The 70,211-nt window shown below is 55.5% G+C and overlaps 1 protein-coding gene and 1 pseudogene across 1 annotated transcript; both read right to left on the bottom strand.

Moving 5' to 3' along the window:
- Positions 1-23,258: 23,258 nt before the first annotated feature.
- LOC142439563 (26S proteasome regulatory subunit 10B-like) lies at positions 23,259-26,229 on the bottom strand (annotated as a pseudogene).
- Positions 26,230-26,920: 691 nt separating this feature from the next.
- IGFN1 (immunoglobulin like and fibronectin type III domain containing 1) lies at positions 26,921-61,667 on the bottom strand. Its single transcript, XM_075542003.1, has 25 exons — positions 61,661-61,667; positions 61,092-61,214; positions 60,002-60,141; positions 56,630-56,729; positions 55,486-55,530; positions 55,149-55,194; positions 54,235-54,412; positions 51,327-51,440; positions 49,977-50,145; positions 48,279-48,551; positions 46,851-46,900; positions 43,371-43,380; positions 41,912-42,022; positions 41,363-41,487; positions 40,155-40,293; positions 39,499-39,804; positions 38,886-39,185; positions 38,227-38,400; positions 37,377-37,505; positions 33,999-34,301; positions 33,030-33,118; positions 30,675-30,870; positions 29,130-29,438; positions 27,570-27,896; positions 26,921-26,934 (listed from the first exon to the last, which is right to left on the bottom strand). The coding sequence occupies exons 1-25, from the start codon at positions 61,665-61,667 to the stop codon at positions 26,921-26,923; spliced, it is 3,777 nt and encodes a 1,258-aa protein (XP_075398118.1).
- Between the last annotated feature and the right edge of the window lie 8,544 nt (positions 61,668-70,211).

Raw genomic sequence — 70,211 nt, 5'->3', positions numbered from 1 at the left:
ACAACTCTTACCACAATCCATACATATACATACATCAATTGTACAAAGCACACCCATACACTCCCTGTCCCAATCACTCTCAAGGCATTTGCTCTTCACCTAAGCCCCTTGCATCAGGTCCTCCTTTTTTTCCCCCCCTCCCTCCCTTTTCCCCCCTCCCTCATATGCCCTTGGTAATTTATACCTCGTTATTTTGTCATATCTTGCCCTATTCGGGGTCTCCCTTCCCCCCTTCTCTGCTGTCCCTCTCCCAGGGAAGAGGTCACATGTGGCTCCTTGTAATCAGTTCCCCCTTTCCAACCCACTCACCCTCCACTCTCCCAGCATCGTCCCTCACTCCCTTGGTCCTGGAGGTATCATCCACCCTGGATTCCCTGTATCTCCAACCCTCCTATGTACCAGTGTACAGCCTCTGTCCTATCCAGCCCTGCAAGGTAGAATTCGGATCATGGTAGTTGGGGGGAGGAAGCATCCAGGATCTGGGGGAAAGCTGTGTTCTTCATCGATACTACCTCACACCCTAATTAACCCATCTCCTCTCCTAAAAAATGTTCATTTTTTTTAAGAACCCACCCAGGGCCTGGAACCTGGATTTCTTCTAACAAACACCCCCAGTCCGGATGCTGCAGGCGGTCTGAGCGCCCATGTGAGAAACACAGCCCGCTCTTTTCTCTCCTCTCCCCCTTTTTGCACCACCATCCCACCCGGTGGGCTCCCGCGACTCGGCACGCCTGATGTCTGTCTCCCAGGCCCTACCCCGAGTCCCTTGTTTCTTGTAAATGTGCCACCTCTCTTCCAAGCCCCATGTGGGGCCAGGGAGGCCGGGGAATGAGCTTGGGCTCTGGGGCCGGACAAGCCAGCCTTTGTTCTGGGAATTTCACCAGTCTGCGTCCTCGGGCTGGCGGTGACTTCACATCTCTGAACTTCAGTGTGCTCAGGGGTCGACGGAGACGGACTCGTCGGCTCGCTTTGAGAGGATGACGTGGGGTGACAATGACGTGGGGTGACAAGCACACTGGACCCAGCATGGAGTAGAGATGTAGGAAGGGGTGGCTGTGGCTGGAATCTATTCACCAGACAAGGGAGGTGGGAGGTGTGGGCCTTTGCAAAGCAAACTCTGCACCCAGCGACGATGTAGTAAGTGAAACTCCGTCCCCACATGGAAATTGCTGCAGGGCTTCGGCTCCTGGAGAGTGAGTTAGTGTAAGTTAAAAAAAAAACAAAAAACAACCTCTTAGCCATCAAGTTGAAGCCGACTCACAGTGACCCTATCAGACAGGCTAGACCTGGCCCTGTGGGTTTCCGAGACTGTCACTCTTTACGGGAGTAAGTCTTCTCCAGAGTAGAAAGCCTCATCTTTCTTCCAAGGAGCGGCTTCTGATTTTGAACTGCTGACCTGGTGGTTAGCAGTTCAACATGTAACCACTACGCCATTGCCGCTCCTCAGGAGCAAGATGAGGCTTCCTACTTCTGTATGGCTATATATGTATATGCATATGTGTGTACATTTACATATGCATTTACATATGCAAACAATGTGTGTACATATATACAAAACAACTTCCAAGACTTGAGAGCTTGGGCTAGTCCTTACCTCCAAGCATCTGAGTCAGAAAGCGGGCATCTAGGTGCTTGTGCCCAGCACGGTAGCCGGGCAGGGCACTGAGACCAGATAACAACAAAGCAAGGCCCTTGTTCCTGACGAGGCTGCAGACAGGCGGGTGAGTTTTATGCGTCTGAGGCAATCCAGGGAACAATACAAGACAAACGTGATTTACCCGCTTTGTATCAAGCAGCTAGAGGGTGTGGGCCGCGCTGGCTGCGCAGGCTAATATGAGCAACTGGAAAAGTCATAGCACCGCTCCAGGACAGCCTCGCTGTGGGGAGGGTGGCCGGCGGGAAGGCACGGTTGGTAGATCGCATGAAAATGAGACCAGTGAAGAGCCCAGTTCCCAAGAAAGCCTAAAGCTAAAACCGGGACCTGATGCCTCACTTGGAGTCCCACGTTCAAGTTCATTAAAGCTAGGTGAATGTGAAGGCTGGGGAGTCCGAGAACCGGTGAGATGAAGAGAGATCGCAGGGTCAGGACAACACAGTGAGAAGTAAAGATAATTACAGCCGGGCATGCTGAAAACAGCGGGGCATCAAGGAGAGGCTCCAGGTGGTCACCACCGATGCGGGGAGGGAGGATGGGTTAGAGAGACGTGGGCAGACGTGGAGGACAGTGACAGAGGAGAAACCGACTCCTGCATGCGTCGTCCATAGGCCCGAAGCAGACAACCGTGCAAGTGAAATTGCAAAGACGGTCTGGGACCGAGCACCGAAAGTAATTTTCCCTTCCGTCCCCTGGTTGATGTTGAGTCAACTCTGACTCATAGCAGCCTTAAAGGACAGGGTAGACCTGACCCTGTGGGTTTCCCGAGGCTCTTAGGGAAGCAGAGCCTCATCTTTCTCCCACCGAGTAGCAAGTGGGTTTGAACGTCCATCTTTCGGTTACCAGCTGCGTGGTTTAAGCACTGTGGCACTGGGGTCCGCCCACAGGTCTCAATGAAAGGACAGCATTAGCAGACGGGAAGGGTGCACAGCATGCGTGCCTCAAAGAACAAGTTGAGAGGCAATTGCCAACACTGAGGCATATCCCGTTTGAGTGACTGAACTTGAGGCCTGGAGAATTTTCCAGGCATCTAGGCAGAAAAGAACAAGTCATTACCAGAGGGAACGTCCCCAGGTGAGCGTCCGACTTCCCCACAACCAGAAAACAGCGGGAGCAATGTCCACAGAACATGAGAGAAGCTGGGGGACCCCAAGCTCGAAACCCAGGCAGTGGCCCAGGTCGAGAGGTCACAGAGGTATCCCGGGACTCTGCCAGCCTGTCGTGAAAGGGCTGAGATCCCTGGAGGGGAGGGAGAGAGGGGAGGGGAGGGGGTTGAGGGGTGCGCCTCCCCGGCATTTGAACACTGCTGCAGGCGAACATCTAAAACCCCAACCAAATGCAGATTGCATAAGCAACAAGTAGCCGGACTGGGAGAGGAGGCATGGGCTGGAGCGCAGGGCATTGCTCGCCCTGACTCTCCAGACAAGGGGTCCAGGGTGCTGTCACAAGGAAAGCAAGCTTTCTGAAAAAGGTCACGACCTTCGCCATTCCCCGCTGCATTTTCTTTTTCATTGAGGACTGCCAACAGGTGCCGAGGTCGCTTTGTGGTGCAGAGAGGGTGCGCCCTCGCTCAGCGATGTCTTCAGCTTTATTTCCCAAAACTCCTGTGACACGATCATCGACACCTCCCACCCGCCGCGAACACCCACACGTGAAGCTGTCTGTTGTTTCCCCACACGTCCCCCGTCTAGGTCGGCACACTTCGGAAGGTGGCAACCCGCCGACAGGACCGTTTGGGCATTCTCAAGGAGCTGAAATGACGCTCCTCTAAAATGTTCACTGAGGGGGGGTGGGGGTGGCAGAGGGAAATCTGAAGGGGCAAGGTCAGGTTTGTAGGGCATGTGGAGTAAGGTGTCCCCACAAAGTTCTCAAAGAACAGCCCTTGTTCCCGTGCAGAATAAGCAGATGCGTTGTGGGAGGAAAGTCCTTGCTGTCACCTCCTCGTTTGTTTCTTTGTTCGTTCCTCATCAGTGCTCTTTTCGTATTTCTTGGAGCATCTTCCAAATAAGCCCCTGGGATAGTCCCGTGTCGAGATTATCCCTTGGAAAGCTCGGAAGCAGTCACTACAACTTTGTGAGCTGACCTTCCTACTTTGAGTTGAACTGGCCCCGGAGATCCTGTTGTAAGCTACTTCTTTGATTGGCCCCCTAATGATCACCCAATGATCATCAGAACCCTGGGGGCGTGGTTGCATGTTGGGCTGCTAACCACCAGGTCAGTGGTTGGAAACCACCAGTAGCTCTGAGAGAGAGAGAGAGAGAGAGAGAGAGAGAGAGAGAGAGAGAGAGAGAGAGAGAGAGAGAGAGAGAGAGAGAGAGAGGAAGAGAGGAGGCTTTCTACTCCCGTAAAGTGCTACGGTCTCAGAACCCCACAGGGGTGTTGGTTTTACCCTGTCCTACAAGGTCGCTATGTGTCAGCAGTGAATTTGTTCTGAAGGATAGTAATCTCTCCTAGAGAGAACTTGTTTGCATCCATCCACTGAGCACAGAGGTCATTTTAAACACGTTTCTATTTGGAATAAACCCATGTGTGTACGAATGGCAACCCTAGTAACAATATTGTTCACGTGCCCTTGTGTATAAGTAAAATTAATTTGTTAAAAGTAGTACATGACGTATGAACTCATTCTTGTAAAAGTATTTTGTTTATCTTTGCGTAGGCCCTAAAGGTTGGAGGTTCAAAGCCACTAAGTGGTGCATTGGAATAAAGGCCTGGTGATCTACTTCTGAAAATGCAGCCACTGAACACAGCTCTGCTCTGGCAAACATGGGGCTGCCAGGAGTTGGAATCCATGTGATAGCAATCGCTTTTATGGATCAGCTATCAACAAACTGATGACGCTCGGGGAAGCACTCATTATTCCACATCAAGAAATTTGGAAGATGGTTGCCAGTCAACCGACTGGAAGACATCCATATTTGTACCATTCTAAAGAAAGGTGGCCCCATAGAATGTGGAAATTACCAAGCGGTATCATTAAAATCACATGCAAGTAAAATTTGGCTGGAGATAAGTAGAAAAGAGTTGCAGCAGGAGGGGCTACCAAAAATTCAACATGGGACGAGCAATAGAGACGATGTCAAATGGATCTCGGTTGAAAGCCGAGAATACCAGAAAGATGTTGACTTGAATTTTGTGGACCATACAAAGGCATCAGCTGTGTTGATCATAACAAACTATGGGTAACATTGCAAAGAATGGGAATTTCAGAACACGTCCTTGTGGTCACGTGGGACCTGTACGTAGACCACGAGGCAGTCATTTGGGCAGGACAAGGGGTATTGAATGATTGAAAATTGGGATAAGTATCTGTCAGAGTTGCATCCCTTATGCCATACTGATTCAATGTACATGCTGAGCAAATCATTTGCCAACAGGGTTCCATGATGAAGGACGAGGGGTCGGGACTGGAGGAAGGCCCTCAGTGCCCTGCAATGTGCAGACGACCCAATGTGCAGCTCGCCAAGTAGACGTGACGTACGCAGTGAGGAAGATCAAAGAATAGAGCCCTCGGCATGGAGGACAACTCAATGTCAAGAAAACCAGAATCCTCACCACTGGACCACTGGACAACGTGCTCAGCGGAGGGACCATGCAAGATGCCAAGGGTTTCGTTTTGCTTGGATCCACGATCGATGCTTGTGGAGGTAGCAGTTAAGAACTCCGTTGGCGAAATTCATTGAGCAAATCCACTGCGCAAGACCTCTTTCCAGTCTTAAAGAGCAAAATGTCACGTTGAGGACTGAGGTGTGCCTGGCTGAGGGGAAGGTAGTGTCATTCCCCTCTGGAGGGGAGGCGCGGAGGGATCCAGAGAAGAACATGGCAGACAGAGCACAAAGCACAGGCACGCCTGATAAAACGGGAGCTTCAGTGCAGGGCAGCCACCTGGCAGTGACCAGCCCTGGCCTCCCGGGCAAGAGTTGAGCAGAACTCTGAGGGCAATGTGTCCTCAGCAGAGTAAGGCAGGCCCCATACAATGCCTCCGAGGTTGGCTCTTTTAACTGCGTATATGCAAACAAGCAGGGAGTGGTCCTCATACCTGAATATGAGCATCAGTGGCCAAGGGAAATAGTATGCGTGGCAGTGAGGTTGGATCGGGCAGGGCAGAGTGACTGGTGCCAACACCCTATGCCACAATGCTGGGTCCTGGGCCCAGGGAATCAGTTTTGCAGCCATGAGCAGTGCCTGGGTTGAGGTGCTGGCTCTTGATGGCCCAAGCAAAGCATGGCGACTCCACTCTCAATTAGGGTCATGCTCTGAGGGGTCGTCAAAGCCTCTTTTTATTCCCTTTATCTCCTCTAGGTCACGATGTCCTTAACTGCCTGGCAAGCGGCAATGACCTGGCCTTGGCGTTCCTCACATTACCTAGAGTCCAGGTCCTTGGAGCTCATTGCCCAAGAGTTCTGTGCTGGGTCAGCTGCTTATCCGGGATTCAGTATCCCATTGAAACTGGTCATTGTCTGGGCGACAGAGTCATGTTGGTACAGGAATTCTAGCGCACCCATGACCATGGGAAAGCCAGCCTGCCTCTCCTACTATAAATGGCAGAAGGTCCAGCGATGGAGAGGGACCCAGGATATCTTCAGAGGATCCCAGTCTTTTCCCATCCTTGCTTTGGCTTTGAAATCCATCCCTTTCTTCTCCATTGGATGGGATTCCCAAACCCTGGAAACCACCTCACAGGGAAAGCTAGAATTTAGGAATGCAGGCATGCCACTGCTTGGCCATGTGACAGAGGCCAAGTTGACTAACCTCATCCTTTCTTCATATGTTAGACAGAGATGTGATCTGCCCCTTTATGCCGGATGCAGGATTGAAATGGGATGGCATGGGTAACGTGCCTAGTGAGGTGTAGCCTCTTCCCGCTATTCCCTTTCCTTATTGCCCTGGTTACTGGTTTTCTTCCCATCCCGGGCCCCGTCTCAGCTCTGGAGTCCAGCCGGTGGCCTTGGACAGTCGGTTTTCCCCTCCAGGCTTAGTTTCTTCCTTGACTAGACTGTGAATCTAGTGTGACCACTGGGCCTCCAACTATCTGAACTGCTCTTGGGTGCCAGAAGCCCTGCACTTGGGTGCCAGTGTTTCAGCCAGTCGGGAGGGGAGAGCTGGGGCCGGCCCTGGCCAGAGCCCGAGGATGCCACGTTGGGAGGAAAGTCACCTGGAGACACCTGTGGGACACTGCTGCCCAGGAGCAAAGGAATTCATGGCGTGTCTGTGGTTGTAGGTTTGTTAGGAACTATGTTTAAACAGCAGAAATAAATTAGGGAAGTTGATTTTGATCATATATTTTATTGAACCCCATCTATACATCAAAGGGAGACTTCGGGGCACCGTGGATCAATTGTCATGCTGCTTACCAAAAGGGTGGCCCTTTGAGCTCACCAGTCATTCCGAAGGAGCCCTGGTGGTGTAGTGGTTACAGGTTGGGTTGTGATAGGAATAGTCCACAGTTTGGAACCAGCAGCAGCTCCCCCAGAAGAGAGCCTGGGCTATTTATGCCGTCAGCAGTTACCGTCTTAGCAACCCACAGAGGGTCGCTGTGAGTCAGCTCCCACTGAGTGGCAGCGAGAGCCATTCCGAAGGAGAGAGATGATGGATTTTGCACAATTCGATGTCCAGCCTCAGAAACCCCGAGGAGCGGTTCTCATCTGTCCTACCCGGCTGCTAGGAGTCGGGATCCACATGAAGGGTTTGGCTGTCTACTCAGCATATTATCATTTCAGTGTGTCGTCAATATGAACATTACTGAGATACTTCATCACCTGCTTCATAGCCGTGTGTGGCTTGTGGCCACCACCTAGAGCAACAAAGATCTTCAAGACACAGAAACCAGGAGTTTCGCAGTGATGAGAGAGGGGGGGGGGACAAAGGAAAGGCAATGGAATCATCCATGAACCACGAGCACCTCCTGCTCACCCCCACAGGGTTCTCAACTCTCACCTGCCCTTTCACGCCTCAGACACCCCCACACCTCGGCCCTCTGGCCTGCCTTGCCTCGCTGGGTTAGATGGCGAGGCAGCAAGCATGATCCTGGAGCCCCTCCTGCCTGCTCTGCACTTAGCTGGCCCTGTACCGAGGAGAAGGCGAGAGCAGTGACCATTCTGACGGTGCTCTAGACGAGCTTAGGAACGTGCTCTATTCCCAGAGCTCTGCCCCGTAACTTTATGAAGAGTCATGTGCTGTGGCAGCCGGTGACAGTGCCTGGGGAGGGGAGGCAAATGGGTCAGGCCAGTCCCTGCTGTCACAGAGCATCTGTCCTAGACCGTGCAGACTCTCTGGGAACTACGACCCCTCTGGAGACACCTGAACCCCAGGGGAAGAGGGATTGAGCACACTCCCAGAAGAGCTCCCCGCCTCTGGCTTTTCTTATCCTATGAGCAGCTACGCTCAGGAATACAGCCCTCTGTGGCCACCTGGCCACCTGTCCCTCCCGGTGCCCTGTCTCTCAGAGCTCAGGGGCCCACCCTGTCCCATCTGCACCGGGAGCCTCAGGCCAAATTCACATCCAGCTGGCCTGTCCAATGGCCACAAAATTCCTGAAACAAGGTGACCTGCCCCAGATGCTGTCCCACCTGAGGAGAGGAAAGCCAGCCCAAATGCCCTGATGTCAGCAGCTTCTGAGCAAGGCCATCCTCCTCCATGACACAGACTCTCTGCTGCATGCCGGGCATGTTTGCTGCGTGATTGTTGGGGTGAGGTAACCCCCAGCACAGAGATACCCATCGAGAGCAGCACTCTCACCCCGCTGACTCCTCACGGTGGCGGGCATTCCTGGAGGAAGTGGGGTTTCTACGCCAACCAGTTGTGTGAGCCTGGGAAGGCCACTGGACGTTTACACACTTGCCCTGTCTATACAGAGGTCAGCCCCTGCCTTGTGGCATGCTCTTAAGATTGAAATGAGCACATACCAAGTACCCAATCACCACTTGGTCATGCCCTCTCCCTTCCTACCTGCCACATCGTCCCCCAAGGGTTTCCTCCCTCCGGGTGGGGAGTGACTGGGCGTGTCCGTGCCCTTCTCTTGAGAGCTGGGTCTCTCTCTCTCTTCCAGGGACTTCAAAGTCAGTAGCATGGCACCAACCAGCGTTCCTGATTGGTGAGGGCTGGGCACCTCAGACCCAGCTCTGGGGAGCTTTAGTTGCATCTGTTCTGTGCACTAGAGGTCCAAAGATCTTGTTTCAAGAGAAACTTTTCACTCCAAACGTTTGAAAAGGCACTACTTTATAACCGACAGGTTAGGGCGATGGAGTGCCAGGAAGCCTGCCCAAGGGGATTAAGAGTTGAGGGGCAGAGCCTAGAGTTACCTTGGGGCTAACGCCAGCCCTGGACCTGAGGGCTGCTCCCATCCAGGGGTGGAGGGGAATGGAGGTAGGGTGGGGTGGGGTGGGCATAGGGTGGGGTAGGGGAGAGTCAAGTGTGAGTGTGGGCACAGGGGTGCAGTCAACCCACAGCTTCTCTCCAGGCCCAGGGTCAGCCTCCCCACTGTACAGACTTAGACTCAGGGGTCTACACCAGACTGTGATGCATGGGCTGTCAGCTTCCAGGCCTAGAGAAGCCCTGCTTTCTTGGATCCCAAGAGCCCAGGCTGGAGCCTGGCCCGGGTCAGGGCACGGCCGCTGAACAGACCACGGGGAGTGGGCTTAGCCGCAGGCTGGGCACCCAGAGACTAGCTCGCTTTGCCAGAGGGGTGACGCAGAGGCCCATGTGCAGGGAAGCAAGCTGATTAAGGGAAACAAGCAGTGGCCCAGGTCACCTGGTACGAGAGCCCTGCCCACGGTGACTCTTGGGGGAGGGGCCCTGAGAGATGCCAGGAAGGTGCCAGGTATTATATTTGAATACATTTACCAAGCTCATCAAAATGTACACGTTTCACTGCATGTATGATATACCTGGAAGACTTTTTAAAAAATCATCAGAGAGAGACGGCACAGAGGGCGGAACCCGTACGGGGCTGCCAGACAGGTCTGTGCCTCCTTCCACAAGGCAGGCTGGGAAGCCTGGCTCAGCGCGCCAGGTCGGGGCGGAGCTGGCGATGGGCACGCCCAGCTGCGCATGCGCCTTTGACCAGGCCGTGGTCTCCGGAGCCCAGGTGGCGTAGTGGATTACCTGTTGGACTGTTAACCGCAAGGTCAGCAATTCGAAACCACCAGCCCCTCGTAGGGAGAAAGAGGATGCTTTGTACCCCTGCACTTTCGGAAACCCACAGGGCAGTTCCACCCTGCCAGGGTCGCTATTGAGCCGGCAACAACTCGATTGGCAGTGAGTTCGGTTCGGTTTGACGTCCTCATGGCCTTGTCTCCGCCACAGGACTGTCCCCAGACCCGCTCCTGGCTGTGATGATCCCAACGCACTGAGCTCCTCCGCCATGCTAGTTTAGCCCTGGGCGCCTGTCGTGATAGGAGGGGATATTCCACAGCCCCCCGACTGGTGTCCCTTCTCCAGAGGGTCGCAGCGCTGACCCACTGCCAGCTGGAGAAAGGGGGGGCGGGGGAGCAGGCAGTTGAGGTTTTGGAAGGCCCTTCTGGGGGAGAAGGCAGGGTGTGCACAGCCAGCGGCTTGGGGAGGCAGCGACGAGCATGTCTCATCGCTTGGGAAGCCCCGTGCAAGCACCGACAGCTCCCTGACGCAGGCCGAGGGCGGCACACACTGCTCCCGGGGAAGAGCAGGCTGCTACCTGGGCTGCACAGGCCTGGCGAACCAAGTCCCGGAGCGTCAGGGACACTTTCCCAGGTCACCCAGCGCCTGCAGCCTGGTGGGGAAGTGGCTCAGAAGGAGAAGGAACTTGGTCGAAGACCGGGCCTGGGGGAGGGGTGGATAGCTGGTTAGCCATTGCCCCACCCCCCTCCCCTGGGAAATGGCAGAGTCAGACCTCTCCACCAGCCCCTGCCCTCCCTACCCTCTCCTGTCTGCAGTGGGGTGCGAGGCTGGCCCTGCCATCTGCCCACTGGCCCGCTGACCCCGTAGCATTAGCCAGCCAGCTGGCCCCAGCCCAGGGTGGGAGGCAGCACGTTCCACCTGCAGGAGAACCCAGAGAGACCAACTCCCTGACAGCTTCAAACAAGAACTAAGACTTTCCAGGGAGGAAACTCCGCATAACCGGGGAGCAGCAAGCCATGAAGCCAAGGGGGCTTTTGACTAGGTCTCCGGAGCCGCCTTCTCCTGTCAGGGCCATGCCCCTCCTGCTGCAGCCTTGCTTCCCCTTAGTCCGCCCCCTCCTCCAGCCCACCCAGCCCACGCACCCCACTTTAGCACACGCATCCCCTCTACAGGCAGTTGGGCTGGTGGAGGTGAACATGAGTAGGGAGGGGTGGCATGGTGGTATGGGCACTTGGTTCCCCAAGCCTGTTGCCCCTGTGGTTTGCACACTGCCCTTCAGCCATGCCTCAGCCGGAGGCCCAGCCCCAAGTACACAGCAATGAGTGAGAGTGGGCCTAGCCCTGAGTCAAGGAGTGCGCAGGAGCCCCTGGGGCTGGAGAACAGGCCCCTGGCTGTGTGAAGAAGAGGAGGCGAGAGGAGCCTGTGGTCACGAGAGTTTGGTGGCGAGCAGCAAGGTCTGGGGGCTTTGCAGAGGACAGAAAGGCCCTCCTTCCTAGGGGAGGCCGCTGGAGAGAGGAGGGTGCCACCCAGCAGGGTGGAAGATCACTGAGCTGGGAGGGCACCTTCCAGCCAGACCAAACTGCTGAGGAGAAGTTCGTGTCCTGCTCCCTGGGGGCCCCACCCTGCCTGCACCTGTGCCCAGCCTGTGGCCCACATCCCAGGTGCCTCTCCCAGGACATCATGTCCCAGGCAGGAGCAGAGCTGTCAGCAGCTGAGTCCACACACCGAGTCACTCCTCCCTACTCCCAGCTCCCTCCCAGTGAGGTGGGCAAAGGCTGGGCCTTCCAGAGAAGGTGCCCTGTCAGGTAGCTCAGGGCCAGCTCCTGGCCCATGGGCCCTGGTGCCACCTGGCCTCTGCTTCCAGTCCCAGCCCTGGGTCTCCAGGACCCCAGGCCCTGAGGGGGTTTGCTCTGGCTGCGTCCTCCATAACCCTGTCTGATGCTCAGAGCGACACCCCCCCACCCACCCAGCCTGGGACGCTCTGGTGTGTCAGGGGTCTGACCCCTGCCTGCCTCCCCTCCTTCCAGCAGCCAGCAGCCAGAGGAGGGAGAAACCTGGGTCCTGCTCAGGACCCAGAAGGGAAGGGACGAAAGGGCAGGCACCAGGCAGTAGAGAGCAAGCACAGCAGATCGGAGATGGTGGAAAACAGAAGATGACACCAGGCTGGACCTAATGACCCTCCCCCCCCCCCGCTTGACCCCTCCCTCATGCACATGCCACCAAGACCATCGGACCTTGAGAGTCTGCCTGCTGTTCGCTCCCAGAATCCAGCCAGACCTTCAGAAGACCCCAGGCTGAAAGTCTGGCCCCAGAGAGCGGACTGGGAAAGGAGATGCCCTCACCCCAAGCCAGGCACAAGACTTCTGGGTCCAGCACTCTCCAGAAAGATCGAGGGAAGGGCAGCTGTGGGAGAGAGAAGTTGCGGGTGCTCCCCATCCTGGCCTTGCCTCCCACTCCTCACTAAATATCCCAAACAGCCTTTCCTGACTTCCCCAATCTGCTTCCTGTCACAGGAGAGGCTTCTCCTGCCCTGCTGCAAGGCCTGTGCCGCCACCTGGCGGTCATTTTTGATAGCTGCACCGTACCTTGCTGTGCTCCCCGGCCTAAGGATGCTCCTGGCCTGACACTGCTGGACTCTCCTACTCTGACCACTGCCCACCTGCTCCAAGCCCAGTCCCCACAGTGGCCCCTCCACGTGTGGGGAGAGAGGAGATTTAGACTTAGCAGCAGTGCCTGGCTGTGGAGTAACACTTGATTTCTCATAGCAGTGCTTCGGGGGGTGGGGGTGGCTAGGGGCGAGGGTCTATTATTATCTCCATTGTACAGACGAGGAGCTGGCCTCCAGGATGCCCAGTAACTTTGCCTCAGGCCCCAGGCATGTGCTGAATAACAGTGCTGCTGTGGAACCTCGCTTTGGAGCCCCCGGCTTTTCCTGCGATGCGGGAAGCCAGTGGAAGACCCCAAAGCCCCCAACCAAACTCGCTGCTGTGGAGCTGATGCCGACACTTGTCAGCTTCTGAGCAGAAAGCCCATCTTTCTCCATCAGGAGCCGCTGGTGGTTTCAAACTACTGACCTTGTAGTTGACAGCCCCGTGCATAACCAGTGGGATGCCCCACCCCAGGACAAATGCAGCCTGGGAGGGAGGCGAGGAGAAAGAACAATAAACAGGGAGCTTGCTTATAAACTCAGCTCTGTCACTAACTCTCAGTGGGGCTTTGGGAAATGCCCTTTCCCTCTGTGAGCTCTATCTGCCCCTGGAGGCTCTCCATGTAAGTCCTCTCTGCCCTGGGCTAGGGCCGTGAAGTTCTGCTGGGCTGGGCTGGGCTGGGCTGGGCGCCGTACATTCCCTTTCCCACAGCTTACACCCATAGTTGGGGTGGGGTGGGGGAAGGATAGGTATTAAGCGAGGCCTGGCTTATGAAATGAGGTCACTACTTGTCTGTCAGTTTGTCACACTGTGGTGGCTTGTGTGTTGCTGAAATGCTGGAAGCTCTGTCACTGGCACTTCAAATGCCAGCAGGTCACCCAAAGGGAACAGGTTTTAGTAGCAGAACTTTCGGACTGAGATCAGACAATGAAGAATGGACCCAGCTCCCCCTTGGGAGGAAGGAGTCGCTGGAGACTGCGTGCCCACCTTCGGGACACTGTCAGACACCGAGGGTTCCGTGAGAGAGTGCTGGAGGACGGGCCTCCCCGGGTTGGAGGGCATGCAAAATGCGACTGCAGCGGGGCTGCTTTTTCGGAGTGGAGACGGGGAGTCAGGTGAAGCCTGTGGGAGAGGAGCCTTTGGCATCTTCATTGGCGAAGGGGTCACACTTAAGGTCAGGAGAAACAGAAGTCTGCTAATGGTCAGAACTTGGAGGAGGGAAGACTGGAGCTAGGAAAACTGGAAATCCTCAAAAAATGACACGGGGCGCATCGAGGTCAATACCACAGGCATCAGTGAGTTGCAGGGGACTGCTATTGGCCATTTGGAATCAGAAAATCACATGATTCACTATGCCAGGTGCGACACAACCAAGGGGAACGGCGACCCGGCATCCGTCGTCCAAAAGGTCATCGCAAAATCCATCATGAAGTGTAATGCTCTTTGTGTGTTTGTTATATCTTTCCGCCTTCAAGGAGATCCAATCAATCCAATGATTACTCCCACGTGTGCACCAGCCACGGACGCTCACGAGGAATACACGGCAGCAGCCTGCCCATGACTTGGAGGTGCCTTGGTGGGTAGTGGTTGCGTCTTGGCTGCCACCCAAAAGGACACCGGTTTGAAACCACCAGCCACTCCCCCGGAGAATGACTCAACTCTTTTTCCCCAGCAGTTTTTATTGGCAAATACATCACATATCATACAATCTAGCTATTCATTCACATCAGGAAAGGATTGGGCTTCCTACTCCCATAAAGAGTGAGTCTCAGCAACTCCCAGGGGGCGTTGCTATGCTACCCTGTCCTGTAGGGTCTCTGTCGGCCTCCACTCAATGGCAGGTGAGAACCAATGGCTTCAGTGGGAAATTGATAAAGCATACAGTCGAGGTGCATTGATACCGATTGGTGATTGGAACACAAACGTTCGAGAGAAGAGCAAGGAACAGTCGTTGGAAAATACACACTTGGTGATAGTATGAAGCTGGAGAGTGTATGATGGAACTGTGTACAACTGACCTGTTCATAGCAAATACCTTTTGCAACGACACGAAAGGCGACTAATCACATAGCATTCCCCAAATGGGATACACACAAATCAAATCGACTACCTATGTAGGAAGAGACTCCAGAGAAGCTCAATGCCGGCACCTAAAACCAGGCCAGGGGCTGACCATGGAATAGACCATCAGGTGCTCTTATGTAAGTTCAAGTTGAAACTGAAAAAAATAAAACATATTCACGAGAGCCAAAATCGGACCTTAAGTCTGTCCCACCTGAATTTTGAGAACATCTTAAGAACAGGTTTGAGGCGTGGGACACAGTTGACAGAAGGCCTGGTGAGCTGAGGGGGACACCAAGACCATCATGCATGAAGAGAGCATGTCATGGAAAGACAGGAACGAGTGGAACGACCACGGCGGGTGTCAGGAAACACTGAAACTGGCTCTTAATCCCGGCGTAGCCAAAGCCAGTGGAAGAAGTGACGTCAAACGGCTGACTAGAACGGTTCAAAGGGCAGAAGACAAAGCCAGAGACAGGATTACCCCAGTTTTCAAACTCCAAAGTCATGTTCAAACCCCAAAAAGTTTGAGAACGGAACATATATTTCCCATAATAAACAATGAGACATCAAACAATGGGATCTGAGGCCACATACGTACATTTATACATGGAATCGTCCAGTCCTTTCAGGAATGATGGCGGCTTTAGCCTCTCACATGTCACTGTCTCCGACATGCTATCACCATGGAGGCGTTCCTGATTTATCCAATTTAACAGTGACTCTTCAACAGTCTGGGCTCTTTGTGTTTTGTGGTGAATGATTTCACACCTTTTGGTATAGTAACTGATTTAATCACTTTTTTGGTAAATATGTTGATAATGTCGATTTAGCCATCGGACACGTGGCGACCCGATTCAAGCTTTCTTTGACTCCGACGTGGCTCTCAGTTTCCCTCTGAGCTTTACTGTGGTGCCACTGACTTTTCTTTGGAGCCACGGTGATGGCATTTTCATGAATAAAATGCAAAAACACAACGACTAAGGTTGTATCATACCAGCACAGCGCCCTGTGCTGTCTGAGCAAGAGCTGGCCTGAGACTGACGCACCCCGTGGTGCCCAAGACAAGACATGACCGTGACTCACTCTCGGTCACGTACAGGTCTGTTCAAGTAGGATTTTTTGGTTCAACTGTTGAGCCAAGTTACAAACATTAAGCTTTTTTATCCCCTCAAACTTTGCCGTTCCTGTGGTGGAAAGTTCGGACTTGGATCCATCCACTAACCGACGTGTCACTGTATCCTAATGAAATGTGCGAACACCTAGCCTTAGACACCCGAAAGGGAAGGACACACCGGGCATGGTTAAGTGTGAAAGAATGCGAGAAAGAAGTCCAGCCTCGAGGTGCACCGCTGAGAGACTCTAGGCGCAGACGATTGAACGGCGCAGGGAGCATCAGACGAAGATGGAAGGAATGCACCGAGTCGCTGAGCCTGAAAGAACTGGTCGACAGCCCGCCAGTTCAGGAGGAAGCGCAGGACCAAGGACGGATGGTGCTGAAGGGAGAAGTCCAAGCTGCGCTGGCAGCATTCGCCCAAAACAAGGTTCCAGGAGTTGACAGAGCACCAAGGGAAGTGTTTCAATCAGCTGATGAAGCATGGGAAGCCCCCACCGGGACGTCTGTGCTAGGGCATTTAGAGGACAGCTACTTGCCAACTGACCGCAAGAGATCCATATTTGTGCCCTTTCAAAGGAAGGTGACTGCTATAGTTTATTGTGCCAGCCTGGCCGATAAACACAAGTAGGATTAACTGAAGGGCAGAGGGATAAATGGCTCGGTGAGCCTCACCTTGGTTGTTCTGTGCCTCAGTTTAAAGGGGTACACTACCTGTGGGATGCCTAGCCTGTGGACTGTGTTGCTGTAAGTTGAGGTCCCTTTAAGCTCACACGATTGGAATGTTCATCTCTGGAGCTGGGGACTGACAGTTGATGACAGTTGGGGACCTGCCTTACTGTTTGCTGCCTGGGTATATATAGCCCAGCTCTCTCTACAGAAGGGGACTGGCAGCTGGCAGCTCTCAAAACTTGAAGGACTGCTAGTGTCTCACTGCTTTATAATTTAACTGTTAATTTCTTGTATTATCTATCTGTATATAATTTAACGGTTTATTTCTTGAATTATATATCTATCTTTATAAATATATTTATATATAATTACTAGCAATCTGGTTTGTCTCTCTAGAAAACCCTGTCCATTACAGTGACCCAACAGATGCTCAAACTATAGACCAATATCATTGATGTCACACACAAGTAAAATGTTGCTGAAGATCATCCAACAATGGTTGCAGCAGTCCATTGACAGGGAGCTGCCACAGGTTTAGGCTGGATTCCGAAGAGGATGCAGAGCCAGGCATATAGTTATGGACATCAGATGGATCTTGTCTGAAAACAGAACATACCAGAAAGATGTTTCCTTGTGCTTTATCGACTATGTGAAGGCACTCGACTGTGTGGACCCAAACTATAGACAGCCTTGAGAAAATGGGGATCCCTGAAGATTGCGCTCACGAGGAACCTGCACACGGATCAAGAGGCAGTTGTGCGAACAAACAAGGGAATACCGCATGGTTTAAAATCAGGACAGGTGTGTGTCACCCATGCAATCTGCATGCTGAGCAAAGCATCAGAGACGCTGGATTCTATGTGGAAGAATGTGGCATGAGAACGGGGAAGGCTTATTCACAGCCTGTGATCTGCAGATAACACACCTGGCTTGCTGAACGTGACGAGGCCTTGAAGCACTGGCTGATGAAGATCAAGGATGGCCGCTTTCAGGATGGAGTCCGACTCCATGTAAAGAAAACCAAACCCTGACCACTGAGCCAGTGGGTAACCGCGATGAACAGAGACGCGGTGGGGGTCGTCAAGGCTTCTGTCTTGCGTGGGTCCATGATCAATGCTCATAGACGATCCAAAGATGAGCTGCCTTACGGGAATCTGCTGCACGAGACCTCTTCAGAGCATTGGAAAGCAAGGGTGTTACCCTGAAGACTAATGTGCACCTGACCCAGGCCAGGCGGTTTCCCATTGTCTCATGTGCACATGGAAATTGGACACTGAAGAAAGAAGACTTTATTTGAGTTGCGGTGACTGCTACATGGACAAGCCAATCTGTCTTGCTAGGAGTATGGTCAGAAGGCTCCTTAAAGGAAAGGAGGGCGGGGGGGGGGGGGCACTTTGTCTTACCTCCTTTGGACATGCTGTCAGGAGAGACCGGCCTCTGGAGAAGGCCATCGTGTTTGGTACAGTGGAAGGGCTTGAAGGAGAGGAAGGCCTTCAAGGGGATGGGCTGACACAGAGGCTACAGCAATGGGCTCTGGCATAGGACCAACGGGGAGGATGGAGCAGGACTGTGCAGCGTTTCCTTCGGTTGTGGATCAGGTCGCTGTGGGTCAGAACGGACTCCATGGCACCTAACCACCACCACAACAGAGACCTTGGGTGTCTGGTGGGTGCCGTTTGAAGCAGGTCTACAATATCGCTAGCCATGGTCACCCTCTTCTGGGCCCAACTGCCTTCCTTCTGTCCCCCACCCCCACCCCCGGGCTCCCATTCTAAGGAAGTCTTCCTAGCCGTTCTCACTCCTCCCGAGCTCGGGGCTCCAGCCACTGAGGGCATCTTCCTAGAAGGGACATAGGCTTCCTGCAGTCTCTCCGGGGCTGCTCCTCCCTGAGGAGGCCCCTTCCCTCACCCTTCAGCTCAGACCCGCCTGGGACATCCAGCACCTCACATGGGGTGATTTGGCTGGTGAGGCTTGTCCCCTAAGAACGTAAAGAAGATGGGATTCCGTCTCCTCCGTGTCTGGTGCTGCACATGGTGCGCACGACTCCAAACACTCTGTCCCAGAACACTGGAGCCCATTGCTGTCTCCTGTGCCTCCTGTCCCCCTGAGGATTGGGGTGATGCCGGTCCCTAGCCACCCCCCCACACACACCTGCCAGGAGAGGTTGCTGCTGGGAGATCTTCAAAACTGGACCCCAAGTTCTGGGCAGCCAGAACCCCCGCCCAGCATCCTGTGTGATTGCCACAGCCCACCTGTGCCTCACTCCCTCCTTCAGAAAGCCCTCTCACTGCCCCCACCCTGGGTTGGGGAGCAAAATCGGGGGGAAACACTCAGGTTAGACACTGGAGCCTAGTCAGGGAGCATCAGAAGAAAGACTGGGCCAGGAGGATCCTCCAGACGTTCTAGTCCAAACAGGCACAGCCAGAGTGGGGTGGGGCTTCCCTGAGGCCTCTCAGAGATGTGATCAGAGGTCAGGTCTCCGGGACCAGCGCCTGTCTCTTTTCTATAACCCTGGTGCTACAGGATGGATCCCCATGGAAATGAGAGCCCCTGAACTGTCTCCCAGCAGGACCCTCTCCTACTGCCCATGAACTGCAGACCCAGCCCTAGTGCCCCAAGGAGGTAGCACTGTCCCCCTCCTCCCCTTGGCTCAGCTCGTTCTTTGCTATCCACAAGCACCTTACTTGTCTGAAAGGTCACCTCCTCCCTGAAGCCACCCAGCATCCCTAGCAGTGTGGGCATTCTCTGGGCCAGGGTGGCCCACACTCTTGCCCAAACCCCAGTGCTCTTGCTCCCGACCTCCCAGCCGCCCCCCTCCTGCCCTCCTCCTCTGCCTCCTTGTCCACTTCTGTGAAGCCTGATGGCCAGGGATGGACTCAGCTCCTCCCGTCTGTTACAGACTGTGGCCTCCCAAACCCTCACCCTGCATGACGGGAAGTCTACGCCCCTGCCTCTCCAACTACCTCCAGACCTCTTTGATCCTCCAGACCCCAGGTCTCACAGAGGCCGCCCTCCCAATCAACTGCCCTTCAGTCCCCCTCACTGGACTTTCCAATCCGGCCAGCTCAGCAGCCCTCCCCTCTCATTGCTCTTTCTTAAAGCCCCTCCCAGGTGTGGGGCAGAGCCTGGTTGTCATTCCTTTTGCAAAGCTTGTTACATGTTTCTAACCATGTTGTAAGGGCGGGCTATTGTTTCCAGTTTGTGGTGCTTGTATTGTGGCAGGAGTCACAATGTGCTGTGAATAATCTTTTACACAAGACATCTTCGCGAATGTTTCTTGTTTAAACTCCAATAATGGGGCAGGAGGAGGGGGGACAGTATCAGGAAGTTCATAGAAAAATGGAATTAAAAGACAATAAGATTTTTTTCCCTCGAGCTTCTAAAAGCGCTCTAGTCTCTATCTAGAAGTAGCATTGCTACATCCGAAGGCATAAGCCCGGTGTGCAGTGCTGTCAGACAGGAGCAGGCTGTCCCATCCGCTTCGACCGCAGTCGCAGAGGAGTAAGCATGTGGATCCCCGCTGCTTCACGATCTGACCACTGATCATCACGGACTGCTCCTTTTTGCCACCCTGACCGAGGTGCAATGTTAGGCAAGGGTGGCTTTATGACTCTAGGGTCCCAGATGGGGTTGCCCGTTGTGTACATGTACAGGCTAACGTTTGTATTACTGAATGCGTGACCTGGGTCTATGGAGGGGATTGCAGTTTTCACCCTTTATATTATTGTAGTGATATTATGTGATTAATGTTATTTCTTAATGCATCTACTCTTCACTTACTGATTATCTACTTACCCAACAGTTTGCATTTCTGACCAGAGTAAATCATCTATTTTGAGCATTCACAGCATGCAGCTGATAGGTCAGAGAGAGGGGGTGCTGGCTGTGGGGGTTCAGGTTATGAGTGACCTTGCCTGGGCCATGACTCTCAGTGGCTTTGGCAGTTACGTGATGATGTGATTTGGCAGTTATGTAAGGATGTGGCTTGGCAGTTACGTGATGATGTAGCCATCCTCTATTTTCTCAGAACGCTAATGTTTACAGAATGGTCTGGAAATGAATCATGTCCCAACACTGCAAGTCTGGTGTAAAGCTATGATGGGTCACCGTGCATGGAGTCTCCTTCCTTTGGAATTCAGTTTGCTAAGCCAGGCCTGCCAGGAGTTTTGCATGTGTTATTAAATTAGGCTGGCCTGCAACGTTGCTTTTACCCATGTGGTGCGGTGTGATGGCTGTTGTCGGCTACCTCCCGCTGACCCCATCTCCAGCAGGATGAACTTGCCTGGCGCTGCGCCACCCTCACGTTGGTTATGTCTGAGCCCATTGTTGCAGCCGTGTGTCAAACCAAACCGCCGCATGGTCTTCCTCTTTTTCTCTGCTTCTCTACCAAGTACGATCTCCTCCTGCAGGGCCCAGTCGCTCCTGACAACATGTTCAAAGTGCACTGGCTTCTAAGGAGCTCTCTGGTTAGACTTCTTCCAAGACAGATCCGTTTGTTGTTTTGGCAGTTCATGGTACTTTCAATAAGAGAGGGTACAAAAAAACCCCAGAAAATGTCTCCGCTGGATGGAGCTTTCCTAGTATGCATTTTCCCCGCCGGGTCAGTCGAGCAGCTCTCTCTGAGCTAGTGCACCCAATGGCATTGACTGGGAAGGTTCTCTCTGGTCACAGTGAATTTTTTTTTGTAAAAGCGGTTTTGCTCAAATCTCACTTTTTGTGATTTAAGAGAACAGCATGGGGCTGTGAAATTTTGTTTCTTGCTTGCAGGGGTGGGGGTTGGGGGAGAGAATGCTGCAGAAACTGTGATGTTGAAGCCAGTTTATAGGGCGGCACTATGGGAAAACTCAAATGCACGAGTGGTTTTCTCATTTCAAAGAAGGTGAGATGTGGATTGATGACAAACCTCGTTCTGGACTTCTGTTTTCCAGACAGATGAAAATGTCAATTTGTAGTACATTTGAATTTTGTTCCACCAGGTCAGATTGTTAATCAAGCTTTCTATTCAGAGATTCTGAAAACATAGCATAACAGCGTGTGACAAAATATAGGCCTGATTTGTGGCAGACAGGGGACTGGTCTTGCAACCACGACAACGCACCTGGTCATACAATGTGCCAGTGTGGGCAAAAAAACAGCATGCCTCTCTTGCCCCGGGCACCTTACTCACCTGACCTCGCTCTGTGTGACTTCTTTTTGTTTCTGCGAATACAGAGGGACGTGAAAGGACAGTGATTTGATGACATAGCAGAGGTGAGGGAAAAAATGAGGGAGGTACTGTCAGCTATCCAAACAGATGAGTTTGAAAATGTTTCCAAGAATGGAGTTGATTTTGCAAATGTATTAAGTGTGCTAGAGAGTGCTTTGAAGATGATAAAGTTGTTTTGTATTTAAAAAGAATGAAATACATAGCTCTGAAAATATAAATTTTTATGGGGGGTACCCCCTCATATTCTTCTCCAGCACATAATTCAAATGCATCGTCTTATTCGGTCTTCCTTATTTGACATCCAACTTTCAAGTGCACATGAGGTATTGAAAGTGCCGTTGCTCTCTGGATAGGGCAAGACATAACAAAATAACGAGGTATAAATTACCAAGGGCACATGAGGGAGGGGGGAAAGGGGAGGGAGGGGGAAAAAATAAAAAAGAGGACCTGATGCAAGGGGCTTAAGTGGAGAGCAAATGCTTTGAGAATGATTGGGGCAGGGAATGTATGGATGTGCTTTATATAATTGATGTATGTATATGTATGGATTGTGATAAGAGTTTTATGAGTCCCTAATAAAATGTAAAAAAAGAAAAGAGAAAAAAATGATTAGGGCAAAGACTGTACAGATGTGCTTCATACAATTGATGTATGTATATGTATGAACTGTGATAAGAATTGTATGAGCCCCAATAAATTGTTTAAAAAAAAGTGCCGTTGCTTAGGCCAGGGCACTTTGGAGCATGTCCTCTCTCCTGCTATTCGTTAGAGAAATGGATAAAGATTGGAAATGTTCCTCACATGCTTGGAAGGGCCTGTCAGTCTTCTGGGCTGTGTTCACTGCGGGAGAATGCTTAATTACCGGTGCACTTTCTTTAACCACACAGGACGACTCTGGTTTTCCATTTCTTCTCAAGTCTGTGTTGGCACATTATTTTTTTTTTGAGGAGCTTGCTCATTCGGCAACATTTTCAAATGGATTGACACAATTCTAAATAAGATATTTGTCTGGGCTGGCTTAGTGATGTGTCCTCTTTGTTCTGTGCCGGAAACCGCTGTGCACCCTGGAGCCTGACCCAAGCCTCTATTTGTATGCGCCATGTCAAAGAAGTAATTATTGAATTGGATCACCCTTTCTGTGTTTAAATTTATTTTATTTTCATTGTTTTCGTACACTTTGCTTTGCTCCCCGCCATTTGAGCAAGCGGGCTCCTGTGTCCGAGGCGGCTGACTGCTACAGCGGAGAGCCTCTGCGCGTTGGCGGCTGTCTCCGCCGTGGCTGCTACTCACTATGGAGGAATGCCCACTCTCGGCGACCCCCCAGGTCAGCGTAGAGCTGTCCCTGCGGCCCTGAGGCTGTCACTCGTATAGCAGAACCGAATCAAGCATTTTGTTATTCAACTTTTGGGAGTGAAGCAAACAAATGATATAAAATAAGTCATAAGACATGTTCTCTTGTACTTTTATCTAATACCGTTTTCAAGGGTTTATAAAAGATGCACACAGCAAACGCAAAAAACATCGACACTCCTTTTTAGTTTCTGCAGCAATCAGTGCAACATTAACAAACGTACAGATGTCTCCTGCACCGCTCTCCAAAGCAGAACTACTGGATGACGGATTTTCATGGTGGGGTTCATACACTTTTAATGAAATCACTGCCAGTACATACATTGTGCTCCTTAACTTTGTTTTCACATTAGCCCGTTGTCTGTCATGCAGCCTTCGGAAACCCGACAGTAAGTGACACACGTGTGTAGTGCAATGTGGACACTAGCTCCTCAGAACGAGCCGCTTTTCTGACTGCCTTCATGAAGCCACCCTGTCCTGCCAAACCCCGATGGCGTGGGCTGCACACCTCCCTACTTCACTGCCACCGTTTCCCAGGTCGGCGCCATTCAAGCCGTTGGAAAGCTTCACCTTTGCTTCAGCATCTCCCTCAGCATGCTGTGTAACGGGAGGGGCCGCATGGATTTTCAGTACATCTACTCTTGCTTGCTCATTCGGTAAATCAAGATGTCATTTTCTATGTAATCTTCCTGGATGTGGCAAAGCCAGATCCAGTGTACCTGGTCTGTTGGTAGTCACGGTCATTTGCACACCATGCAGAGTGCCCACCCCTTTCACTCAGTAACTCCATTAGGGTCTCTGGGTCTCTCTATCAGCGGAAGGACCCTCAGAGAGACGACGGCCACCAAGAGCACCTCTGCCATCCGGGAAAACGACGCCTGGCGGATGGCCCCGGCATCACTAAGCATTTCTCTGACCAAGGAGCACTGTCACCAATGTGACTGTCTACAGTCGAACTAGAGACAGCCTTTATGATGCTGCAGTCCAACTGGCTAGCCATGGCTCGGGCCAAAAGTGTTTTTCCTGCATCTGTGGTCCAGAGAGCAGACAGCCTTTGGGGGGCAGTATCCCCACATGCTGGAACGGTTCTGGGTTTGTACAAGGTCCTTCTATTACCTCTCTTAATCCCCGGGTCTGTTCCGATCGCCCTCCAATCCCTGAGTAAGAAGCATTCGCAGGGCCCTCACGCGGCATGTTGTAAACCAGGGATGCACTTCCCTTGGCAAATGTGAGCCTCAAGGTGGTCATAGCCAAAGCAGCTCTCGTTCCTGGCTTCGGCTTACTTTTGTCAAGCTGTGAATGACATCCCAGAACATATCTTGGTCCATTCGTAGCTTTAACGATAAGCACTTCACCGCCCATCTGCTCAACACTTGGTAAGGCCTTCTGATCATGTTCAGGTGTTTCATCCTGCTCGGTAAGTTCTTTCAGCTGTCCCCTTACCTCCTGGAGACAGCATTGCTCTCCTGGTGCTCCAGCGACCTAGCGGTTTGGTTCGCAGCCCAATGCATAACCACTATGCCACCACCGGGCTCCACTTGAACTACAACCACACGTAGAGCAGGGCGACCCCTAACGGCGCAGGGAGTTCTCAGTGGTCATCTCTAACAAAGCACCTCACCAGACTTTGCCTCCCGGTGCCACCAACTGGGTTCACACCAACCACCTGGGGGTTACCAGCCGAGAGCCAACTGTGTGTGCCAACCAAGGACCTCGCCTAACACAGTGGAGATTCATTTTCCATCTCACCAACGTGGAATGACATAGGGACCAGCCCTGCTCCACATGATATCCCGTGCCATTCACTGGCTCCACCATATTCTAGGTCTCCTCATTTCCCCCCCTCTCTGCCATTGAGTCAATTCCGGCCCTGGTGGCACAGTGGGTTATGCAATGAGCTGTTAACAGCAAGGTCAGCAGTTCTAAGCCACCAGCCACTCCCTGGGAGACAGGTGAAGCTTTCTATTCCCGTAAAGAATTAGTTTCAGAATCTCAGGGGGACAGTCCCACCCGGTCCTATAGGGTGTCCCTGAGTCGGCAGTGAGAGCCGTTTCTTGGTGTAGCTGTCCCTCGCAGAGTCCTGCAAAGGATGCTCTGTACCCGGCAGAGGGAGCACACAGATGTTTGCAGTGGTGCTTTGAGGGCAGGCCTGCACGTCAGACTTCACTTCTGCCTCTACTGCACCGGCCAGAGCTCAGTCACATGGTCAACACTAGGCATGCCAGGAGCACACCTGCTAACTCCCCATTTCTAACATCACCGGGGATAGGCCTGCCACCCTGTCCCTCCTGGCCTCCAGGGCCCTGCAGCTCAGAGGGGACTTGTGGGGACAGTCCCCATAGGCTGAGCTTCCCAGCCACCTCTATTGAGTTCTGAGAATGCTCTTCTGTCCCTATAACCCCCACTTGGCCTCCCGAGCAAGGATGCCTTAGACATGGGCCTGGGGGCAGGTTTCCTGGGCGAGGTGGGGTGAACCATAGCTCCCACTGACAAAGGCCGTGGGATCCACTCCCTGCCTCTGGACAGGCACTCTCTCCAGTGCAGGCTCAGTGTCATCTAGTCCCTCTTTCCTGCCATCCTCCTGTGTCCCACACACTTGCTGCCCTCTTGCCATGCCAGCTGCTCAGCAAACTAGGCAACACACATACACACATACTACACCAAAGAGTCTGCTTCTAGGTAGAGAGAGACTGGCAGCTCCCTGAGAAATCTAGCTGGAGAATTCTGCTTCTAGAGGGAGACGCCATGCCATCCCCACGCAGCTCCTCCCTACAAAGCCAGAGCCCTCTTTAACGTTGACCGTCCCTGACGGGAACGGAGTACCCAGGAAGCAAGGTCAGCTCAGGCTGGCTTGTGCTTGCGCACATGTTTTTTTATCACATCGCCTGGTGAAACCCATGTGAAGTTGGCCGCGACAGGTCAGTCCCCGCTTACCTCTCCTCCTGAGGGTGCTGCCCCCATCTCCTGCATCCGGCCTGTGGTCTGAGGGCCGGGGAGGCAAGGACACAGTGGCTTGGGCCTGGGCTTGGGTATCAAGAGCAGCCTGTGTCCCAAGTCAGAGTGACCTGCTGGGTCTCAGTTTCTTGGGGATCAATCTTCCCCAGGACTCCCTGCCCTCCTTCCCGCCCTGGGGGTTTGGCATGGGTAGGCATACCCACTTTGCTCCAGTGGCCCATGGTGAGGGGACGAGGCATGCTGGGGGCTGATGGCAGAGACTGGGGGTTGGAGCAGGGCAGGGGGCACCATGACCCTGCCTCTCTGGCCCCCAGGAGTGGTAGATGGAGGAGCTGCTGCTGGGTGTCACAGAGTCAGTTCTGACTCGCATAGATCCTACGTCCATGCAGAGAAACAACTTGGCCCAGTCCCGGGGCCTCCTCATCATTGCAGCCAAGGCCCTCCGCTCAGCTTGGACCTCGTCCTTAAATACCATCGGCTCCTGATCACATCTGACTCTTGAAATCCTACAAGGCCCGTGCGAGTCAATCCACATACAGAGCACAGGGTTGGGGGAGGAGGGGGGTGTCTTTAGCCTGCAGCCGACAGGATTCTCCCCGACAGTCCTGCAGCCTCACAGCCTCCCTCCCTCGGTATTGTCTGCATCCAGGAGAAGGGCCCAATTCTTACTCAAGTCTCCCATTGAACTTGAGCCCACCCATCCCCACAACTGGAGCCCAGGGCAAAAGCTTTCCATTGGAAATCCTCCCCCAGCACAGCCTGTATCAAGACAATGTTTCAATGAAGAGCGTACAGAAAGCACCTGAGGCCCCGGCCCTCCCCCAGGTCCCTCTTTCCGCCATGGTCACACAGGCTCTGAGGATCCTTCACTTCTTCCCGCTCCCCCCGCCTCCCCTCCCGCCCCCAACTCCCGCTCCCAACTCCCGCTCTGGGACCGGCCCCAATGCTGAGGCGGCTCTCCGGAAGTGGAGGACAGCAGTCCCCTAGTGGTGAGCATGGGGCAGGCTTGGTGTCAGATCATCTAGTGACTTTTTTTCCCCCTTTCTTTCTGGGCCCTTCTAGTGGTCTCGGGTCCCTTGCAGTGGGCATCAGGATCGACGGGACGCTTGGGGGCTGTTGTCCATCTGTGGCTCTGGCACCAGGTGGGGCTGTCCTGAGGAGCAGGGCTAGGAGCTGGATTCTGCAAGATACAAGCACCAGGCTAGACCAGGTGGCTGCTGCCCCTCCCACCCTGCTAAGTGGCGGTCACAGGTCAGCCTCCAGAGGGTGAGGGTCGTGTGCTCTGAGCCCGGGAGGCCCTTCCCTGGCCCCTCTAGCAAACGGAACTGCCAGCCAGCAGCCTCCTTCCACGACTCGGTGTGTGCACGTGTTAGGTGCCTTGAAGGTGGGTTCCTAAGTGGCATGACTGGCGTAGGTGCCACAGAGAGAGATTCTGCTCACTGGGGGCTCAGGGGCCATTTTTGCACAAAGGCCGATTCGGAAGGATTCCCCACCTGTGGGGAAAGGTGTATTCTTATCAACATGTGAGGGTTTCTCTCCTGAAGGGGAGTCTCAGTCCATTGGTTAGGCACTAAGTGACAGTGAGGCTGATGTCTGAGGGGCTGAAACGGAAGTCTCCTAAGCTTTCCCCGTGAAATTTGTCACCAGGCCATACGGGGACACTCGAGCGACAGGAAGTGGCCCCTTCAACTAAGAGTTGTTCACCCCTGGAGCCCCAGCCTCAGGGGGTCAGGTCCCATGGAAGGCACTCCCTGGAGGGGCTGTGGCTGCTGCCCCTACCTTTTCCTCTTCCCTCCCCAGGGCAGCCCCCATTACCCGTGACGATGAGGGTGGCTGTGCTGACTGCGTGGCCCAGCGTATTCTCGGCCACGGCCTTGTACTGGCCGCTGTCCTTCAGGGTCACGCAGGGGATGACCAGGGAGCACACGCCCAGCACGTCAGCTCTGTGGACGGCGGGGTCTCCCTCCAGGCTCTGCCCGTCCTTGAACCAGGTGACCCGAGGCAGTGGCGCACCCCGCACCGCGCAGGTCATGCTGCACTCGCACCCCTGTGGCAGCAGGTGCGTGCGCAGCCCCACCAGGAACCGGGGCTTCTGCAGCAGCGCGGGCTCCCGGTAGCTCGGCGCCCGTACCGTGAACCTGTCTGTGTCGAAAGGTGGGAACAAGCGGAGGGTCAGAGTGAGGGGGACCCTAGCCAAGCCACTGGGCAGAGTGAGCTGAGCAGTCTTAGTTAGGCCCTCCCTGAGGAAGTGGAGGACGGAGCCCGAGTGGCATCGTGGTCAGCCCTTGGCTGCCACCCACAAGGTCAGCAGTTTGAAATGACCAGTGGCTCTTTGGGGGAAAGAGTCCCAGGCTCGGAAACCCCGAGGGCCGGTCCTGCCCTGTGCTCTCGTGTCGCTGTGAGCCAGGACTCACACCATGGCAGTGCAGCTGGTGAGTCTGGGGTGGGGAAGTGGGGCATGCCCTTGCACCTCTTACCTTCAAACCTGGAGTTTAAGGGTGGCGTCGTTTTAGAAAACTCTTTCCTTAAGGTACTTTAAAATTCCATGTGACCTATTTCATATTCATTTGGACAAGGTGGAATCAAAAGGCGGAAGAATAAAAACCAACCACCATCTCACCACCTAGCGCCTCCCACCAGTACCATGGGGGTGCCTGCAGGCCTTCCAGGCCTGCCCGTGGCTTATCACAATGGAATCACCCGCCCCACTGGGGTACTTATTTGTGGAGATGCTGTTGTTTGCATTTGTCTTTTTTTTAAATTCCATTTCAATTTATAACCTGCTTTATCTAATGACTGCCTGTGAGATCCACATCAATCACCTTTAATACACATTGTTTTTAAAGGTATATTAACCCCTGGTGGACCAACATTACTCACTGGGCTGTTAATTAAAAGGAGCCCTGGTGGCCTGGTGGTTTCACGTTGAGCTGCTAATTGCAAGGTCTGCAGTTCTAAACCACCAGCTGCTCCGGGGGAGAAGGGTGAGGCTTTCCACTCCTGTAAAGAGCTATAGTCTCAGACACTCTCGGGGACAGTCCCACCATCCTGTAGAACCACTGTGAGGCAGCATGCACTCGGTGGCAGGGAGTTTCTTTGGTTTAGGGAGTGACCCAAACAGTGGGCAGTTCAAGCCCAGTCAGTGGATCTGCCAATCTGCTCCCATAAAGATTCCAAACAATTCACAATCAAGGGTCTAGCTGTTCATTTAGATGTGTTCACCATTGTTACCGCCCACCCCCCGACACACACACACACACACACACACACACACACACACACACACACACACACACACACCCAGAGACCAAGCTGAGCCCTTGGCCTGGCTGCTCCTCAATCCCTGGGGGCCCAGAGGCATGAGGAGCCGCTCACCTCGCTGCTGCCGGGGGATGTACCAGGGCTGGCTGGTGTCTGAGGGTGGGCTGGCCCCCAGCTCGTTCTTGGCCACCACCCGGAAGTGGTACTCGTGGCCTGGGAGGACACCCAGGAGCGTGAAGCGGTTGGTGTGGACTCGGTCAGCCACCTCCCGCCAGGAGCCATGTGCAGAGGAGCGTGTGAACACCGTGTAGTGCAGCGGAGCGCCATCTGACCCGTCCTCATCCAAGGAGGGCCCCCACTCGGCAGTCACTGTCCCGGGAACGTTCTCCTGCAGGCAGATGGGGCCTGGGGCCCGAGGATGCGCTGCAGCAGGGGAGGCAGGGGGAACCGCATCAGAGGGGCCAGCAAGACCTGTGACAATGCTCAAGGCTTTTGCGGCGGTCCTCTCCACTCTCCCAAGCCTTCTGGGGTCCGCACCGCTGTTGGGACCAGAGAGTTACGGGGTGGAGAACACCTCTAAAGACCATCGTTGCAAATCACTTTAGTCTCTAAAAGGACACAGGGTGTGGAGTGCTTTGGAGTGCGGGGGGAGGAGAGGACAAAGGTAGGTGCTTTCATAAAACCAAGTCCCAGAGGCCCCCTTGTCATTCTGCATCACCACCTCTGTATATTCAGAAATTCCTCAAGCGCAGGATGGGCAGGGGTCTCAGTTACTGGAAGGACCCATGTACAAGGGCCACGGGCAGCCCTCTCAGGGGAAGGTCATGCTGTGCACTGAACTGTGTCCCCCCAAACAGGTACTGAACTCCTGGCCCCAATACCGGTGGCTAGGGTCCTGTCTGGAAACAGGCTTTTCTTTTTAGGTCACACCTGGAAGAGAGTGGGTCCTAAACCTAATCACTTCCAAGTTGTGAATGGAGCAGAACAGACAGACATAGATGCAGCTACAAGGATTGCAGGCAGCGTCTAGCAGCTGAAACAGACAAAGAAGGGTCCCCTCTACCCCAGCCAGAGGCACATCCTGAATTCAGACGTTCAGTCTCCTGAACAGTGAGAAAATAAATTTCTGTTCATTAAAGATTCTGATGTGTGGTATCTGCTCTGACAGCACTGGGCACGACGGCAGGCTCACTGCTGAGGTCACTCCGACAGTCACCATAACAAAGAGAAGCTGCCGTCAGGTGGGGGCGGCTGGAGCATGGTGCGAGGACGCGCACTCTGAATCCAGTGATCCGAGTTCAAGTCTCAGACCTTACCCTGAAGGAGACCTGCTGGCATCACGGGCTACATACGCAACCGGTTGCTAACCACAGAGTCGGCAGGTTGAAGCCTCCAGCCGCTCTGCAGAAGAAAAACGAGGCTTTCTGCCCCATAAAGGGCTCCAGGCTCCCAAACCCTCTGTCCTATCTCATAGGGTCGCTATGCGTCAGAGGGCACTTGGTGGCAGTGAGTTTGGTTTTGTGTTTTGCAAGGTCTGGAGGCAGAAGGACGATGAGGTCCTCCTGTGTGTGTGCTATGGGCTGGCAGTGCTGTCGCCTGGCACACAGGCCGGGCCCGATGGAAACCTCCATGCGGAGCCCAAGCCCACGCCTGCCTCACCTGCCACCCTGATGTGGAAGTTGTAGGTGGCCTCCTTGGCCTGCGGGCGCTGCAGCAGGACGGTGTAGAGGCCGCTGTCTGCGGAGCTGGCTACCGGGATCAGAAGCTGGGTGAGGCCGTCCGTGGTGATGGTCACACTTCTTTTGGGCAAAGGCAAGCCGTCCTTCAGCCAGGTCACCTCGGGCAGGGGGGCAGCCTGAGGAGAGAGAGGAGGGGAAGGTTGAGGGGAGTCTCGTGGAAGCCGTGGAGTTTATGTCGGACCTTGGGGCCAGGGTGTGGGGGCAGTGTGCTGGGAGGTAAGTCACGGCGGTGGGCATGCGCCAGCAGTGATGAGGGTGGGTGGGTGGGGGATGCTCACAGCCACGCAGACATCTGGATTTTCATCTATGAGCAAGGTGCTGCTCTTGTAGGAGTCTGAACAGGCCACCCTGGTTCACAGCAGGGCTGGGAGGGGAGCGTTCCCGTGCCAGAGCCCCAGGGCGGGCTGACTCAGGGCACTCTGCATTCTTCCCCAAGGCTCATGCAGTGGCCCTGGGATGGTGTCCCTGAGCAGGGCCGAGAGGCCAGCCCCACTGCCTGTTGGCTGTGCTACCAGCCACCTGAGAGGCCCTCAGCACTGGGCACAGTCGGCAGCAGCGTTAAACAGGGAAGAAAACACCTGGCGGGACTCTTGTGCAGGTTAAAGAAGCTGTTCTCCGGAAAGCAGGAGGAGCAGAGCCCGGGAGGCAGCCACACTGAGTGCTCACTGGCACTGCCAGAGCGCTAAAGAGACCAACCTAATGCACTGCCATCAAGTCCATGCCAATGCACAGAGCCCCTGAAGGACAAGTAGAGCTGCCCTTGTGGGTGTCCAAGACTAACTCTTTACAGGAGTAGAAAGCCTCATCTTTCCACCTGTGAAGAAGCTGGTGGTCTTGAACTGATGACCTGTGGTTAGCAATCCAAGGCTTAATCACTATGCTTGCTACTAGGGCTCAAAACATGTCGTTCAGAGTTAGAGATGGGGTCTGCACTGGGCTCTGCCTCCTCCAAGTGCCCCACACAGATAATGAGGGCGATGGTCATCACTGGACTAATAATGAAAGGAAATGTGAATCAGTGACTGCCATGTCCCAGTGCGGTCGGTGTGCTCCCATGTACTCATCCCTTCAATCCTGGGAACATCTCTTTCAGGTAAGTTACCGTGGGCCCCGTCTGATACCAAAGCCCGGCACTGAGGGTGAGGTGCGGCAGCACTGCGCAGTGACATGTGCTGTGTACTGGCCGGGGCGCATCCAGATTACATTGGAGCCGGAGGGGCCCCCGCACTGCAGAGAAGACAGACTCACGGCTGTGGGGTCACTGCTGACCCACACAGACTAAGAGGGGAGGGTAGACCTACCCCAGAGGCTGCAAGGCTGCGGTCATTACAGAAGCACATCTTTCCCCCACAGAGCAGCTGTCAATTCAAGCTGTCAATGGTGTGTTTAATAGCCCAGCACTTTCACCGCTGTGCCAGCGGGGCCACCCCCACCCACTGCCCAACTCACAGGGACCCCACATGACAGGGCGTTTCCGAGACTGCGGGTCTTGGCAGGAACAGGCTTCAGCTTTCTCCCGTGGAGCAGCTCATTAGTTGGAACCACCAACCGTGATAGCAGCTTAGTGCTTAACCCACTGCACCACCAGTGCAAAGCAGAGACACGCGTGCAGGTGTACAAGCCTGATTCCCTGTGTCGAGCAGAGTCTGATGGCCTTCTGTAGGTGTTTCCAGGCTGCAAAAGTCTTATGGGAGCAGGCAGCCTCATCTTTGTCCTAAGCAGTGGTTTCCGACTGCTGACTTTACAGTTATCAGCCCAATACACAGCCCACTATGCCACCAGGGCAGCCAAAAACACAAACTCACTGCTGTCTAATCAGATCTGACTCAGGAGCCACCCTGGAAGTGCCCTGTGGGTTTCTGAGACCGTAGCTCTTTGCAGGAATAGCAAGCATCATCTTTCTAGTAGCGGTGCAGCTAGAAGTTTCAAACTGCCGGCCTTGGGGTTAGCAGCCCAGTATGTAACCCAGGCCACCACCAGCCTCCTTGCTACCAGGGGCAAGACCCTCAGAATGTTCAGACCTGTTTGGCGATGCAGTGCCAGCACAGCCCACTGAAGGGGTCTTTAGAGTCTAAGCAGAGTGGCCACCTAGTGGCCACGTGAGGGTTCTGCCTTCAAAGCGCCTGCTCCTTCCTGTGTCAGGTCTGATTTCTAGCACAAGCCCACACTTCATGGGCAGAGAAGGCCACTGAGTCGGGATGGAAGGATCTTGGGCAGAGCCAGATCCCTGGGCCTCTCAGGGGCCCTCTCCTCGCACCCCATGAGGTACACTCACCTCAAAGGGCACGGGCACACGGACCAGGTCCCCGGCCTTGACTGTCAGCAAGTCCTTGGTGCTGGAGTCCGTGAGGAACTTGGGACGGTCTGGAACACATAAGACATCGGTCACCCCCCTCTGCAGTTGGCCCCAGTCCAACTCCAAAAAAGGCTGGAGGAAGCTGGGCCAGATTGCTGGATGCTCAGGTCCTGGGGGCTGGAGGCTCCAAAGGAAAGGGGGAGGAGGCTGGAGGACAGGGTTTGGGGTGGATAGGTAGAACCCTAAGGGGGGAGGCGGGATTTCAGAAAGGGAAGCCCCCAGAGAGGACCGGTGCTAGGCTGGAGTAGAGGGGACCAGCGGTGGCGCCCTGGAGAAGTGGCTTGCCTGGGATCACATGGGTGGAGTTAAGAGGCAGCACCGTGACTAGGTACTGGGACTCTAAGTCCAGGTACCATGTGCTCTTAATAAACAGGGGGCTGACAAACGTCCGTGGGGAAACCCCATGGTCTTTCATTTCCATTCTTCACGAACCCTTGGAAACCCCTCCTATTGTCCCCTTAACTGTCATAGTACCCCTTGGGGCAGTGGGATGACCGAGGGTCCGAGTGGGTCAAAGGCAGGCCCACAGCTTCAATGGCTCATGCTCCAGGGATCCCCCTTTCGGTAACAGGAAATGCAGGGCATGCACTCCCCTTCGCCTGACCCCCAGAGCAGTCAGGCACCCTGGAGAGAGCGATGATGTTGAGGCCCCCACCACACATCAGTGGTCAAAGGGGGTTAGGGGGGGAGGAGTTGTTACAATTGATCTCGCTGGATGGTTCTGGTTCAGGTAAATGAGAAAACAAATGAGAAGACCTACTTGCCCCAGTGCCTAGGACATTGCAGGGACTCGCCAACATCACTTCACTGCAGGGGGGCGGGAGGGGGTCCATGGCTCAGCCATTGCCCGAATGCACTCAGGAAGGGCCTGGGAGGAGGGGCACTCACCTGAAACAGGCCTGGCTTGTATCAACGTGTCCAGGGCAGTGGGATGGCCACGCACACCATCGCTCATGGCTGCCACACGCATGAAGTAGCTCTCTTGGGACCGAAGCCCCTTGGCTGTGTAGGTGGTGTCAGCCACAGTGCCCATGTGGCATGCCTGCCACCGGGGCCTGTCTGAGCCATGCAACTCCACCACATAGCCCATGGCTTCGTCTCCACTCTTGGGGTCCGGCTGCTCCCAGCTCAGGGCGATGCTGGTGTGTGATGTGTCTGTCACCCGGAGATCCCGCACAGGCCCAGGAAGCCCTGGCCAAGCACCAAGAGGACGTCAGAACCACCACTGCCCTTGGGGGGTGGGTGCTATTCATTAGCGCTCCTGTGGTAGTCTGGGAACTTCTATCACTTCTATCACAGGTCTGCTTCTAGGCTTTCTGGAAGCACATCCCTGAGATGGAGTCTTTATTCTCCCCCACATACACCCTGCATCCCACGCCACCTCCTCCAGGATGCCAGCTCATTCCTTGCATTCTCCAACCTACCAGCACGACCAGGCACCCCACTTCCCCTGACTGTCCGGTGCCATCCAGTTCCCTCTGAGTCACACTGAGTAGAGCCACTACATGGCATTTTCAAGGCTGGGGCCTTTGGGAAGCGGAGAGCCTGGTCTTTCTCCCAAAGTGCCCCGGGATGGGCTCAAACTGGCAGCCTTTAGCCTGGTAGTTGAGCGCTTAACCTCTGTGCCCCTCGGGGAAAGAATGCTCTTTTTCATTCTGAACTCTAAGCTCCTAGCTGAGACCCCTTCCGGGTGCCTGGCTCAGATGCCTCATTCTTCACCTCTTCGGTGGGGATGGTATGAGCATAAACTGTACTCCCCCGAGGTCCTGGAGCAAGAAGAAGGCATGGTGCAAGCTTGGGGTCTCTGTGCTGCACAGCAGCCTGAGACTGTGGCTCTCAACCTGGGCTGTGTATTGGGCGCGTGGGGAAGCTCTCTCAATGGTGGTGTGAAGCTCTGATCCAGGAGGTTCGGATGGCCTTGCCCAGGGGGTACAGCCTAGGCATCAGGACTCCCAAGAGCTCCTGAGTGTTTCTAAAAACACAGCTATGTTTAAGAACCACGGTTCTAGGGTGATGCTTCTCAAATGATCCCTTTCAAGAGCCAATCATTTTCTACTTGGACCTTTTGTTGAAATCAAGTGTGTTCAGTAGTGAAAGAAGACATTTTAAGTGAAATGGTGGTGGTGGTGGTGGTGGTGGTGGGTGTGTAGTGACTTTATCACAGGGTCCCTGTTGCTGATTGGGGGTGGTGGGAGGCACATTGCTTCAGATTCACTCAGAGCACTTATGCAGACTCTCCACTAGATGGCAGCACGCACTGACAGTGGGGCATGAGCTCCCCACAAAATTCCAGAGGCAGAAAATAAAGGCAGGCACTATATGTGATAAAAAAATGGGTTAATGAGATTTTGTTGAAAACACAGATTTGGATTCGTTATCACTGGGCTAAGGCTGGAGGTGCTGCGTTTCTAACAAGTTCCCAGGTGAAGCTCTTGATCCTCAGTAACGAGGGTCTAGAAAATGCAGGTGTCGCAGAGCTGCCTGTAGGTGTCAATGGATGTCAAGTGAACTCACGGTGATCCCGTGTGAGCAGACAACTATGCTCCCAAGGGCTTTAAAGACTGTGACTTTCAGAAGCAGGTCTCCAAGCTTGCCTTCCAAGGTACCTTTGGCTGCTACCGGGCATTGATTAGCCTAATTTTCTCTTTATGCCCGTCACTGATAAAAGAGAGACCAACAGTAAAGCAGTAAGAGGGTTGGTCCACTTATAAGGAATAAGATGGCCAGGCCAGCCTTCCCTGCTGCCCCTCCACTCTATACCCTGCCCTTCCTAGGGCTAAACTGAGATGCCACTTGAAGAATGTTCTCTGCTCGCTGAGTTCTCTCAGAGCCCCTGAGCAGCTGCGTTGCACTGGTCCCCGGGGAACAAAGATATGCTGCCAGGACCTTTTGCACTTGTCTCAGGAGGATGCAGCCCCGTCAGGGACTTCTCGCTAGCAGGGTCATGCGGGCGAGGAATGGAAAGCACTGTCTTCCAACCTGTTAGCTTGGAGTGCTAGAATGGAGCTGCTCCTGGGTGGCTTCTGGGTTTTTAAAAGTGATGCTCTAAGAGCTAAGAGGCAACACCATGATAAACATGGGAAAGACTGGAGTTGTCAAAGATTTCATTGTGCTCGGGTCCACAATCGACATTCACTGCAGCAGCAGCAGACAATAAATCAAATGACGCATTACACTGGGCAACACTGCTGTGCAAGCCCCTCTCTCTAACGAGTTAGGGAGCAAACATGTCACTCCGAGGACCGCTCACCAGGCCTGGGAGATCCGGACTGAACTGAGTAAGGCACGTTTCCTTACAGCTGGGATTTGGACATAACCTAGGCTGTGTTTCATAAACATCTTTGATCACACATTTTGTTGGTTGATGGTGTGCTCAGAATGTCTTGGTACATGGCTGTTCCGGAGCCCACAGCCTGGAACTGCTGTTCAGGACCTTACTTTTATTTATTTTTTTTTTTTTGAGAGACGAGATTTACATGTCTAGCTCCTGATGTGATGCTGGGCTCCTAGTGGGTGCTGAGCAGATGATCGTTGGCGAGAAGAAAACATTACCGAGGTCCCCCTATGGTCCCCAAGAATGAGCACACCTCCCTGAGGAGAGGAGGTGATTATAAGACAGGTAGGCCAGCTTGGGGACTGGCCTGGCCAGGGGCCGGAGAGAGAGTGTATCTTGGGGAGGAGCTGCCTTGCTGCCTAGCCTCTGTGTGGCCTTAGTTTAGGGCCTATGACCACCCTTCCCTGAGGAGCCCTGGTGGCCCAGAGGCCAAGCGCTCAGTTGCTAACCCAAAGGTCAGCAGCTCAATGCCAGCAGCTGCAGAGAAAGAGGCCACAGTCCATTTCCTTGGAAACCCATGGGGCCTTCTCCTTAGCCCTAAAGGGTTGCTATGAGCTGAGGCTGGCTTGATGGGAGTGGGTTTGGATCCTGAGTGGCCCAAGTGATTTGCAGTTAGCTGCTAGCCAGGTTGGTGGTTCCCACACAGCAGCTCCCTGAGAGAAAGGCTGGGCACCCTGCTGATGCAGAGCTCACAGCCAAGAGACCTCGATGGGGGATCACCCAGTAACACATCAAGACCCCATGCTTGATGGCAGCCACCACCACCACAGCCCGGCCAGGACCCCTGAGCTGTACCTTGCCCTGGAGGTGGCCTTTCGAGAACACTGTCCCAGCACTCCTGACCTTCCTAGGGGACTGCACCAACCCATGCCTGCCTGGCTCCAGTGCCATCCCTTGCTCAGCGCTGCAGCCTGGGGTGGTGTGCTACTTACTCCTGGGGTCCCGAGCAAAGACAGCATCCAACGGAGGCCCAGGCTCCCCAGAGCCCGAGGGAGCCATGGCTGTGACCCGGAACTCGTACTGACAGCCCTGCTGCAGGTCCGCCACCGTCCATCTCCTCTCTGTGAACAGCACCCCATGCATGAGCCCTCCCCCCTTGTGGGGACAGAGAAGACCCAGAGTGGGCCCCAATCCCCACCACCGCCAGGGGTGGCCCGTGCCCTCTGAGTGGAACAGAGCTCAGCTCAAGGCCAGGTGAGTTCCTGTCCCGTTCTGCCATGATCTTGCTGGGTGACCAGGAGCGGGCATCATGAACCTCCCTGATTCTGCCCCACCAAGTTGCTGTCTGTGTTGAGTAAAGCAGAGCCCTGAAGCCAAAGCCTGAGCGGGGGCATGATGCTCTGCCTTCTTTCCCTCCAGATTCAGCCACAGCCATGCCCACAGCTCTCCCCGCTACCAGAAAGGACTTTAATTGCTGGATGGAGTTGGGGAGCTTCTCTCCGTGTCACAGAGGAGGAAATTGAGGACCAGGGAGGGGTTTGAGCTGCCCAAGATCAAGACCAGGCTCAGAAAGAGCTCCCCTCTGGCCTCCAGCTGGGGCTTTCCTGTGGGACCCAGCTCCCCCAGCCGTGGGTCTTGTCATTCTTATTGGGGGCTGGGGGGACAGTCCGTGTAGTAGAGAAGTTCAGTAGCACTCTGGCCTTGTCACACTGGATGCAGCCAGCATATCCCCACACTCTGCCACGTGTCCCCTGGGGGCACCCCACCCCAGCATTCAGCCTGCCTGGCCTGATAAGCCCTAGGACCCTGAGCAAAGAATGGGCCAAGAGCCAGCTCACTCACCAGGCATGGACTGGGCATTAGCCGCTGCCCAGCTGCTGCTCCCCTTCTTGCGCTTCTCAATCAGGTAGCCCAGGACGTGGGCACTGCCGGGGCCCCGAGGTGCTGCCCATGTCAGTGGGATGCCCTGACTGGAGGCTGACAGGAGGGCAGGGGCGGCAGAGAACCTGGGGAGAGCTGGGGGTAAGAGAGGATGGGCTCTGAGGGTGCTGCCGGCCTGCTCTGGGTCCTGCACTGGCAGTTGAAAGGCAGGGGTAACTGGCATGGAGAAGGCATCAGGACCTGAGTCTACAGCCACCGCCACCAGCACCACCCGGAGTCCCCTGGTAGAATGTTCCAGGCTGTGGGTGTCCGAGGGAAGAGGAAGCTCCTCCCAACACAGGGTTCTGAGACAGTACAGGTTACCCGGCCTATACACCCCAACCCCAGAGGAGCTGTCCTGCAACAGGCTTTGGGGGGGACATCACTAGGAGCCTCGGAGCAAATTCAGACCACCACCCTTGGATGCAGACCTCTCACAAGTGGGAGAGGGCCCCCTCAGTCCTGCTTCCAGACCCCGAAGGAGGCTGTGGAGAAGGCTTTCCCAGTGCTCTAAGGGGCCTTGGGATGGCCAGCCTTTGGCCCACCAGTGCTGCCCGCCCCCTCTAGCCGTGTCCTCTCACCCTCAGGAGCCACCAGCACCTCCTCGGACTGCAGGGCCTGCCCAGGGCCCTCGGAGGTCACAGCTCGCACCCGGAAGGCATACTTCTGGCCCTGCTCCACCTGGGCATCGGTGAAGGTCGGGCTTTCTGCAGGGGCCTCGCCCACCTTCAGCCATGTGTGCCTGCCAGCCTGCCGCCTCTCCACCACGTAGTGCTGCACGGCCTGGCCTCCATCATCCCGGGGCGCCCGCCAGCGGAGGTGCACCCGGGCCCTGCGGCCATGCTGTTCCTTCAGGAGTCTCTGTGGAGGCTGGGGCTTGTCTGGGGACCCAGGGGATGAACAGGAAGAGAAGGGGCATCAGATGAGCTGAAAAGGGAAAGGGGGCACCCCACCATGAGGAATGAGCTGTAGGGGGCTCTGCCATCTGGTAGCTGACATGGCACTTGCCCAGCCCTCTGAGCCACAGTCCTACCCTGCACCTTGCAGCGCCACTGAGGACCACCATGCCACCCACTGCTTCCCTAGGCATCGGGTGCTGGTGCTGAGGAGGGGCCCCACCTAACCAGACTGAGGAGGGGGAGAACCTCCCAATGTGGGGGAGGGCCCAGGACCCGAGTACCCAAGGGCTGGCACCTAGGACTTGCAGGGTGAGCTGGGCCTCCACGGAGCCTCTGGCGCTCCTCGGTGTCATGCTGTACTGGTCACGGTCCACCCTGCTGGCACTGGGGAGGCACAGCCGGGTGCAGCCACCCCCCAGGGCCACCTGGGCCCCCGGGCCGCCGCCACCCCCATCTGGCACCTCAACCCCGTCCTTCCTCCAGGACACTTGGACGGGGAGGCGGTTCTCGAAGGGAACCTTCACTGTCACCGGCCTCCCGGCCTTGACCTCCAGTGGCTCCCTCAGCTGCTCCGCCACATTCGGGGCTATGGTGGGGCCGTCTAAAGAGAGCAAGAGGCAGGGGAGAAAAGGAGAGCAGGGTTCTGGGGGAAGAAGGACCCGGAGAAGGGAGGGAACCCCTGGCCCCACCTCTCGAGGATAAGCCAGTGGGAATGGGCTTCCTCTGCAGCAACAGGGCCCAGGGTTAGACTGCCCCAAGGACTTCCTGAGGAGGAAGGCTCAGGTGTAGGGAGGGTATGAGTTGATTTCTAAATTCAGAGGTTCTTCCCCAGGCTGGGCGGGAGTCGACCTTGGCTGCAGACCACAACAACATCTGGAGGGGGAGCAGCAGCACAGGCCCCTGCTGTGGCTCCCACGGGGGGTGGAGGGGGAGGGGAGGGACGGGCCTCACCCTGGGTGCTGAAGGCGCCCTCGCTCCGCTGGTTGCCGGCGACAAAGGAGTGTCTCCCCGCCTGGGCCACCTGCATCCTTGGGAGGAGTCCGTGCACGAGACCTTCCTGCTGAAAGATTCCTCCATCCTGGCCAGTGAGCTAGAGACAGGGGTCACCGCAGGAGAGGGTCACCCCCATGCCCTCCCTGTTCCCCTCCCGACGGCTGGAGTCCTAACAACTGCTTGGGCTGGGCACCTATCATGACTCGCACGCGCACTCCTCCTCAGGTGCATTTAAAAACCAAAACCCTGCAGTCACCAAGCTGATTCCAGACTCGGACAGCCCCGTGTCCAGCGGGGACCTGCTCCCTTGGGTGCTCGATGGCTGCGATCTCACAGAAGCAAGTCCCGGGCCTTTTCTCCTGCAGCGCAACTGACTGGGGGAGGACCGGTTGCAGAGGGCTGTCAGTGCCCCTTGGGGACCTTGCTCCCTGTGGAGCCACCCCCTCGGTGCGGTACCTACGGTCCCTCTATGACGTAGGTTCGGTGACTAGTCCCGCGTTAGGGGCAAGGAAGCTGAGATGTGCAGCAATTGACCCCAATCCTAGAATTGGGAAGTGGCTGCCATGCAGGGCTCTGGCGCCAGGCCTCGCTGGGACCAAGGCCTTTGCCCTGGACCCCTGAGGTGGCAGCTATCATGGAGGGCAGGGGCCGGGCACCCAGAGAGGAGGAGCCCCATCTGGTGAGGAGGAGAAGGTGGCCTTCCAGGAGGGGTGGGATTCAGCAGGTGCAGTGACGAGACTGAACCCGGCCCACTGCTGTCCCACAGCGACCCTGCAGAAGAGGGCAGCACTGGCCCCAGGTTTTCCCAGCCTCGAGTCTGTGGAACCTGACTGCTACATCTTTCTCCCTCGGAGCAGCTGGTGGGCTCAAAGGCCAGCCGGATACTTCACCACTTCGCCACCAGGCTCCGAGTGGAAGTCCTGGAAAGGCCCTTTGGGGGGTGGAAGGGGAGGAAGGCGTGTGCAGAGGGAGGGAGAGTCTATTTGAAAAGCGGCTTCCCTCTCTCCCCAGCTTTGTTGGCCCGACTGCTGAAACGTGGTGGTGGTGGGGCGGGTGGCATCAATGAGATGAGGGATGAAAATTCCTTCTGGCAAAGCAGATCCTGCTTCCCTACCTGCCCCTCGCCCACCCTTGATGGTGGGTCCCGAGAAGGTGGGGGGCAGTACCTTGACATCATCCTTAAACCAGGCACCAGGGCCCAGGTCGCTGGTGAGGGTGCAGGACAGCATGGTGGCCTCCCCTTGCTGGACTGTGGTGTTAGTCAAGCCCTGGGAGAAGTGGCTCGTGGGGCCTGGAGAGACACAAGTGAGGCCTGGACTGGTCATACAGGAATTGCCCCAGACTCAGCCTCCTGGGCCATAGATCGGGAGACCACCTCCATCACATTGGCTGGGCTAGGCCAGCCCATGGGCTAAACCTCTCCTTGTGCTCCACGGAGCTTGGCCTACACAGGTCAGACAGGACGGGGGGCGGGGGCAGGGGAGGCACAGACACAGAAAGGTAGGCCAGAGGCGGAGCCACTGTGGTGCCCGGGACCCTCTGAGCCAGAGGGCGCCAGAAGGGATACCATCTGCACAAGGAGGAGGAGGGTCACTGGGCTGACCAAATGCCTGGGGTCAGAGACAGAACTGGGTTCAATCCAGACGCCCACCCCCACCCCCTGCTGAGTGCTCAGGACACCCCCCACTAGGCTCTACCCGGCTGGAGATACCCACCTCGGGTCCTCTCAGAGAAGCTGCCAGTGCCCAGCTGCTCCTGTCCACTTCTGCACCTCTGGGTGGCATCGTTCTCCCAGCCGTGGACGTCAGCGCTTCCCACTGTGCCACCTGGCTTGCTGCCAAGCTGACCTGCAGGCTCCTGGCTCCAGTCTTCACTGGGGGTCTTCCCAGGGTGCCCTCGGTTCTTACCTCCACGAGGCTGACCTGGGACCTGGGCCTCCTCTGTTCCCTTGTTCTTAGGCACGCCACTCCTGACCCCTGGCTGGGTGTGAGACCTACCCCCCAGTGAGCTGGATCTCTCGTGTGACTCTGCTCTGGTGTCCCCATACTTTATTGGGGTTCTGGGACCTATATCCTTGTTGCTCTCCCCCTCCAGGGCCCCCTGCTCCCTGAAGACCCCACTCCTGCCTCTCTGACTCTGGTTCAGCTGGAAGTCCCGGCCCTGGACAGTCCCTGGTCTGTCTGCCCAGCCTGTTCTGTCACAGGGCCCTTCGGTACCACTCTGGGAGCCCCACGATCGTGACTGCCTAGATTCTGGAGTGAGGCCATCCCCCCACTCAGGGGAGCAGCCCTTGCTCAGGACATCTGAGCCCTCCAGGCCACTACAGGTGTCCCTTTTGCTGTCTGGGGCCCATGGACCCTGACCCTCAGCTGGCTCTTCTTGGCCAGGGGCACCCTCCCTTCCCTTGGAGCCCCCTGGCCCCCCAGGGGTGCCCCTGGGCATGGCGTGCCTCTCATGCAGAGAACTAGAATTCCCGGAGTCTGGGGGTCGGTTCCCAGCATCTGTGTTGTCTTGACCAAGATCCTGGTCTTCCCAGCCTGGGGAGCAAGCACTGCTCACCCCTCGCCCACTAATGTCCCCCAAGATGGCGTTAGCCCTGCCCCCCAGCACAGAGATGCAGTCCCTAGCTTGATCAGGTTCTGCTGAGCTTCCCCAGCCTGCTCCCCTCCTGCTGTCTCCCAGCACCCAGTCCTCAGCCCCCTGAAGTGCCCACCCTCTCTGGTCGGCAGCTCCAGCCCTGTCTGCTACCCTTGGGCCTGCTCTCCCAAAGTCTAGTCCATGATCCACGTCCACTGCAGCTGCTGCTGCCTGGTCCTCATCCCACCCTGGCTCCTGACCAGAAGGCCCTACTGCCCCTGCTCGGCCTGCAGACCTGCCCTCCCCTCCGGGAGCCTCTTGGGTCCTAGAAGGCCCCGGGACCCCAGAACCATCTTGCCACCCACAGACTCCCGATTTCTCTTTGGAGTCATCGATCCCCCAGGCTGCGGGGGTATTTCCATGGCCCACAAGACCATGCCCGGAGCCCGGCCCATCTGAGGGCATCTCTGGCCCTCGTGGGGTGCTCAGCTGCCCTGGGCCCCTGGGCCTGTCCCTGAATGCCATCCCATCTGCAGTCCCCAACAGTCCCACCACCCCCAAGGCCACCCCCAGCCCAGTCCTATTCACAAGCCCCACTCCTCTGCCCCTCTGCAGACCCACCTTGGAACTCAAACTTCCAGGAGATGCATCTGACAGCACCCCCCTGCCTGACCTGGACCCCATGGTAGCTGGGCCTCTGTGTCCTCCCTCCCACCCCAGTCCAGCCAGGGGACCCATGACTCTGTCACCACAACCCTTCTCGCCACCTGGTCCCATCACCCCATGACCTCCCTCACCCCCCAGCCCTGGCCCCTGAGTGCCCTGAAAGCCCCCACAATGGCCTGCCTCACCCTGTGACAAAATGACCCCAGCATCCCCAAGACCACCGCTACCATCTGGTTCACCTCCCAGTGGGATCTCCCCAGGGCCCCCTGACATTCTCTTATAGCTGGTCTCACCCCCTGACCGCATTTTCCCTGAATCCCTCAAAACAGCCCTGTGGTCTTCCTTTCCCCCTGAACCCATTCCATTAGGAATCCCTGAATTCGTCCTATAACCTAGCTCACCCCCTGACCCCATTTTCCCTGAACCCCTAACACCATCTCTGAAACCTGCCTTACCCCCTAGTCCCATACCCCTGAGACCCACAAAGCCACCTCTGAAGTCTCCCTCACCCCCCGACTCTACTCTCCTGGGACCCCCTGAGCCACCTCTGAAGTCTCCCTCACCCCCCAACTCTACTCTCCTGGGACCCCCTGAACCACCTCTGAAGTCTCCCTCACCCCCTGAGCCCATTCCCCTGAGGCCCCCTGAGCCACCTCTGAAGTCTCCCTCACCCCCTGACCCCATTCCCCTGAGACCCCCTGAGCCACCTCTGAAATCTCCCTCACCCCCTGACTCTACTCTCCTGGGACCCCCTGAGCCACCTCTGAAGTCTTCCTCACCCCCCGACTCTACTCTCCTGGAACCCCCTGAGCCACCTCTGAAGTCTCCCTCACCCCCCAACTCTACTCTCCTGGGACCCCCTGAACCACCTCTGAAGTCTCCCTCACCCCCTGAGCCCATTCCCCTGAGGCCCCCTGAGCCACCTCTGAAGTCTCCCTCACCCCCTGACCCCATTCCCCTGAGACCCCCTGAGCCACCTCTGAAGTCTCCCTCACCCCCCGACTCTACTCTCCTGGGACCCCCTGAGCCATCTCTGAAGTCTCCCTCACCCCCTGACCCCATTCCCCTGAGACCCCCTCTGAAGGCTGCCTTATTCCCCGGTGCTGGTCCCCTCAGCCCAGGACTGCTGGGCCCTCTTCCATCAGCTGGCCTGCCTCCAGTTCCCAGGGGCCCCGGAACCCCTGTGCCAGCTCCATAGGCCGGCCCACAGCCAGGCCCATGTGCCCACTGGCTCTCAGAACCAACCCCATCGTGAGCAGTGAATGCCTCAGGATGCCTGATGTTGTCCCCACGAGCCCCCAGGTCAGATACTCTGGCACCAGGGCCCCTGGTCCCACCCGCATCACCCTCCTGGCCCCCTACCTTCTGAGACCCTGGTTCCCCAGTGCCATCTTCATAGCCCCTTTCTCCAAAAGGCCCCACCGCCCCTGCATTCCTAAAGACCTCACCATCTCCTCTCTGACCCCAGTGGCCTGCTCTTCCCGAGCCACCTGGGTCTGTCCCCAAATGTCTCGTCCCAACTGTCTCACAGGATCCCCCATCACCACCAGCCACAGAGATCACTGTGCCAGGACACCTTTGTCCCTGGCCTGGAGAAGCACCCCAATGTCCCACTCCACCCCTGGAGCCTCGACCTGAGCCACCTCGGCCACCCTGGGACCTGCCCACACTCCCAGACCCTCCTCTGCCCAGATCCCAGCGCTCGTGCCCTCCAGACCACACTCTCCCAGTCCCCCTCGGGCTGTGCCTGGCACCACCCGCTTCCTCTGGCTGGATTCCCCCAGGTGCCCCAGGTGTGCAGGTGACTCTACCACGAGCTCCTTGGTCAGACTCCAGCTCTCCTGGCACCCCTGTGCTATCGCTGCAGTCAGCCCCATTTTCAGGATGGATTCCTTCAGACTGTACGCAGCTGCCCCCATAACTAGATTCTGTGCCCCCCGCACCTGCTAGGCCATCCTGGTATCCCATGCCACCTCTGGGTCCTTGTCCTCTGGAGTCATGTGACCCCTTCCAATAGTCTGACTCAGACCACATTGCTCCCAGATCTCTGACCCCATCAGTGTCTCCTAGCATCCCCCCAGACCCCTGAGCACCCAGGCCTGGACATTCAGGGTGTCTGTGGCCTCCGCCATCCACTCCTTGACCTGACCCCAAGGACTCGGACGCCCAGGCATCAGCCACTTTCCCTCCATGGATCCCTGGCACTGCAGGTCTAGGGGGAACCCTGGGTTGTCTGCGGCCGGGCCACTTGTCACTCCACGGGCCTGTGGTCTCAGACTCCATGCTGATAGTGCCCCCTGCCACCCTCTGACCTGCTGCCAAGCCATGGGAAGCCTGGAAGATTCCAGAGTCTTCTCCTGTCCCAGGCAAGGCCCCAGCTGTCTCCTGGACATCCTGGCCACCCAAGCCCTGTCCCCTGAGCTCCTGAGAGCCCCCTTCCCAGTCCCTGAGGCCTCCAGATCCAGTTTCATGCCCTCTTCCCTCAGCCATTGGGTCTCTATCATCTGCTTTGTGTGGTGACTCTTGTACTTGGACTTCAGGGTTCAGTGACCCCTGAACTTTGGCCTCAGGACTTCTGCACCCTGGGAATTCTCTGCCATCTGGTCTTGATTGCTCCTGGATGCCCTGGTCTCCACATATCTGTCCCAGAGACGGCCCTGGCCACCCTGCTCTCCCCTGGACAGAGACCCTGCCTCCCTGAGAGCCCCAGGACTTAGGGCCCATGCCTCCCCTGGGGCCAGAGCCTCCTTCTCCAGGAGGCCCCTGGGACCCAGCACCTCGTGTCCCACTGTTGTCTCCAGTCCTGAGACCCCAAAGGGCCCCTGCCTCTCCTCTCTCCCTCCCTTTTCCTGCCAGTTCATCCAAGCCACCCTCCTGAGACACCTCCATCCCCTCCCCTCGTCCTAAGAGGGCCCTCCTGTGTGCCCCAGCCCCCCTCTGAGGGTCCCAGCAATGCTCCTGTCCCTGCCTGTCCTCTCTGTGTCCCCCTCTTTCCCAGCTGCCCCCCAGGTCCCCAGGCCCCCAGCCTCTGCTGTGACCTGCCTGCTGTCCCTTCTGGAGCCCCACCCCTGCCTTTGGGCCATCTTCGTCTGGTGGGAGCGCCCCTGGAAAGCATCCACCCCAGTCTCCCTGTCTGTAGAGCTGGTGCTCCCCGGAAAGAATGGCTCTGCCACCCTTTGCTTCAGCGAAGCCCTCTCTCACCTGCCCGGGGCCCCACACAGAGACACTGGTCCCCTCACACTCCACCATGGAGTGGCCAGGCCCACCGAGACCCCCTCTCTCTTGGAGCCCTGTGAGATGGAGCCCAGCTCCCTTTGGGGAGACCCCCATGGGTCCCTGCTCGCCGGGTCGCCCTCCTTCCCTGCTGACCCCGCCCAAGTCTCCTGCTTCTGGGTCCTGAGCTCCTGGCACCTGCAGCTTGCGGTCAGCACTGGCAGTCAGATGGCTCTGCTCCTTCCCAGCTTGGATCAGGCGGTGTTTTCATGGGACAGCGAGGTCCCCACAGCGGGGCGGGGGGAGGGGGGAGGAGAGAGAGAGAGAGAGAGAGAAGAGAACTTGAACACTCATGACATCCAACCCAACCGCCTGTCTGGGCCCCAACCCTCAGTCTCCCCAGCAGAGAAACTCCATGAGACGCAAGCCAGGCTGTGCCCACTGAGGCATGGACAGGCCATACCCCCACCCAACCCTGTGCCACAGCCCACTGCGCACAGCTGCCCCCTGGTGGACTGGGAGAGAACCAGAAGCCGCAAGTCAACTGCTTCTCCAACTGCCACGGGAAGCTGCCTGGTTTTCCAAAGCTTCGCTCACTCTAACAGCTTCGCTCACTCACCTTACAGCTTCCTGGGACCCCAGCCCTGAATCCCAGTACCCAGGAAGGGGCAAGGGGCGCCACTAAGGGCGTTTTATGGACTAGACACTGCTCGTCCACACAGATGCCGGGCCATTGCGCCAAAGTCTCCCAGGACCGGAGGGCCCTCTGGGACCCAAGTCCCCAGAGCTACTCCAAGGGGATGCAGCTGAGGAGGACTGGGTTGGCCGGAGAGGTCTGCGATCTACGAACTCTGCTCCTCTCCACCCTCGAGGGAACCATAACAAGCAGGTGACCATGACGAACAATTCACAGAAGGAGGGTGAGGCAGGTGACACATACAAGCCACGCCGCTGATTCCTACATGTGGACACTGGGGCTGGTTCGTGCTGTGTATACAAGAAAAACAAGCCACTCACTGCCCTCAAGTTGATGCTGACTCACGTTGACCCTACAGGACAAGGTAGAATCGCCCTGTGGGTTTCCCAGTCGGTGACTCTTTAGTGGAATAGAAAGACCCGTCTCCCGCCCCCCCCCCCCGCCCCCCAGAGCGATTGGTGGTTTGGAACGGCCTTGCCGACCTTGCCGTTCACAGTCCAGCGTGGAACCACTACCCCACCAGGGCTCTGCATTAGTACCATGACCGTGAAACCAGTCATGAATGTGCCCTGGGGGAAGTTGCCTCCGTGTAGGCTGCCGGTGGGGGTTGACAGCCACTCCGACAGACTACGAGGTCATTTACTCATTTGTCATTTCTCTCCTGGCCACCCAAACAGAGGCTCCGTGAGGGGAGGGAGCTTTTCCTGCCTGTCCTGGCATGTGTCTACAGCTGAGGCCGGCACACAGCAGGGGCTCAGTCAAGACTGACCAAGTAGATTAATACATTCACGCCGCCAAAGAAAAAAGCCAGATCCCCAAAAGCCCCACCAGCCCTTGGCCTTCCCATTACCCTCCCCACCCTGAGACCCTCCTTGGCTGGTGGGGGGATGGTGGGGAGGGCAGAGAGGGAGGAGGCAAGGACCACTCACCTTCAACCAGCAGCCAGGCGCTCGAGGCGTGGAGCCCAGTGCCCAGTGAGTAGAGGCCCATGTCTGAGAACTGTGCCCCCTTCACCACCAGACGGTGGGTCAGCCCGTCGGGGGACACAGACACCTCGTATCTGTCACTGGGCCGGAGCAGCCGATGCTGGAACTGCCAGGTGGCGCCGGGGCAGGGGCTGGACAGGGTGCACTCGAAGACGGCATCGGCCTGCTGCTTACAGTGAGCCCCGGCCAATGGGGTCACCACCCTGGGTGGGACGGCTGGGGAGAGGCAGGGTCCCATCAGCACGGCCGAGCTGCTGCACAGGCTACCTGACAGCCCCACGCAGCCAGCTGTGCGTCCCCCAGGCCTGACAGGATTTCAGGGGATTAACGTCCTAAAGGATCAAACGCTTGTGGTGGTGTCCCAGCGAGTCCGTCTCGGCGCTTGGACACTGCAGAGAGACAGGGGAGAGCTGCCTGCGAGGCCGGGCTTCCTGGGCTGCACTGTGTCGACGCGTGTCACCCCGGCCTCTCTCCTGTGGGCTGCTGGGGAGTCCCCACCAGGGACTAGGCCTGGGCAGCTGAGCCTGCCCGACACCGGGGCTCTGTGTGTGCCGAGCTGAGGGACCGGAAGGTTCTGACGGGTGGGCTATTTTCAGCTCTGGGACTGTGTCGTTCTCCCCGGGGGTGAGGTGGGTACAGAAAGAAACGATAGGTCAAATGCTGGTACTGTGTGAGTCAAAACCTTTGAGCTAGACACGAGCATCCCCTCCTTACCAATGAGGATACTGAGGCTCAGAAAGGCTAAATGACTTGCCCCCTTCTTGCGCAGCTGAGACTCCAGCCCGATGAACTAACTCCGAAGCCCCCCATGTTCCTCTTGTCACCACAGGCTTTCAGAGCCCCACACCAGGCCCCCGGTGTCTCCCTCATCCTCAACTCCTCCATGTCCTTTATCAGACAAGGGCACTTCAGAAGCTCGTGGGAAAAGATCTTGGACTTGACAAATGCTGGACTTGTCCACGACCTCCTCGGAGCCCACGTGAGCCTGGCACTTCCCGCCCAGGAGGCCTTTGCTCAGCGGGGCAGCTCGAGGGGCATGTACACGCAGACGCTCATACACTCATGCACAGGGGTACTCAAAATCAGGGTGAGGGAGGAAGGGGCCATTCCCAGGTGGGGCCAGGGCTGTGGGCGGCTGGGAGGGGACAGGCGTGGACCCTGGCTCGGCAGACGAAGATGATGCATCAGAAGGTGTGAGTGTGGGCTTTCAGCTATGAGACGAGGGTGGCTGTGATCTGGAAACATGCAGGGGCTCCAGAAGGCCTGTGAGGAGTTAAGGTAGCCGAGGGGGCCACATGCGGGGCAGTGCTGACCGACAAGGTAGCTGTTCAAAACCGCCAGCAGCTCCAAGAGAGAAAGAGGAGGCTTTCCACTCTGAGTTGGCGTCAAATGCGTGGCAGTGAGTCAGAGGGTCTGAGAGGGTCTCTGACCGGGAGCATGGCAGTTATGTTACCGCATCTGTGGCTGAAACTCAGCAGGGCCCAGCTCAGCACCCTGGGAGGCAGACCATGGACCCAGGCTGTTGGGGGTCAAAGCTCCCCTACTTTCACATCCTCTTCCCATCTAGACTGCTGGCCTTGACACGGGGGCCGTATCACCTCTGTGTCCCCAGAGCATGGCCGTGGCATGAGCCCCACTCACCGCTGGCCTCCAGCTCAGTGGAGAAGACTTCAGCATCCTCCACTCGGACCTGGTACATGCCGGCATCCTCAGGCCGCAGGTCCTGGATCTGGAAGTGGTGGCGCTTCCCCAGCCTCCGCAGGCAATGCTTGGCCTGGTTGTCGAAGCCGAAGGGGATCATCTCGCCGTCCTGAGGCCAGGGAAGCAAGGGGCTCCGAGGCTCAATCCCACGACACCCACCACCAGCGTGTGTGTCTCCTGATAGGCCTGGGCATTAGACAACACATTCCTGGGACCAGAGAGGGGCAGGGGGTTGCGGGGTGGAGAGGGCCTGAAGGACAGGGGAGCAGGGAGTCTGAGGTGGAGGGGAACAAATGCTCTAGGACTGTCCATCCCTCTATCCATGGAGTCTTGCTGCGACAGAAGCTCAGGCAGCAAGTGCAGCCACCACACCTGCTGCCCCTGCCGGGGCAGCAGAGCAGACTGGAGGGAATGCCACAGCACAGAGACTCAGCTCACTCATGCCCCAAGGACTCTGAATCGATAGACCTCAAAACTCACAGCAACCCCGTAGGACAGGGTAGAACTGCCCTTGTGAGTTTCTGAGGGCTGTTAAGTCCTGACAGGAGCAGACAGCCCCACCTCCCTCCCTCAGAGGCTGCTGGTTCTGAACTGCCAACGTTGAGGTCGAAACCACTTTGAACACGCCCGTCTTACCTGAGCCATCTCTAGATTTTCTACTTGCAGAACTATACCCTTAGCTAACATGCTCAGGGCCCCGCTGTGGGGCACGTCAGAAAATGAAAGCAAGATTCCTGCTCTCAGGGGCTCAAATCAGCACATAATCTATACCATAAATAAATGTACAATAGAGTGTATGTAAGCAAGTGATCAAACTGGTGGTGGCGAGCAGGTGGGGTGGGGGGACTGAGAGGGAAAGGGAAGGGTGAGGAGAGCTGAGGGAATGAGGCGGTGTGAACAAGGTGGGGGGGGAGAGCTGCCGCTCTCCTCCCCACACGCCTGCACCTGCCCCTCACTTCATGTAGCCCATGTAGGGAGGTGTCAAGGCTCTAGAGAACAAGCACTGGTCTAAGGGGTGAAATCACTCAGCACCTCCCTCCCCTCCACCCCCCAAGCAGGGTCTGGGTTCGACAGCTCCCACAGCTGCAGGCCTGGCTGGAGACCTGGGTGCCCACAAAAGAGGTCTGGGCTCTATCTGGAATGGTCGTACCAGGTTTGACCTGATGCCAACCGAGAGCTCCTCACCATGTCCTCTGGTTGTTCCCACAGGGGACCCACTGAGTCACCGCCCCCACCCAGTCCTGCCGAATGCCTCCCGGGACCCCTTCCCCGGCCCTTCCTTGGACTCACCTTGTACAAGTAAACTCTGCTCCCCGGATCCTTGAGCTCCAGCTCCAGGTCAAACACCGCGACCCCCTCCTTGGTAACCCTGATGTGTCTCAAGTTGGAGATGGTGTGGACATACTATAGAGAAGACAAGCCCACCAGGGCTCTCTCGGTGGGGAACTCAAGGCCCTTCAGTCCCTGGTGCCAACCCCAGCCCATGGCATGCCAGCCATGCCCATTTTGTAAGGAGAAAGGGAGTTCTTTAAGGCCAGCCATCAGGTCATAGAGGCACTAGGAGAACCCCTGTGAGCAGACGTGCTGAGAACACGGTAGGGTTTTTCCAGTCGTCTGGTCTTCATCCAGTAGACATTTGTCCAGCACCCACCGCGTGCAACGCTCTGCGCTGGGAGCTGTGTTAAAGCAGCCAGACAGCTTGGAGGCAGCTGGGACACTGGTCCTTGAAGGCACTCCTCCAAGGTCCTAGAACACTGTCTCAGAGTAAGGGAGCACTTAGGTGGCAGGGCTTGATGGCTGTCGTTGTTCATTTAGGTCCTGTTGGAGCCCCTGGCTTGGGCAAGCAGGTAATGCACTGGAATGGAAAGGTTGGAAGTTCCTGTCCATCAGAGGTACCTCAGAAGGAAGGCCTCGTAAGACGTTTTGTTTTTAATCAGCTATTGAAAAGCTTATGGTGTAGAGTTCTACTCGGACAGACCGAGGGCCCATGAGAGGGAACCAGCGTGACAGCAACGGGTTTGGTTTGTGTTTCTAGTTAGAGTCCGCAGAGGAAAGAACTCTGTAGTTTATAAGACAGAGGGATGAATGAGGTAACAGAAATGGACGTGCCCTTCACTGGAGGCTTTGGAAATAAGGCAGGGGCTCCTTTCGAAGCAGCCCTGTGGACACAACAGTGAAGCACCAGGCTGCTCACCAAAAGGTTGATTTGACCCATCCAAGCACCCAAACAAGGCTCCGGGAATCGACAGCATGGAGTGTAATGTTTCAACAAGCTGAGGACGCACTGGAAGCACTCACTCATCTACGCCACGAAATCTGGAAAGCGGCTACCTGGCCAACTGACTGCAAGAGATCCGTATTTGTACCCATTCCAAAGAAAGATGGCCCAGCAGAACGCTCACAGATAGAACAGATCATTGATCGCTGCAGTATCACGGCAAGTAAAATGTTGCTGAAGAGTATCCAACAATGGTTGCAGCAGTACACTGACAGACAGCCGCCAGAGGCTCAGGTCAGACTCAGAAAAGAACGTAGGAAGAGGGATATCATTGCTGCTGTGAGGTGGGTCTTGGCTAAAAGCAGGAAATACCAGAAAGATGTTTACGTGTGTTTTGCTTACTGTGCCAACGATTTGGCTGTATCCAGAAACTGTGGATAGCTTTGAGAAGAAGGGGAATCCCAGAACTTGCATTGTGCCCCCGAGGCATGTGCACACGATCAAGAGGCGGTTGTGCGAACAGAACAAGGGAAGACTGCGTGGTTTGAAATCAGGACAGGTGGGCGTCAGGGTTGCATCAGCACACCATACTCAATCTGCATGCTGAGCAAACAATCAGAGAAGCTGGTTTATATGAAGAAAGTGTGGCATCAGGATTGGAGGAAGGTTTATTAACATCCTGCGACATGCGGAGGCCACAAGCTTGCTTGCTGAAAGTGAGGAGGGCTTGAAGCACTTGCTGATGAAAATCAAGGGTTGTAGCCTTCAGCATGGATTACACCAGGAGTCCTCAAACTACAGCCCGCGGGCCACATGCGGTCTGCTGAGGACATTGATCTGTTCACTTCAAAATAAGATATATGCAGTGTGCATAGGAATTTGTTCATAGTGGTTTTTTTAAAACTATCATCTGGCCCCCCGATGGGTCTGAGGGACAGTGAACTGACCCCCTGTTTAAAAAGTTTGAGGACCCCTGGAGTACACCAATGTAAAGAAACCCAAAACCCTCCCAACTGAACCAGCAGGTAACATCACGAAAAACAGAGAAAAGGTGGAAGTTGCCACGGATTTTGTCTTGCTTGGCTCCACAGTCAATGTTCCTGGAAGCAGCAGTAGAGGTCAAATGACATGTTTCACTGAGTAAACCTGCTGCACGAGATCTCTTTAATGTGTTGAAAATCAAGGATGTGACTTTGAGGATGAAGGTGCACCTGACCCAAGGCACGGCATTGCTGGTTGCCTCACACGCATGTGAAAGTTGGACAGAAGAATCAGTGCCTTTGAATGATGGTGCTGGTGAAGAAGATGGAAAGTCCCTCGGGCTGCACGTGTCTTGGAAGAAGGACAGCCAGAGCGCCCCTTAGAGGCAAGGATGGGGAGACTTCGTCTCACATACTTTGGACATGTTGTCAGGAGAGACCAGTCTGGAGAAGGGCGTCGTGCTTGGTAAAGTAGTCGGTCATGGGAAAAGAGGAAGGACACCGTGGCTGCATGGACTGTGAGGTGGTCCAGGGCCAGGCGGTACTTTGTTCTGTTGTCCATAGGGGTCGCTATGCGTCGGGACCAAGTGGAGGTCACCTAACAACAAGCAGCGCTGAGAGAGGCCTGGCATCTGCTTCGGCAAAGAGCACCCCACGGAAGCCCTATGGGGCAGTGCCACGTCTCGTGAGGTCGCTATGAGAAAGAACCGATGTGACAGCATCCCCGACAGTGATGTCCGGCACGTAAGGAGGGTGCCAGCTGGTACTGAGCCCTACAAGCCCAAGTGCTTGCAATTCATCTTCGCTGTGGGGTGGGTACAACTATAACCCCCCTTTTACAAGGGAGGGCCAGTGCACAGAGGCCCTAGCCTAACCTTTCCAAAGCCCGGGCGTCGAGCCCGGTATCCAGGCCAGAGCGTGCCGGAGCCAGAACCCACAGTGTGAAGCTGAGACGTGGGGCCACGGGAGGGCCCCTCTCCCAGGGCGCAGCGCGTGGTACCTGCGCCATCCTGTCCTCGCGCTCCTTCTGCATCGCCTGCAGCTTGCGCAGCATGCCCCGGAAGTCCACGATGCCGTACTTCCTGCAGATCTGCTCGTAGTCCTTCCGGTTCGCGGTCATCAGCAGCTGCCACACCTGCTTGGGGTCCATCTTTTCCTCGGGGGCTGCCGGCGGGGCCCTGGGCGGTAAGCAGGGTGGGCAGGGCAGAGGTCAGGGGAGACACAGGCGCTGGCCTCCCAGGGGGCCAGGAAAGCGGTCCTTCCTGTAACTTCCTGTGGGGAGGGAGTGGACAGAGGGGCAGGGGGACTCTGCCTACCCCCTGGGCGGGGCTGGACGCCCCAGAAAAGATGGATGTAGCCTTGGCCATAAGCCATGGCTGGCTTTCTGCTCCTGCAGCTCCTGTGGCAGCTTCCTCGGGGAGATGTCTTGGGGAGGAAAAAGTGTTCTATTGCTCAAAACATTACCCCCCCCCCCCCAAATGACTGCCCCTGTGGAGCAGAAACATTTTCCGTAACTCGGGGCCCAGCGAAGAGAGGGAGTAACTCCCATTTGGGGCGGCTCCATGCGTCAGAGCCGCACTGAGCTCCATAGCATTGTCAGTGTTTGGTTTTCAGAAACCAGCTGCCAGGTCTTTCTTCTGAGGCACCTCGGAGTGGACTTGACCCCGCAACCTCCCAAGTGTTAACCAGGGACTCTGAGAGGAGTACTGGGGCGCTGAGCTTAACTGAAGCGGCAGGGCTGTGTCCAGAACTCCCAGATTGGAGCCCTTTCCAAGCTGCCACCCGCGGCCAGCAGTCTCTCTTCCCTAGGTGTGCTGGGGCTGCCAGTCAGCAGGCTCCTGAAGGTGGCCAATGGTAGGGTGGGGAAGAGGGGTGGCGTGAGACCACGGGGCCCTGGCGCAGACCCACACCCACCTCTTCTTCAGCATCTTCCGGAAGTCCATCAGCTCCTTTCTGAGGTCTAGGAAAGGGTGCGGAATGAGGCTCCAGCCCCAGGGAGCAGCGGCCAGGGCTTAATGCGGGGCTGTTCTGTCCAGAGCGGGGCAGGGAGGGGATGGTGGGGGCTCTGTGGTCCTGGGCTAGCAGCAGAGCTTTCCAAGGGTGCTCTCTTGAGGGCTGGTGACGTCCCATGAAGTTTGAGGGAGCAGGTTGGGGGGCTGCTGAGAGGTGCGGGCTTGGCCGGTGGGAATACAAGACAAGGAAGTGTCCATTCCCCCAAAGCTGCAAGGGGGGTTCTGGGAAGTCCACTTACCCTGTGGTGGTTCCTTGTGCCTCTTGCGACTCTTCCGAAAGCCAACTGAACCACGCCGGGGGAGGGGAGTGTTGATGTGGACAGATAGGAAGAGAGGAAAAGATAGTTTTCTTGAGAAACAGAGTCCCAACCGGAGTCCTGACCTCCCGGCTCTCCTCTGAGATGCAGCAGCATCCTCGCAAGAGGGACGGGGCAGGATGAGGGTTTGTCCATGGGCTTGACACACACACACACACACACACCCAGTGCCTGAGCGTTGAGGTGGACCTGACTGGATGCACACTGCTAGGTCTGCAGGGGCCCGAGAAGTTTCATAGGTGAGTGAGGTGACCACGGATGACTATAGCTGACCGGAGAACATCTAAAGGGAGCAGCTGCCCTCTCTCCACCTGAGAGCTGCTGTTTCATGGTGCAGCCCCAAGGTGATCAAACATGTCAGACGCTGCCGCCCTGCAACTGTTCCCAAGCCCCTTCTTCCTCTCTGCCTTCTCCAGAGGCTGGACAAACGAGACCCTTGCCTTCCCATCCCAGAGTCCCACGTAACTAGAGGAGCGCATATGACATGCTTCTGACCAATAAGATGTAGGCAAAGGGCTCTGTGTCCCACCCCCCACCAGGAGCATTTGCTTTCTGGATCAAAGGGGTCGATATAACTGGAGCCCGCCTTCCCCTTCTCCCCTTCTTGAAGCAGGGTTAGACTGAGATCCGCAGCAGGACAGCAGAGCACGGAGACAGTGGGAGTTCAGCTCTTGGGGACAGCAGTGAGCTGTATCATGCATGGGCCCTGAACTTGGTGTGTGAACTCATTAAAGGTCTTCATTTCTTGAAATTTGCAGTAGTTTGCTGTCACTTGTAGGCAAAAGCAGAACCGATTGAGAACCTATATCTGTTTTGTCTAAAGACTTCTATCCCCCAGTAATTACAGTGTTCCCAAACACTGTGTAAACCAAATAATCCATGTCCCTGAGCTCTTTCCACTGAACCAAGAACGGAGCAGCCAAAGCATCGGGTGTGCTTTTAAAGCCACGCTCAAGTCACTAAGGGTCCCTCCCTGCCTTGCACTGGCTGGACGACCTCTGGACCCTCTGAGGACTCTCTGGGGAGGAAGCCAGGGCTGACTCCTGTGCACGGACGGGACAGGCACCTTCGATGACAGTGAGCCTCACTGAACACGTGGCCTCTCCGTACATGTTCACTGCTGTGCAGCGGTACAGGTCTGTGTCCTCGCCCGTCAGCTTGTTGACCTGCAGAGAGGGTAAGAGTTGGGACATAGGGCTAGCACCTCCCCACCCTCCAGTGGCTAGACATGTGGTGTGGTGGGCCAGGTGTAAAGATGAGCTAGACCCTGTCCTTTCTCAAAGAGCCCAGCTTTCACCAGGAAAGACAGACCTCAAAACAGAAAACAGGACCAGAACTGAGAATTGCTGTAACAACGCCCAAGGGCTCCCAGTGTGGTGTGCTGAAGTGAACTGGGTTGCAGGCTGATGTGGGTGGGGCGCTAACTGCCCGCTCTGCCATGTGTTACTGACAGTGGGACCGACTGTGTGCAGACAAGTGAGTTAACCTCTGGGCTTTGTAACATTGGGATGACCACACCACGCAAAGGATTAAGTGGGTGGGTTTCCATGGCTGTGTGCTGCTCGTCTCATGAGAACAGACTCAGCGTCTCTGAATTGCACGTGGCCAGCCAGCCACAGAATTGACTCTGTGTTCACAGCCATAATAAAATTTAATTTAAAATATGAAGTTGGGGAGGGAGGGGGAAAAAAAAAGGACCTGATGCAAAGGGCTTAAGTGGAGAGCAAATGCTTTGAGAATGATTGGGGCAGGGAATGTGCAGATGTGTTTTATACAATTGATGTATGTATATGTATGGATTGTGGTAAGAGTTGTATGAGCCCCTAATAAAATGTAAAAAAAGAAAAGGAAAAAAATTATTAGGGCAAAGAATGTACAGATGTGCTTTATACAATTGATGTATGTATATGTATGGATTGTGATAAGAGTTGTGTGAGCCCCTAATAAAATGTTTTAAAAAATAAAATAAAATGTGAAGTTGGAGGTGGTCAGGGTTCAATACTATAAATCAGTGGTTCTTGGCCTTCCAAATGCCTCGACCCTTTAATACAGTTCCTCATGTTGTGGTGACCCCCACACAACTATAAAAATTATTTTCAATACTACTTGATAACTGTAATTTTGCTACTGTTATGAATAGGGCAACCCCTGTGAAAGGGTCGTTCTACCCCCAAAGGGGTCATGACCCACAGGTTGAGAACTGCTGCTCTAGATGATGTTGAATGCTTAGCCCCAGGTCCAGCACATAGGAGATGTTCAAGGGCCAGAAGCTAAGTTACTAATCTTAACCAGCACTGACTGAGTGCTCACTGCAGGCCAAGCACGGGAGATGCAGCCTATGAGCAGTGTTTCTCAAAGCAGACGATGGTGCTCCCAGGGGCGCTGGAAAGATGCAAGCGTATGTCATCAGGTGTCAGCAAGCTCACTTTATTCTACAGGCAATGGGGACTCCATGCACATTTAAAAATCACATGTCTTTTTTCTCTTCAAGCTTTTTTTGTGCATTATAGAAAACCAAAGGGAAAAAAAGCAAAGAATACAGAAGGCATCCAGAATAATTTTGATTCTCTGGCTTTTAAATTATTGTTGGGGGTCTTTTCTTTCTTACTCTCTATTTTTATCTTTCCATCATTCTTTTTATCATTTTCTTCTTCCTGCTTTGCTTTGATCTTATTGTTTATTGCTTCTGTGTGGCCTCCCAGTTTACGAAGGAGTGGGTGGGTGCATGATCACAGGCAATAACCGATGCAGCGGTTGATCTGGAGGGGAAGGGCAGGGGGTGGCACGGGGAAGCAGGGGACGAATGGTGGTGGGGGGAGGGACATGAGAACTGGCTGTGATGTTGTCTGTACAATTCCTTTCAAAGGTAACCTAACTGCAGGTGTAGGTGATAAGTGGATATTGTAGGAGGGACACGACTGAAAAGGGAAACCAAACTCGACCTCTGGTGACCGTGGGTGAAGGAGGAGGAGCTTGAGTTCGTTCTCACGGGGGCAGAGCAGCTGGAAACGGAAGTCAGTAGTGGTCATACAACGCCCAGTGCTCTACAATCGATGGCACTGAGTTACACATGTAGAGGTGTCGAGTTAGAGGTTTTTTTGCTGTGTATATTTTTGCCAGACTTGAACGAAAATTACAGGAATCGCAGTGAGTACAAGGAAGAAGATATGCTCTAAAATTGAGGTGGAGATGGCACACCTCTTTTTCATATGTACATGAAGCACCAATAAAACTGTTATTTTAAAAAAGGTCCAGAGAAGCTGCCAAGGCAGATCCCGCATTCCATCCAGGATGACGGCGAGAGCAGGGGTCTGCAAACTTGTCCCTCGCAGCAATTTAACACGTATTTGAGAGCCATACGGGTATGTTTGACGGCATCATCTGAATAGCCTTTTAATGATTATAAACAACACTAGGATTGTTTTATCTTCATTTCCATTTCATTACTTATTTCCCTTCAGAGCCGCATGGATGCACCCAAAGAGCTGCCTATGGCTCAAGAGCCGCAATTTGCTGACCCACGTTTGTAACTGCCAGGAGGGGTGGGGACACTGAGAAATTTAAAATTTTTTTTTATTCTTGAAAGAGAGGCGGTAGACCACAATTCTGGGAACCTAGGATTATTCCTCACCACAGCTACATCAGGTAGGTGCTGCTATTACCCTGGAGTCAGTCCCTAAATGGTACCAACGGCACCCTCCGTGGCCAGCCAAAAGACAGGTGGTCCGAGCCCACCAGAGGTGCCTCGGGAGAAAAGCCTGGCAAACTCTTTCTGAAAAGCTGACCCTCTGGAGCTCTGATTCGCACGGGAGGGGGAAGTGGGAAGAGCAGCACTCCAAGGGCACCAGTGACTTACTTGTTCGATGGAAAACCGACCACTTCACTCAAGCCACACACAGAAAACGCTGCAGGTTGAAGCCCAAACCCTGTGTGATAGGATCGGACTATTGGACTGTATGATACGTGTGTGTGGGCGGGGGGAGGGGTTGTACTGGATTGTATGATAATGTGGGGATCATGCCCCAATCGAACTGTTTGTCAAAAACCCCAAAACAAACCCCCATGAATCCCGGCTCGACTCGCACACCCGTAGGACCGCCAAAAGTTGGAGTGGCCTGACTGCCACTGTGTCATTTCTTCTGTGGGTGTCACCCCGTTGTACAGAGGTGCTCTCCCAGTACCTCTGTTAGGAACCACTGATTTGCAGTAAGCGGCCGTTTGACTCCCGAGTTTGTGCTCTTATGGCCCCAGGGACCCCCAGGTCATCTGCAGACCACCACCACCATCCCATGAGCCTGCAGTGCTAGTCCCCATTCAGGGCACCTTGAGCCACAGCACAAAGGCCACCTCTATGTGGACGCTCTCTGGCTCCTCAGGCGTTGGAGGCTGCCAAGGAGAGGCTCCAGCGAGAGCCCGTCCTCCTGGGCAGGGCTCTTACCTGCAGCACATGCTCCTTGCTGCCAGGGAGGGAGGAGATCTTGTATTTGCTGGGGTCACTGAGGTCACCTTTGGTTCGCTGCCAGTGCACCTCAGGTCGAGGCTCCCCACAGACCACCGCCCGAAAGATGGCGTTTCTCCCTGCGGCAAAGAGGGAGAGAGCAGGTTATCAGGAGGCGGGGGGCAGGGGGGCATGGGACTTGGCATCATTAAGATTGTACTTGATGGGTATCCTCACTGCTCTAGGTATTTCACCTGCCCGGTCCAAGAAGGGTACTAGGCTGGAAAGAGAATGAGGTTTAGTGGACCTTTGTCTACTGGAGAAGGGGCAGATGACACGTGAAGGGAAATGGCTTACGTGCACAGTTCTCACGCCAGAAGCAATGCTCAGACCCAGGTGTAGCGTGGGAACCTCAGGGCCGCTCGCCCTTGAGGAACAGAGAGACTCTACCCACTCAGCCCAGCATCTCCAGAGACAACAGCGTGGACCGCAGGCCCCAGACCCTGCCCAAAGGTCGAGGGGAATCCTTTTCTCCCAAGTTCATTGAATGTGGACTTGAAGTCAGATCAGGTTATAGACGAAAGCTTATTGTAGGAGCTGGTGTGTGCTGGGGAAAGAACACCAGTTCCCACCCCTTTCTTCAAAGTGGGCCTTCTGCCCATGTGGCATTCTCAAAGGGCCCTTTAGCCCAGACAGCGAGCCCCTGGGGGCTTGGCAGCTGAAGGCAAGGGTTGGGAAGGTCATTCCCACGGCCCCTCTCTGTAGCAGCTGCCTTGAGGAGAGGAGCACGGAACTACACTAGTGAAAACCACAACCTCTCCCTTGTGCCCAGTTGAGTATCTCCCCTCCTATTCTTTCCCCAGCTCTGCCTTGTGCCAACAGGGCACAGCACCTCTTTGTGCCCTCTACCCACTCTTCTCCCCAGTCCCCTTGGCCTGTCTGCAGATCCAGGCAGACAGGTGCCCGCAAGCACAGAGCGTTGGCCAGGTGACAGAGGTAGAACTGGGCGAAGCAGCTCAGGTGCCCAGGCATGCTGGGTGGTGGTGGGGGGGGGGGGGCAAGGGTCTTCCCTCCCCCTCTCAGGCCTCACCCTCCTGAAGCGCCAAGGGGATAGGCTTCTGCTTGAAGTCCGGGGTGCTGCAGCCTTCAGGAAGCTCCTCCACCACCTGCCGAATGCTCACCCCGGGGACGGACGACTTCTTGAGGCTCTCGCCTGGGGACGGCAAGGGAGGGGGAGGTGGGCTTCTCAGCAGAAGGAAACATCCACCCGCTCATCCAAGGAGCAAACAGCCCCTTCTCTCTCCTGTTGATGGGGATGCCTGTCTCCCATGGGTCCTCCAGAGAACGGCACATTTTGTTTTTCTCGTGGGAACCTGGGTGCCCTTCCCACCCCCACCCCCCAGCCCACAGTGTGAATGGAATCCCTGGGAAGATGCTGAGCCTGGGACTGGGGAAAGAGCTGCCTAAGGGAGTGTAGGACTGGATTCCTCCTGAGGAAACGGGTCTCTCTAGAGGGGGCTGCAAAGTCAAATTCAGTGCCCCGCTAAAGAAAGCAAAGAGACAGATTAGTCCCCGAAGATCTCTCGCCCCTACCCCTGCCACTGCTTTCATCCTGGGGAGGAGGAGAGGAGCAGAGAGAGGAAGAGGCCATTCTGTCACCTGCCATGGTCGAGGCGCCTCGGAGGGTGGAGGTTGGGCTCCTGAGAATAGAAGATAGAGTTGCCAGTGAGTGGTCCTGGAGGGTCCTTTCTCACCCCAACCAGCCCATCAGAGTTTCAGCCAACACCTGGGCAGGAGCTGGAAAGAGCTACCCCCAAGAAGGTCGTGACTAAGTGGCCCAAATAGACTGGTCGGCTGCCTTGTGCTGGGCCAACTACACCAGTCTCCCTGAGATAAGGAAGGAGTAGGGTGATGGCCAATTGATACCTTGCCAGCTGAAGGAAACCATGGGACAGCGCCCCGAATACGGAACTGGTGGCTTGGCCTCCTGGTAGGACCTCAAGACACAGGACCACTCAGGTGAAACACAAGCGTTCACGCATCTCAGCGAATCCAGCGCTGGCCATTCAGGTTTCTTCAGCTGCTTAATAGGCCTCTCTTAACTTTGGAATATGAATTCTTCAGGGACATTACCTGGGCCTTCTGAACCTCTTGGGCCTTCCCCCAACTCTAGCAGGGCCCACCTCCCTCTGTCAACCAGTCTGGAAATCTTCAGAGCATCAGGTCTGTGCGGAGCGTCCCTGATATCAGTGCCCTTTGCTCTTCGCCACCCAGGCCAATAGGATCCTCCTAAGTCCATCTGCTCCTGCCTGGAGGCAGTGGCTTCAAGCGCGAGGTGAGCACATGTGCTCTTCCAGTCTCTCCTCATCGCCCCACCACGGTCTCCCATGACCTTCTTTCAACCGTATCTGTGTGGCCATTGGGAGCACCACCCAGGAGAATGAGGGGCTTGGCTCGGGGAGGGGAGCTTCCTCGATGTGAGTTATGACTTGGGGGTGTGGGGAGCCTTGGAAGAATTCTCCAGCAAACCCACTTCGTGGGTGACCGACCCGAGGCCCTGAGGTTCCATCTGGGGGTCACTCGATGCCCTGTCCAGAGAACCTGGCCATCAACATAGAATTACTCTGACAGAGACATTTCCCCTTCCAACGAGCACTCTTCCTTCTCACAGCTGCCCACTCACCAGCTTCTCTGCCCTCCTCCTACAGCCCAGCCGCCACCCCCAGCACACTGGAGTACCACGGTGTGTCCACGTGTTCTGGAGCAGTCGGGTGCCACCACCCACAGGTGCCGCAGCCCAACTCGATTCCAGGAGCCACAGGGCAGGTGAGGAAGGGAGGGGCGCAGCCAGCAATGGTGGAGGGCTGACTCACACACACACACTGCTGATAGATAGACCATCTAGTAGAAGGTGAACCCACTGGCCCCCTGTCCATGACTCCCACCCACCCTGGAGTCTTTTGAGCTCCACACACGCAGGTATCTTCACCACAATCACCATGACGGTCACCACCAATTGCTATTCAGCTAGTTGTCACACTTAAGATTTACGCAAATCGTACCCCTTCTCTGCCTCCTGACTCCAGGCACCAGGTGAGCCTGGAGGCGCAAGTAGAACCTCTGCGGGAGCTTGGTGGCAGCCCTCTGTTGCCCTCCCTCCTCTCCACAAACAAGCCAGATTGAGCGAGAGATCTACTTGGTTGGAGACTGGAGAGCGGTCTCCATTGGAGGCCATGGGCAAGGAAGTGGGTTCTCTCCAAGCACGGTTCACTCCCACCTTTGAAAAGAAAACTAATCCTTCCCCGCCCCAAACAGCAGGTTGTTTGGTGAGAGGACCTCACTTCAGCAGGACTCTCAGTTCTGGATCCCAGACAGTGTGCCACGGCGTCTCCCTAGGGTCCCACCACCTCCCACCCTCTGTCCCCGTTCTCCATTCACCCCAGGTCCTTGCCACCTCCGACTGGTGGGGACCGGGGCATGGAGAGCCAAGTGGGGCTTCTCTCCGTTGCTTTGCCCAGTTTCCAGTCAAGATACAGTGACGAGCCCTGCGTCTGACTCTGAGCAGGGAGTGAGTTTTCTACTCTATCACACAGCGCCTGGGAAACGAGAGCTGGGCAGAACCACTCAGACAAGACCCATCGAAAGCACCTGTTACCTCCGAATGTCCTAGGGTCCTCTAGAAGGATGCATGTGCATCCTAGTGATAACCAGGCAGCCAGGGAACACCCCCAAAGCCGAGCTCATGCCCACTGCCGCCCAGGCTTGAGTGGAAAAACTAGAGAGCAGGTTTGTGTCTCCATCTCTGGCCCCACTCTGCCTGTGCGGGCAGGCAGGTGTGTCGGGCCCGCTTACCTGGGCCCACAGGGGCCTCCAGCCTGTCCTCTGCTCCCTCCTTTCCCTGCCAAAGGCACCTACCAGACTGGGTGCGAGAGCAGCAGCGCAGAGCTGATGTAGGAGCAGCCGTGGCTCCCTCCGCCCCTCCCACTCGCCCCGCCTCCCTCCTCCCTCTCAGTCCTGCTTGGCAGGGCAGCAGCACGCAGGCCTCTGCTAACGCCTGGCCTCAGAGGAGGTCTGAGTGGAAGGGTTTTGTGACATCTGCTCACTCACTCCCCCTTTCACAGGCTGGCCAGCTCCTGGCCAGATGGCTTCACGCGCGTTTGCTCCTGCATCCTCGTTGTTTTGTGGTTGCTTGTTGAGGGCAGTCAAGTTGATTCCGACTTGATCCTATAGGACAGAGCAGAGCTGCCTCTGAAGGTGGCCGAGTCTGTGTCTGTATGGGAGCAGACCACCCGGTCTCTGCCCCACCCAAGTGCTGGGTGGGCTGGAACTGATGCTCTTCTGGTTAGCGGTGCAGTGCTTAACCCACAGCACCTGATACCAACAACGAGAGACACCGAGCCGTGAAGGACTCCGTCTTGGGAGCCCCTTGCTCTCTGTGGTACAGGCTGGATGAGATGACCTCTAAGATCCAGGCCAACTGTCACAGTCTACCGTCTGTTACCCAGGAGCATGTTTCAAGACCAGGGCATGTGGTCCTGGACACCAGTGTCCTCTCACGTGACTAGGGAGAGCCTACCTCCACAGACAGCCCTGACCTCTAGATCTGCCTGGGAATCTGCCCTTGGGGGACAGCATCCTCTCACCCCACTATGGAACAGGTAGATAAACTGGAAGGTATGCACACACTTACAGCGCACACTGACAGCTGCTCTCCCCCCAAAGGCCAAAGGCCACACACTGTCCTGTGCTGGGGGCCCATTTCTGGAACAGAAAGGGAATTTAAAAAAAAAAAAAAAAACCTCACTGCCAGCGAGTTCATTCTGATTCATAAAGACCATACAGGACAGAGTAGAACTGCCCCTGTGAGTTTCTGAGAAGGTAAGTCTTTTCATGAGTAGAAAGCTTCATCTTTCTCCCTCTGAATGGCCAGTGGCTTCAAACTGCTGACCTTGTGTTGTGGTGAACAGACCAATGCATAACTACTACACCACCAGTGCTCCTTGGAGCCAGAGAGTGGGACTCTATTCCAACCACACCCTACCCTCAGACCGCGAGGGTTGGGCAGGACACACAATACCCTCTGCTTTACACCAGGCCTCCTGGGCTGCTGTCAGGGTGCCCCATCTGGCCCTGCTCCTGTGAACCAACCCCCTGGTCCTGTGACTGTCCACCTGGCAAATGAGCCTCCCACCTCCTGTCTCTCAGGACACCCACAGTGTCATGAATCCCTTGTAGCTGCATAAGACCAGAGACCTTGGAGACCCCAAGGGCAGTTTCATGTTTGCAAAGCCAGCTTCCAGCAACAGAGGAACCTGAGTCAGGAACCAGTCCCCTAACTTGAGAGGGCCCAGCCCAGCAGGTCCAAGGCTGCCGGAGGGGTCCTTGGAACCCCTCAGGAGAAGGCTGGGGACAAATCCCTGCTCCAGTCTCCAGGAAGGCCAAATCCCCAATGGGAGTCAGTCTGTTGGTGCAGTGGAGAGCCTCATAGGTGACCAGAGTTCGACGGGGCCTTGAGAGCTTCCAACAGCAACAGCAAACTAAACACACACTAAACCCCTGTAACATTTGAATACATGGCACTTTCATACTCTTATAAGCCAGGCATGCTTGAAGGTCTTTATTCACTTATTTAATCCTCAGCAAATCCAACTTTGACTAACCCCATTTGACAGAAGGGGAAACTGGGGTACAGAGAGATGATGGAACTTTCCTAAAGACACACAGCTAGTGAGAGAGAGCCCATGCATTTACACTCTTGACCACTAATATTCTGAGGGCCTGATTGACTCCCTGCTCTTCAGACATGGGCACTGGGGCCTGGGGAGGAGTTTGGGCCTGCATGCAGGCTCCCAGCAGGTTGGCACACAGTCAGACTAGCCTCCCATGTTGGGCGGTGCAAACAGCACAGTGGGCTGCTAGCCAAAGTCTGGAGGTGTAAGCCCACCTAGCACAGGAGTGGGGAACCTTTATCTGCCAAAGGCTATGTGAACATCAGCCGTGGGCTAGACTGGTCAGACGTTTAATTAACTCCTCCCTAATGTGATGGCTACAGCCCTGGTGGCATCAGCAGTTCAAATCCAGTAGCTGCGCTGAGGGAGAACGATGAGGTTTTGTAATCCTGTAAAGAGTTACAGTCTCGGAAACCCACAGGGGCAGTCCTACCCTGTCCTGCCTTGACTCGACGTCAGAGAGTTGGGGGTTTGAGTTTTCATGTGGTGGCTAGCACTGCTTCTCTCTACTGTGGGGTGTGACATTAACTGGTATTGATGACTTCGCTGACCTTACGTGGACCCCCTTAAAGTATTGAAAAGCCAGGATGTCACTTTGAAGACTGCTCTCTGCCTGACTCAAGCCATGGCATTTCCCATCACCCCCTATGCATGTGAGAGTTGGGCATCGAATGTGGACGGCAAGACGAATCGATGCCTTTGAACAATGGTGCTGGCGACTGACATTGAAAGTGACATGGACTGCCGAGAGGACAACAGATCTGTCTTGGAAAAAGTGCATCCAGAATGCTCCTTAGAGGTAAGGATGTCAACTTTGGACATATTTTCAAGAGAGAAGGACATCATGCTTGGGAAAGTGGGGAGGCGGTGACCAAGAGGGATGGTGCAAGACCGAGCAGTGTTTCATGCCATGGTACATAGTGGCTACCAGTCAGAACAGACTGGATGGTGCCATCCCTGGTCCAGCAGCCCCTCAGAAGATAGGTCTGGAGATACAACTTCCAAAAGCAACTATGCAGAGCTAGGGAGGACGATTCTATTCCGAGCCTCGTGGGATTGCAGTCTGCTCCCTCTCAGTGGCAGCTGGGGTGGTGGACTGGGGAGAAACACCAACCACTCGCCCTCCCAGCCAGCTATTTCCTGGAAAGGAGGTGCACAGGTTGAGGAGCAAAACGCTCCTGCTCAGCAAGCCCAGGACACTACTTGCTAAGCTTCTGTCATGCAGTTGGGCTGTTTTATAGACGTGTTCATTCGCTGCACTTAGAGCCATTGTACTTGTACGGTCCCAAGCCGACAAGTGTAATGTTCATTATGGTGTAGCTGACTGAAGCAAAAGATCACTATCCTCACATGACAGGGAAGGAGCCGAGGCTAAGAGGGATGGAGCAGCAGGCTCACTGTGACCCAACGCGGAGACGCTTGAGAACTGTAAGCCGGGCAGTCCGACTCCACTACGCTTCTGCCTCCTGGCCCAACATTGTGAGTTCTAAAAGAGGTAACTTAATGTTTTAAGTTAGCTTCATGTATTAGTTCTGGTACATTAGAGAAACAAATCCACAGAAACTCATGTATAAGAGAGAGTTTTATATAAAGGGTAAGTGCACATCAAGAAAACATCCCAACCCAGTGCTGCCCAAACCCACTGCTGCCCAAGTCCAACATTAGCCCATATGCCTGACACCAATCCACAAAGTCCTCCTCCATCTCACAAAACACATACTGATGCTGACTGCAGGAGGAAAGTCAAATCAGGAACATGTAAGCATTTCAGCATTGGCAGGGGTCTTCACACGGCTGCTCCAGCACCCAGGGCTGCACTGGGGTAGGAGGTCCATGTGGCTTCTCCTCAGGGATGCCTTGCAGGAAGTCAGCCTTGCCAGCTGAAGCAGGGAACTGACTAAGGCAGCTGCACCCTGGTCCGACCGTCAGAAAGCAAGAGACTCGAGAACTCAAAAGGCAAGGCTCACCGAGCCATTTATCCCTCCTCCCTTCAATTAACCCCACATGTGTTTATCGTCCAGGTTGGCACAATAAACTTTAATTATCTCACTTAATTTCTTTAATCATGAGCCTCATCCTCAAAAGGTCTCCCAGGGTGTCCTAGAAGTCGAAGGGGTGCAGGCCACTTCCAATGTTTGAGAGCCCTCATACATTAAAAGTTTACTGACTTCTTACTGTGAACAAGGTGAGACTTTACAGAACAACAGTTTTACAGTCAACAGTTCACATGCTTTTCTGCTTCATTGTATCCATTCCAATCATCTCAATGTCTAACTCATCTAGTACCAGTGCCGCATGTGGGGCAGGCAGATGATACAAACTTGCTTCTTGGAAGCCTACTGTACAGCCTTCAGCATGGACTGCAGGGCCACGTAAATACCACAAACCTCTTCACACCCGGGCCAGTCGGCAACACCATGGGACAAGCACTGACATTGTCAAGGGGATTCCTTCACCGGATCCACCGTCAACGCCCAGGGAAGCATAGAACACCGTGCACTGGATCGACCTGCTGCCCCAAAAGACCTCTTTAAAGTGTACCAAAGCAAACATGTCACTTTGAAGATGCTTCACGGCTGCAGAAGATGGGCGGGGGTCAGGGTGGGGGTGGGGGCCGGAGGCCTCACATTCCCTCTCATCCAAATCACCTCCCAGAACAAACTCAGGGACCAAAGCTGAAAGCCAATGTTCCTAGGTGGAGTCCAGAGGCCATTAAGAACCAGTGATCAGCATAAGAAGGGAGCTGGAGGGGCCTGCTACCTTGAGCTGGGCAAACTTGCAGGAAACCCCGAGGCCGGCTGGGATTGGGGAGCTGGGGGCCCCAGGAGGACCACCTGACTCAGACTTGGATAAGAGGCACACCAGTGAGCTCTGGCTCGGAGTGGAGTCTCTTCCATCGTGAAGAGGTGGCTCTAGCTTGGGCAATCACTCTCTGGCACCAAGTCTGACCTCCTGGAGACTTCCAAAGCCTTTCTACCTGCCAGCGCCCCTCCTTAGCTGCCCTCCCAGCCCCTGCCCTCCACCTCTGCCAGTCTGACCTCTCTCCACCTTCCACTCTCCCCTGGAATGCCAACTTCCCTGTCCCTCTGTGGCCATGACATTCAGTGACATTCCCATGGGACACATTCATTGACCTCAGCCTTTGTGTCTCAGTCTAGCCTGGGACACTCCCTTGTACCCTCTCTGTCCTAGAAATTTCCCAAGGGCAGAGAACACACGTCTCCTTCCTATACACTGGTCCCCACCCCCCCTCCTTGCCCACTCCATCCTTCCTAGGATGAAACTGCCCCCATGCGGCTTTATTACAGTGCACTTTCTCCCAAGCAGTTAGCTCACTCCCTGCAATCTATTCCTCTCCCTCCTTCGCCGGCCAGGAAAAACTCCCTTTCCGCAGCAGAAAGGCCTGGTTAAACAAAGAACATCTAACATCCATGGCCAGGGGGTCCGTCAGGACCCCTTGTGACCCTATAGGACAAAGCAGAACTGATCTGCTGGGGACTCGGAGGCTGTAAGTTCATGGAAGCAGACCGCCACATCTTTCTTCCACATCTCTCTTCCAGCGGATCAATGCTACTGACATTTGGCTACTAGTTGAGTGCTTAATCCCTGTGCCACCAGGACTTGTTTCTTCTGTCCCTCAGGGCTCTTTAAAGGAGCATCTTAGCAGGTCAGACCCTCCACGTGACCAGAACAAGCTCTCCACCCAAAGCCCCATCTCCCCATGGGCTTCACTCCCAGGAAGGTTCTCCTCAGTGAGTGACTTCAGCCTCATCTTTGTTTCTGAGTAGAGGAGGACCCACAGAAGTGTTCAGCCAGAGAAAGAGCCTATCTGCTGCAGAAAAGGAGCCCCGGGGGCATAGTGTGTTCTGACTTGGCTTGTTAATGAGGTTGGCAGTTCAAAATCACCAGGAGAGAGATGGGGCTTTCTGCTCCCACGAAGATTTGCAGCCTCAGAGATCCACGGGGGCAATTTCCCTCTGGCCTGGAGGGCGGCTGAGTCCAAATCAACCCGATGGCACTGTGTTTGTTCTGGTGCATAGAAGGGACCCTGGGAGGCTCTGGGGTGGTAGGATTGGAGTGGAGAAAAACTTGAAGCCTCCCCATAAGACTGGCACTCCCTAAGTGAAGGGCCCCCGGGGACAGGGACGGGCTGTCAACCTCTGTGCCTAAGCCTGACTACACATCCAGAGAATGCTAGATGCCTGTGGACTAACTGACCTGAGGAGGAAATGGAGACCCATTTGGTGGCATAACTTGTCACTGGTAATGCCCACTCCCATTGTCCAGCCAAGACCAGGACGCTGGGTGCAGCCCTGTGATCCCACCCTCCACCTCCAGCTCCAAGGACATTAGGGCTCCATCCCGGGGATCAGCTGTCCTTCCCCTGGCACCAATATCACAGATTCCCAGCAGGCTGGTCCCACGCAGCTGGTGGTAAAGATCAGGCTGAAACCCCATCCTTGGCCAGTGGCTTGGCCCTG

This window comes from Tenrec ecaudatus, chromosome 1 (genome assembly GCF_050624435.1).
Source record: "Tenrec ecaudatus isolate mTenEca1 chromosome 1, mTenEca1.hap1, whole genome shotgun sequence".
Taxonomy (NCBI): domain Eukaryota; kingdom Metazoa; phylum Chordata; class Mammalia; order Afrosoricida; family Tenrecidae; genus Tenrec; species Tenrec ecaudatus.
Note: the sequence above shows the minus strand (reverse complement) of the source record. Positions and strands in the feature narration are given on the sequence as shown.

Bases quoted from the DNA above. Each gene is read 5' to 3' on its own strand.
- IGFN1 (XM_075542003.1), bottom strand. The intron at 50,146-51,326 runs GTGAGTCCAAGG...CCCTGGCCTCAG, and splicing joins GCAGAGTTTACTTGTACAAG to GACGGCGAGATGATCCCCTT. The intron at 39,805-40,154 runs GTGAGGCCCGTC...TGCTCTCTTTAG, and splicing joins GGGCGCCTTCAGCACCCAGG to ACGGCCCCACCATAGCCCCG.